The 61,051-nt window shown below is 39.1% G+C and overlaps 4 protein-coding genes and 1 pseudogene across 4 annotated transcripts; 3 read left to right on the forward strand and 2 right to left on the reverse strand.

Moving 5' to 3' along the window:
* Nucleotides 1–1,969: 1,969 nt before the first annotated feature.
* On the forward strand, nucleotides 1,970–5,146 carry LOC117295974 (RIIa domain-containing protein 1-like). Its single transcript, XM_033778801.1, has 3 exons — nucleotides 1,970–2,085; nucleotides 3,794–3,870; nucleotides 4,576–5,146. The coding sequence occupies exons 1-3, from the start codon at nucleotides 1,990–1,992 to the stop codon at nucleotides 4,718–4,720; spliced, it is 318 nt and encodes a 105-aa protein (XP_033634692.1). The 5' UTR covers nucleotides 1,970–1,989; the 3' UTR covers nucleotides 4,721–5,146.
* Nucleotides 5,147–18,914: 13,768 nt separating this feature from the next.
* LOC117296078 lies at nucleotides 18,915–31,921 on the reverse strand. Its single transcript, XM_033778948.1, has 9 exons — nucleotides 31,778–31,921; nucleotides 26,704–26,866; nucleotides 26,180–26,275; nucleotides 24,265–24,438; nucleotides 23,427–23,575; nucleotides 21,736–21,825; nucleotides 20,922–21,009; nucleotides 20,379–20,628; nucleotides 18,915–19,575 (listed from the first exon to the last, which is right to left on the reverse strand). Exons 1-9 carry the CDS (start codon nucleotides 31,919–31,921, stop codon nucleotides 19,329–19,331), a joined length of 1,401 nt encoding a protein of 466 aa, XP_033634839.1. The 3' UTR covers nucleotides 18,915–19,328.
* Nucleotides 31,922–42,147: 10,226 nt separating this feature from the next.
* LOC117295646 (rhodopsin, GQ-coupled-like) lies at nucleotides 42,148–43,349 on the reverse strand. The gene is made up of 2 exons (XM_033778353.1): nucleotides 43,330–43,349; nucleotides 42,148–42,769 (listed from the first exon to the last, which is right to left on the reverse strand). The coding sequence occupies exons 1-2, from the start codon at nucleotides 43,347–43,349 to the stop codon at nucleotides 42,148–42,150; spliced, it is 642 nt and encodes a 213-aa protein (XP_033634244.1).
* A 2,041-nt stretch (nucleotides 43,350–45,390) lies between these two features.
* Nucleotides 45,391–47,951, forward strand: LOC117295770 (beta-4C adrenergic receptor-like). The gene is made up of 2 exons (XM_033778514.1): nucleotides 45,391–45,598; nucleotides 46,466–47,951. The coding sequence occupies exon 2, from the start codon at nucleotides 46,541–46,543 to the stop codon at nucleotides 47,744–47,746; it is 1,206 nt and encodes a 401-aa protein (XP_033634405.1). The 5' UTR covers nucleotides 45,391–45,598; nucleotides 46,466–46,540; the 3' UTR covers nucleotides 47,747–47,951.
* Nucleotides 47,952–49,819: 1,868 nt separating this feature from the next.
* LOC117296172 lies at nucleotides 49,820–58,497 on the forward strand (annotated as a pseudogene).
* The last annotated feature ends 2,554 nt before the right edge of the window (nucleotides 58,498–61,051 follow it).

The following is a 61,051-nucleotide window of genomic DNA, read 5'->3' on the forward strand; positions in this document are numbered from 1 at the left end:
TATAAGGCCCTACTTTTTAAATGAAATTTTCAACTTTGTTAAAATCTTAATGAAACATAGCCAGCTAGCAGCGTGCTCCAAACATTTTTCTCGAGACTCTGAGTACATTTTCATTAATTGTCAAAAGTTCAAGTGCATCTCGCCGATACTAGGTAAATAAATCCAGCTGTTCTTTGACGAGTTGACTTGTTTCTGTTTGTATGGATTCATCATTCATTTCAGAGTAGGCCCTTTTTAAGCCTAAGTATTATGCCAATTGTGTCAGGCATGCGTTAGCTTACATACTTTCTGTCTATTTACGGTTGTTTGTTGGGCCCAATTTGCTCTGCTTATCGCCGAATTATGCGCTTACCACTATTCCCCACTTATGTGCAAGCGCAGATTTTCTGCGCTAGCCTTTCTTAATAATTATTGCATGAGGTACGTCACAGTGCTAATCCAAAACGAGGCAATGGATGGGCGCAGCCACTGCAAGTGATGGGGGCGGACGTGCGCCCATAATCCTCATTATTTTGGGTAAGAATTATGACGTCATGCATAAAATATTAAAAGAGGCTTTTGTAAGCGTAAAATGCCTAGTAACGTGGAGTACGCACGCGCAGATGCCAAAATTCGCCGCTAACCCGTGAAATACACTTGCCGTAGAATTCCCTGCTTCCGTAAGCGCCGATTCTGCGCTTACGGTGGTAAGCAGAGCCATGCAATTGGCCATTGTACAGCAATGTACATTCTTTTATTCGCGTGCAGCATAACAATGGTCTACGTTCTGTTGTATGTATTTTCACTCCATTTTGTACATAAACTATACCTTTCTTTTGCAACGTCACAGCCCGAGTTTTTGCCAACCCAGATTGGAAAACTATGGAAAGTCATAAGTGCAAATCAAGAATAGATCGCTATTTTTGGTAACAATGTAACACAAATTTGTTGATTTTATTTAAAATAAAATAACCTATAATGAGAGGTATTTTATTTAATCGAAAATTAGCAGAACATGTGGAAGTATGATTTTTATAAACCGTATGCACATGACGTCATTTCAGTAGGGCGCCCTCACCTAGAGGTCAAAAGGAGGTTGGTTCATTGGCCAATCCTGTGTGCCGCGCGTACAAATCTGTGCGTTTCGATTGTTTCGTCACCGTTTTCCCACTAAGATGGCCGCTGGATGACGTCTATGCATTAAGGTTTTCGACTGTGCTGGGCCCAATTTCATAGCGCTGCTTAGCGGCCGATTTTGTGCTTACTTTGCAATTTCTATTTCATAGCGCTGCTAACCGTAAGCACACAAAAAGGCATGCTAACCGGCCGGTGCTTACCGGACGAAAATAAATGACATCACAATGCAAATCCACGGTAAACACGCAATAATATGGCCGCCGAATTTGTCTGCTAACCTGTGAAATACGCTAAGGCTTAAGCAAATTTTTATGCTACAGTAAGCACGCAAATTTGCTTACCGTTTAAGCAGCGCTATGAAATTGGGCCCTGGTGTCCCATCGAATTCAATTATGTCCGCCGGAGATTCTACCCCCCCCCCCCCTCAATGGGACTTAACATGGGCTGAATGAGGATGGTTCAAAAGAGGGCACTATCAAAAGAAGTTTGTACACGGTTTGACTTTATTTTTATGGGGGACAGAATCTTCTGATTCTTGCTGCATGCTTCCTCGAATTCATAGAGTAGGGTAGGACCCCCCCCCCCCCAGGCCTATTCTTCTATCTTTCCCTAGGCTTATGGGCTGTTCCCTCTGTTGCCATTGGATGCTTTTCACGAAGTAATTATGGAAACTGGACCTTCCATCTGTCGTTGGCAGTGAAATTGGGTCCATTGTGATGTTTTTTTTTCCCTGAAAAATAATGTCATGCTCATAGATCATCCGAGCTAGCTCCACCCCATCGCGCGCCCACACATCTACCCTGGAGACCAACTCGACCTATAGAGGGCGCTGTTTACAAATCTCAACGGGAGATTTCCATGTCAACCTGAAATATGGCGGTCCCAAATCACAATCCGCCCCGAGGTATGGAGGGCTATGACCTGGGTGCCCTGAGCGCTGAACAGCAGGAAAAACTCAACCAATTTAAAGTGAGTATGTCAAAGACAATGTGGCATTAATTTCAGGGGATGTTTAGATCGAAAAGTTAGCGCAGAGGGATATGAAACATTTTCAAGTGGCTTGCCCTGTTTCCGGACATGGTTGTTTTGCATACAAAAACTACAAACATTGAAACAAGCACAGTGTAACATAGGGAAACTGCACTCGACCTCGCTGTTGTAAACGGCAATACGAGGGGCGCAGGGTTAACAATGTTGTTAACTATAAACCACCTTATATGCATCATGATTAATGTTGATATAGTAGAACATTCAAACAATGTGCTGAATCCAACTGCCACAAGCATGACAAGAAGACGCAAATTGCAAGGAAGAAGGCAAGCGGCGGATTGATTCGAACGTACTTACAAAGTGTTTGACATATTATTTCTTTGCAATTTTACTTTCATTATGTCACTTGTGTGTTGTTGAAACAATGCTTGTTTAGATGATCTCAAGTCTCAAGGGAACCTCAGAAACATCCCATCCACCACAACACAAGGCAAGGCAAGGGGTGTAATAAATACACAGCTAATCGAAATCATTATGTATGAATATGAAAGCTAGGCTGTGTAAAAAAACGACACATTTAAAGTCCGGGTTTCTAAAAAACGGGGATGAGGATCGGAGGGGCTTTTTATTTTTTATTATCAAGATGGCTACCATTCTTTTTAAAATTTCAAAAATCCATTGTTTTTTCACTACAAACTTACAATCAAAAATGAAACTTGCTGGACAAAACATTGAACCAAAACAAAACATGGTTAAAAAAAAAAAAAGGAAGATCACCTTATTTGTTAATGACTGCCCAACACATTTTTTAAGTTAAGTATTTTCTTTATGAGACCGTTAAAACAATATCCCTTTTTTTCATTTACAAAAGAATAATCTAAAAAAAGAAAGACAAATCATAAAAAAAAAGAAGAAAAAAAAAGGAGGCGGCCTCTTAAAAAAGGAAGCGGGCAGGGACGGTAAAGATGTTTATTTTTTTACTTGGCCTTATGATACGGATTGCACAAGTCCATACTAAATTGTGGTTATAAACAGCAACTAGTTTTTTTTATGCTAGATGACAATACTTATTGTGAAATCAGTGGTTATCTTTGTTTGTAGGATTTCAAGCCCACAACCTCATAGTTGCATTTTTTTGAGTCTGTAATTTAATATAACCACCGGACAACAGTGTCCAGTCACATTCACAGTGAATACTGAATATGATACCAATCAATATTTATAACAAAGTTATCTTTGGTCATCGGTCATTTACATGTACCAAAGGTAATTTGTATTGTTACATGTTGTTTTTTGTTCATGAATATAACTTATTGACATTTGCATGAGTGGCTTAAAATTGCTTGAAAGTCTTTTTACAATGAAGCAGCATAAAAGTTCATTGTTGGTCATAAATTTGATGCACATCTAAATCACTACTGCTCATGGGAAATTCCTGCAGAACCCACAAAAATGACAAATTCAGAGATAGTAACTGTACTTTTGTATTGGATGTATACATACATTAATTTTTTTGTGTTTTATCGTTTTAAGAAAATCCATACAAAAACAAATTCTATGGACATTTGAATCTGATTGTGATTTTCGTGATTTGTTTTTGTAGTTAATATTTTAATACTTTGATTCCATACATGTACAGTATACATATATATGTACTTTTTTAAGACACTTCTGTTTTTTTCTATAGATTCAAACTAGGTTGGGTAATGAGAAATTTCTTCGCGACCACCCGGAGGTAGATGTGCTTCTTGCAGGATTTCTTGGGTAAGAGTCATGGTTAATCTTTGTTGTCAAATACTTGGGATGTGTGACAGCCTCGCTACCATGGTCAGCGCGCCATAGAAACAACGCTGATTGGCTCATAAAATTGGTTTTACATTAGACGTAAAGTGCGCGCGCACGTTTCAAAGATTTGTTTGCATGTTGATCAAGCCTTAGCCTGCTTTTTTTTATGACACAAATATGTTTTTTAAAAGGAAAAAAGGGAAAGTACACTTTTGGTAATTGTGACTCGCTCCATCGTAATAAGGAATATCAATAAATTTGATTTTTGAGTTTATCATAATAATACCAACAAGCAAATCTCAACATTTTAAATAAAGTACAAATTATGATCATACGACCTATCTGTCTGAAATAATGTAAAATTTTTGATGACCATCTTGGTCATGTTCCCTGTTACCAATAACAGTAATGAATGCTTACCATTCATTTCACAAACGTGGTGCCAGACTCTTATTTCGTCCAGCCCCAGTTTGGTACAATCAGTTGGAATGGTGTAAAATCAAGATGGCCACACCGTGATAAAGGTCTATTGTATAAAGTGGGTCATTATTTTTTGGCAAGTCCCTGGCTATATCCCTGTCTTTGTCCACACAACTTTTTCAGAATCCCCTGTCACTCAGGGAGCTATAATTGATCTTTGCATATTATTAATCAACACCCATCTGTTGTCTGTATGCACTACAGAGACGTCCTGACGCAAAGACCAGAGAATATCCGTGATTTTGCTGCAGACTGGTTCACCAAGCCCCACTTGAAGGATTCAGTACACAGCCAGCTCAAGCAGAGAGAGAATTCACTACGAGAGGCAAGATTCAATCGGAAACTGTAAAAATAAAACCAGTTCAGATAAATTTGTGTTGCCCTTTTTAGTTTTTCAAGCTGTTTGAGCATCAAGTAACTGTATGTTTAATTAGTACATAATTCAATAGTACAGATTTCTGTACCTAAAGACCACAATTTAAAATAAAAGCACTATGTAACATTACCTGTTATTAAGTGGTTTCAAATACAGTAGGTCAACTCGAAAATCGTTCCAAGAGTAGGAGGGTTAATATTATGAGCTTTGCTCTACATCATTGTTCATTAAATAAAGACATTACACTCGGTGTTTTCCGATCACTGCAGTACCTGCAGCTGCAGGTATCCTTGGTGAGAATCGAACCTGGACCATCCACATTCTAAAGCAGGGCCCAATTTCATGGCTCTGCTTACCGTAAGCACAGAATCGGCGCTTACGGAAGCAGGGAATTCTTTGTTACGGCAAGCGTATTTCACGGGTTAGCGCCGATTTTTGGCTTCTGCGTGTGCGTACTCCATGTTTAATAGGCATTCTACGCTTACAAGGCTAGCACAGAAATTCGGCGCTTGCACGTAAGCGGGGAATCTTGATCGTTAGCACAGAACAAGGTGGTAAGCAGAGCCATGAAATTGGGCCCTGGTGTTTCACCTTCAACTAAACCACTGCATACTCGCTGCTTGTTGTTGAAGGTTGTTGTGATTAAAAAAACATTTGGGCTTTGCCTTGTAGTTAGAACAAACACTAGTCTTTCATTCCCCGTCCTGAAAGTTTGGGAAGTAAATAAAATAATAAATAACTTATTCAACATAGATTAGCAGGTTTATTTTAATCTTGAACTTGCAAATCTATGTTGAATGTGGGTGGCAACAAGATTTCCTCATTTGTATTTAAATAAACCGTTGTATAGTGTCTGTGTATTTTCAACTAGAAAGTAGTGTTCCTTTTTTCACCACTATTTCTCACACGTGTTGTAGTTGTTAAGTTGACCCCGTTTGCTGTTAATACACTAATGGTTCTGAACAAAGTGATTGCAATGTGTTTAGGTTTATATAAATTATATATATATATATATATATATGGATTGTGATTTTATTGATTGTTATAAAAACGTCTATTGTACGGATGCCTAAAGTGACCATATGCATTTGCATGTGTCCGAGCTAAATTACTGTAAAGACGTGCAACTTTAGTAAGATGTCTTTCCAATTACAAGGAACGATTTGATATCCGCAATCCACAATAACCATTATATGGTTTTCAAATCCACACTCCACAAGCATAGTTTATGGTTGTGTAACTCTGAATCCACACTCCACAATCTTTCTGGTACGATATCGTTGAACTAAAAGACAACACATTATCGGCAGCCTTTATTGGATAATTTAGCTTAGAAACTTGGAGATGTGGATGGTCACTGAAAGCTACCGTACAAGTGAGATTATCAAGACGTTTTTCCAACATGAGCTGTTGTAAAACAAAAACCAAGAAGTAGATTGAGATTACGGAGTCTTTTTAAGAACACTAGTCTCAAATCAACTCATTTAATTGTTTATAGCTATTGCTGTGATGCACTTATATTAAACTTAGCCCCTTGATGTTACAGGGAGATGCTTCAATGAGATACTTTGGTTCTCTAAGAGCAGGTTTGAGTGTGCACAATGGTTAACTTAAGATTGACTATTTTGCCTTGAACCCAGGCTGATCGACTATTGGCTAACTACTGTGGTCGACCATTTGGTATAACCATGGTTTCTGCGCTGGTCCTGATAGCCTTTTCCATGCTTATATGTGTGAAGCGCAGAGGGGAAGCAGTGACACTATCACTGAAACGCGGAAGGCAACGGAGTGTTGAATTTCTTGGTATGGACGGTTGACTAGACTTCCAAATGAGTCGTTCGAGTGACTGAGTGCGTCACACCACATGCGAGTTGCTGGTCAGTAGTCCCCTAAACAAAATGTGCACACTTGACTAAATATGCGCACTCGTACTTGCTCTAGGTGGCAGGAGACTAAACTTAACCGATTTGTCTGCTGCCACCAAGCGTCCAAAAAGCCTCCCCTTTTAACCATCAATTCAGAACAATTGATGTTGGATCCCTAGTGACTGCGTCCTTCAAAGTCAACCGATACGAAGGGTTTTGTAGGATTGCAACTACTTTACCTACAAACAGTAGAAGAATGACAGCATGGGCAAATATGCTTCAATCTTTCAAAATCATTCAACTTCTTCAGGGTGTTGAGGGCTTTGGAAAGCTGGGTTTTTATGTGATATTGTGTGTGTGTACACTGTGTGCAGTTAGATCGCACAAAGCTTATGTAAATATTACTAATTACATTTAAGATAAAATAATTTCATGTTTTTTTCTTTGTTGGGTCAAATTTGACTTGAGTTTTGTTTTGTTCAAGTCACAATTATCTTGGCAGTACTGAAGTGATCATTTGTTGGGTATAGTACACGTAGGATTGCTGTTTTAAGTTCAAATTTTATAGAATTAAGTAATCAAAATATATCATGTGTGTGGATACATACTTGAATATTCTGATTGTTAAAGAAACCACTTCACCATCTTCACTGAAGTACCATTGCATCCACAACGAAAAGGAAACAATACAACGAAATACACAAAGTGTGTGAATATGTTATTTGATTGTGTTGCCAGCAGTTGTTCAAATGAACATTATTATTCCCGTTTCGAATTATTCAACAGGAAGTTATGTAGCCAGACACTGAAGCCCTTTACATGTCGAGGGTTCAGCTGAGTTTGCACATACGTCATTCAGAAGCTCATCTTATTATCTACTTCAGTGTGCTGTAATTATTCAAGTGTTTATTCAATGCACTCCGGGACTTTTAAGCTTTAACAGCATCTCCGTGCTTAAAGGCACAGGGGTCGATTTCACAAACAGTTAGGACTAGTCCTAACTTAGGACTAGCCTTAAGAGATATCAAAAACGTACAGCTAGTCCTAAGTTAGGTCTAGTAACTCTTTGTGAAATCCACCCCTGGACACCTTTGATAAATTGTCAAAGACCAGTATGTTTCCCCACCATTTGCAAAAAATAACACTCTGTGAAAATTTTGTTATCGAAGTTGCAGTGGGAAGAGCTTGCTTGCAAACAACTATTTTCCAAAACAAGTGTTGGTTAAATAAGATGAAGTTCGAGAAGGGAAGCTTACTTAAGTCACTTTCAATGGATTTTTCGGATTAATAATCTTGTACACCCCTTCAAACCACCAACAATTTCTTATCTACCGAAAGTCAAGTTCAAGTCATCGTATTAGTTTCGAGAGTTAAAAGTTGACAACAAAAGAAGAAACTGCTTTCATTTCACCCGGTTTGTTTTTGCAATGGTCTAAGTGTTATTTCAAAATTCTGCCGTAATATAATTGTAAGGGTGATAGTATAATAAAAGTGGTGTGATTGGTTGTGATACAAAGGCATTTATACTTGATTGTATATGAGAAGAAAACAACTGTTTGATAATAAAATATAATTAAGGTTTGACAATGCTGTGACTATCAATACCAGTTTAAAGTGTTTCAGTTTGTGAATGTTGAGTTGAATCATAACCTAATCCCGAATGTGTTAAAGGCAGTGGACACTATTGGGTATTACTCAAAATAATTATTAGCATGACACTTTACTTGGTAATGAGTAATGGGGAGAGGTTGATAATATACAACATTGTGAGAAACAGCTCCCTCTGAAGTGACGTAGTTTTTGAGAAAGAAGTAATTTTCCACGAATTTGATCAAGCATCGGAAAGCACACAACTTCGTGTGACAAGGGTGTTTTTTTCTTTTATTATTATTTGGAACTTCTACGACCGATTGAGCTCAAATTTTCACAGGTTTGTTATTTTATGCATATGTCGAGATACACCAAGTGAGAAGATTGGTCTTTGGCATTTACCAATAGTGTCCACTGTCTTTATGAACTCAGCAACTGTCTTATGTCACTGAACTGAGGCAAACCGGAGAGAAACAAATTTCGATGCCGAAAATGTGTAAGACTTACCCCCTCCCCCCTTTAATTATCAAATCTTAGCACATCTTTTTTTTCTTCAAAATATTGCAAAGTGGGTGGTTCCATCCGGTTATAGCTCAATTTCAACCAAAAACACCCCCTTAAGGTTTTATTTATTTCAGCCCTTTGTCGACAAAACTCTAATGTTTACCCCTTGGGAATTCATCCGATTTCAACAGTTTCGAGAAAAATGCAAGGCTTTGCCCCCCCCCCCCCCCTCCTTGGGATTTTTCTTTTTGGAGTGTAGCAAAAATCCTAAACCGTACTTAGCCCTTGGGATTTTATAGGATTTAACCCATTTTTGGCACAATTTCAGAGTGTAGGCCAAGTTAAAGGCAGTGGACACTATTGGTAGTTCCCAGTCTTCTCACTTGGTGTATCTCACCATATGCATAAAATAACAAACCTGTAAAAATTGGAGCTCAATCGGTCGTAGAAGTTGCGAGATAATAATGAAAGAAAAAAACACCCTTGTCACACGAAGTTGTGTGCTTTCCGATGCTTGATCAAATTCGTGGAAAATAACTTCTTTCTCGAAAACTACGTCACTTCAGAGGGAGCCGTTTCTCACAATGTTTTTTTATTATCAACCTCTCCCATTACTCGTAATCAAGAAAGGTTTTATTATGATAATTACCAATAGTGTTCACTGCCTTTAAAGGCATACGGATATAATTTGAGGTAGATGACTCACAGGGAAAGAATGTTCAGCTCCTCGCACTCCATTATACCACCCCCTCAAGTACCAGGTGATTTGGTAAAGAGAACATTGAAAACACAAATAAATTGACACACGCGGCCAGCAACTCCAGAAGAAAAAGTAATGTTTTGCATTCAAGTACATCGTCACTTCAAAACTCGTCTCTGATAAGATTATGATACAAAAAGGACCGATACCGACGCATCAAAATGCATTATCTATAACAAGTTATGTGAAGTAAACCGTAGCCTGTGCTGTAAGAGGAGCGCTTTCAATGTATTACAATGCATTATTTCTCAGTTAAGTACATAAGGGAACCGTAGCCTATGTGGTTAGAGGTGGGCTTTTAATGATACTGACCCGGGTTCGAATCCCAATGCTACCAATCTTTTTCTTTTACTAAGTCGGCATAGCAGTTCATTATTTAAGTAGTGTTTAAAATCACCTCCTAACACCAACGGGCACTGTGGCGACACAGTGCACTGGATCGTTCGCTTGCGTGCGTTCCAGAGCTGGGAGACCCGGTTCGAATCCCGCCCCGTACCATAGGGACATGACTTTTACTGCTAGCACCAGTAAGTGATTGGGGTCCGTCATGTCTCTCCCCAAATTAGGGTAGGATGATTATCCCGGGTCGGAAAGTAAAGGAGGGGCCGGGACTAGCCATCCCCTAAGGGTTCTAATGGGTGATCACCACGCTGGTTTCGATCAGACTTTGAGTCCCCTGAATGCCTGGTCGTCACTCTAACTAACTTTCTGCACAAATTAACTTTAACTTTAAAACACTTTTTAGAGATAATGACTAAGTATTGTTTCCGTGTTTGTACCCCGCTTATTTTTTTCAGGCAAAGCGGACATAACAATTTCAAGGCTGAAAGAAATGAAAATAAATGTTAAATTGTTGCAGAAATTGTTTCTTTCTAAGAAATTGGGCTAAAATCAGATAAAATCGCCATGGGTAAGCCTTTCATTTTGATATTGGCTAAAAGTAGAAAAACATTGCAAAGGTTAAGACTTCCATTATGGATGAAAGTGGGCTGAAATCAGATGAACTCGCACGGGGTAAGCCTTGTATGTTTTAATGAATAAGGGCTTAAATCAGATAAAATCGTAAGGGGTAAGCAGTGCCTTTTTGACGAGTTTGGTATGAAATCCGATAAAATTGCAAGGGGGTATGCCCTGCATTTTTTATGAATTGGGGCTAGAATTTAATAAAATTGCATGGGGTGAGCCATGAAATTTTTGATGAATTTGGGCTAAAATCAGATACATTCGCAATGGGTATGCAGTTTTGACGAATCTGGGCACATGTTATTTATAATTGCATTTTCGATGAATAAGGGATAAAGTTAGATAAATTCGCAAGCATGAGCCTTGCATTTTTGACAGACTTTGTATAAAACCAAATAAAATCGCAAGGGGTAAGCCTTGCATTTTTGATGAATCTGGGCTTAAATTAGATAAAATAGCAAGGGGTAAGCCTTGCATTTTTGACGAATCTAGGCTGAATTAGATAAAATCGCAAGGGGTACGCCTTGCATTTTTGATGAAAAATTTGATAAAATCGCAAGGGGTAAGCCTTGCATTTTTGATGACAATTTGATAAAATCGCAAGGGGTAAGCCTTGCATTTTTGATGAATCTGGGCTAAAATTAGATAAAATCGCAAGGGGTAAGCTTTGCATTTTTGATGACAAATTTGACAAAATCGCAAGGGGTAAGCTTTGCATTTTTGATGACAATTTGATAAAATCGCAAGGGGTAAGCCTTGCATTTTTGATGAATCTGGGCTAAAATTAGATAAAATCGCAAGGGGTAAGCTTTGCATTTTTGACGAATCTGGGCTAAAATTAGATAAAATCGCAAAAGGGTAAGCTTTGCATTTTTGATGAATCTGGGCTTAAATCAGATAAAATCGCAAGGGGTAAGCCCTGCATTTTTGATGAATCTGGGCTTAAATCAGATAAAATCGTAAGGGGTAAGCCTTGCATTTTTGATGAATCTGGGCTCAAATCAGATAAAATCGTAAGGGGTAATCCCTGCATTTTTGATGAATTGGGGCTAAAATTTAATAAAATTGCATGGGGTGAGCCATGAATTTTTTTATGAAGTTCGGCTAAAATCAGATTCATTCGCAATAGGTATGCAGTTTTGACGAATCTGGGCAAAAATTATTTATAATTACATTTTCGATGAATAAGGGCTAAAATTAGATAAATTGCATTCTCGACAGATTTTGTATGAAACCAAATAAAATCGCAAGGGGTAAGCCTTGCATTTTTGATGAAACTGGGCTAAAATTAGATAAAATAGCAAGGGGTAAGCCTTGCATTTTTGACGAATCTGAGCTAAAATTGATAATATCGCAAGGGGTAGGCCTTGCATTTTTTATGACAAATTTGATAAAACCGCAAGGGGTAAGCCTTGCATTTTTGGAGAATCTGGGCAAACAATTTGATAAAATCGCAAGGGGTAAGCCTTGCATTTTTGATGAATCTGGGCTAAAATTAGATAAAATCGCAAGGGATAAGCTTTGCATTTTGACGAATCTGGGCTAAAATTTGGTAAAATCGCAAGGGGTAAGCCTTGCATTTTTGACGAATCCCGGAAAAAAAAATTGACAAAATCGCAAAAGGTAAGCCTTGCATTTTTGACGAATCTTGGCTAAAATTAGATAAAATTGCAAGGGGTAAGCCTTGCGATTTTGATAAATCTGGGCAACAATTTCATGAAATCTCAAGGGGTAAGCTTTGCATTTTTGATGACAAATTTGATAAAATCGCATTGGGTAAACCTTGCATTTTGAACGAATCTGGGCTAAAATAAGATAAAATCGCAAGGGGTAAGCCTTGCATTTTCGATGAATCTGGGCAAAAACTTTGATAAAATCGCAAGGGGTAAGCCTTGCATTTTTGCCCAGATTCATCAAAAATGCAAGGTTTACCCCTTGCGATTTTATCAAATTTTAGCCCAGATTTATTAAAAATGCAAGGCTTACCCCTTGCGATTTTATTTCATTTTAGCACAGATTCATCAAAAATGCAAGGCTTACCCCTTGCGATTTTATCAAATTTTAGCCCAGATTGGTAAAAAAATGCAAGGCTTACCCCTTGCGATTTTATAAAATTTGTCATCAAAAATGCAAGGCTTGCCCCTTGCGATTTTATCTAATTTCAGCCCAGATTCATCAAAAATGCAAGGCTTACCCCTTGCGAGTTTATCTAATTTTAGCCCAGATTCGTTAAAATTGCATGGCTAACCCCTTGCGATTTTATCTAATTTTAGCCCAGATTTGTCAAAAATGCTAGGCTTACCCCTTGCGATTTCATCAAATTTTAGCCCAGGTTCATCAAAAATGCCAGGCTTACCCCTTGCGATGTTATCTAATTTCAGCCCAGATTCATCAAAAATGCAAGGCTTACCCCTTGCGAGTTTATCTAATTTTAGCACAGATTCGTTAAAATTGCATGGCTAACCCCTTGCGATTTTATCTAATTTTAGCCCAGATTCATAAAAAAGCGATTTTATTAAATTTGTCATCAAAAATGCATGGCTTACCCCTTGTGATTTTATCTAATTTTCGCCCAGTTTAGTCAAAAATGCAAGGCTTACCCCTTGCAATTTTATCGCATCTTAGCCCAGGTTTTATCAAAAATGCAAGGCTTACCCCTTGCGATTGTATATAACTTTAGCCTAGATTTGTTAAAATTGCAAGGCTTACCCTTTGCAATTTTATCTAATTTTAGCCCAGATTCGTCAAAAAAAGCAAGGGGTACCTTTTGCAATTTTATCTAATTTCAGCCCAGATAAGTCAAAAATACAAGGCTTACCTTTTGCGATTTTATCAAATTTTAGCCCAGATTCGTCAAAAATGCAAGGCTTATCCCATGCGATTTTATCTAATTTTAGCCCAGATTCTTAAAAAATGCAAGGCTCACCCCTTGAGAGTTTATTTTTTTTTTTGCCCAGATTCATAAAAATGCAAGGCTTACCCTTGCGAGTTTATCAAATTTGTCATCCAAAATGCAAGGCTTACCCCTTGAGATTTTATCAAACGTTAGCCCAGATTCATCAAAAATGCAAGGCTAAACCCTTGCAGGTTTATCATATGTTAGCCAGCCCACGTTCGTCAAAAATGCGATTTTATCTAATTTTAGCCCAGATTCGTCAAAAATGCAAGGCTTATCCTTTGCGATTTTATCTAATTTTAGCCCAGATTCGTCAAAAATGCAAGGCTTACCCTTTGCAATTTTATGTAATTTTAGCCCAGATTCGTCAAAAATACAAGTCTTACCTTTTGCGCTATTGTCAATTTTTTGCCCGGTTTCGTCAAAAATGCAAGGCGATTTTATCTAATATAGCCCAGATTCATCAAAAATGCAAGGTTTACCCATTGCGATTTTATCAAATTTTAGCCCAGGTTTATTAAAAATGCAAGGCTTACCCCTTGCGATTTTGTCTCATTTTAGCACAGATTCATCAAAATGCAAGGCTTACCCCTTGCGATTTTATCTAATTTTAGCCCAGATTGGTAAACAAATGCAAGGCTTACCCCTTGCGATTTTATAAAATTTGTCATCAAAATGCAAGGCTTGCCCCTTGCGATGTTATCTAACTTTAGCCCAGATTCGTTAAAATTGCAAGGCTTACCCCTTGCTATTGTATCTAATTTTAGCCCAGATTTGTCAAAAATGCTAGGCTTACCCCTCGCGATTTTATCAAATTTTAGCCCAGATTCGTTAAAATTGCATGGCTAACCCCTTGCGATTTTATCTAATTTTAGCCCAAATAAAAAAAAAAAGAGATTTCATTAAATTTGTCATCAAAAATGCAAGGCTAACCCCCTTGCAGGTTTATCAAATTTTAGCCCAGGTTCGTCAAAAATGCGATTTTATCTAATTTTAGCCCAGGTTCGTCAAAAATGCAAGGCTTATCCTTTGCGATTTTATCTAATTTTAGCCCAGATTCGTCAAAAATGCAAGGCTTACCCTTTGCAATTTTATGTAATTTTAGCCCAGATTTGTCAAAAATACAAGGCTTACCTTTTGCGCTTTTGTCAATTTTTTGCCCGGATTCGTCAAAAATGCAAGGCTTACCGCTTGCGATTTTATCTAATTTTAGCCCAGATTCTTAAAAAATGCAAGGCTTACCCCTTGCGATTTTATCAAATTTGTCATCAAAATAGCAAGGCTTACCCCTTGCGATTTTTATCTTTTTTTTTTGGCCCAGATTCATTAAAAATGCAAGGCTTACCCCTTGCGATTTTATCAAATTGTCATCAAAATGCAAGGCTTATCCTTGCGATTTTATCAAATTTTAGCCCAGGTTCATCAAAAATGCGAGGCTTACCCCTCGCAATTTTATCTAACTTTAGCCCAGATTCGTTAAAATTGCAAGGCTTACCCCTTTGCGATTTTATCTAATTTTAGCCCAGATTCGTCAAAAATGCAAGGCTTACCTCTTGCGATTTTCCTAATTTTAGCCCAGATTCGTCAAAAATGCAAGACTTACCCCATGCGATTTTATCAAATTTGTCATAAAAAATGCAAAGCTTACTCCTTGAGATTTCATAAAATTGTTGCCCAGATTTAGCAAAATCGCATGGCTTACCCCTTGCGATTTTATCAAATTTTAGCCCAGATTCGTCAAAAATGCAAAGCTTACCCCTTGCGATTTTATCAAATTGTCATCAAAAATGCAAGGCTTACCCCTTGCGATTTTATCAAATTTGTCATCAAAAATGCAAGGCGTACCCCTTGCGATTTTATCTAATTTTAGCCCAGATTCGTCAAAAATGCAAGGCTTACCCTTTGCTATTTTATTTGATTTTAGCCCAGATTCGTCAAAAATGCAAGGCTTACCTGTTGCGATTTTCCTAATTTTAGCCCAGGTTCGTCAAAAATGCAAGACTTAAACCATGCGATTTTATCAAATTTGTCATCAAAAATGCAAAGCTTACCCCTTGCGATTTTATCTAATTTTAGCCCAGATTCATCAAAAATGCAAGGCTTACCCCTTGCGATTTTATCAAATTTGTCATCAAAAATGCAAGGCGTACCCCTTGCGATTTTATCTAATTTCAGCCCAGATTCGTCAAAAATGCAAGGCTTACCCATTGCTATTTTATCAAATTTAAGCCCAGATTCATCAAAAACGCAAGGCTTACCCCTTGCGATTTTATTTGGTTTTATACAAAATCTGTCAAAAATGCAAGGCTCATGCTTGCGAATTTATCTAACTTTAGCCCTTATTCATCGAAAATGCAATTATAAATAATATGTGCCCAGATTCGTCAAAACTGCATACCCATTGCGAATGTATCTGTTTTTTAGCCCAAATTCATCAAAAATTTCAGGGGTCACCCCATGCAATTTTATTAAATTCTAGCCCGAATTCATCAAAAATGCAGGGCATACCCCTTTGCAATTTTATCTGATTTCATACCAAACTCGTCAAAAAGGCACTGCTTACCCCTTACGATTTTATCTGATTTAAGCCCTTATTCATTAAAACATACAAGGCTTACCCCGTGCGAGTTCATCTGATTTCAGCCCACTTTCATCCATAATGGAAGTCTTAACCTTTGCAATGTTTTTCTACTTTTAGCCAATATCAAAATGAAAGGCTTACCCATGGCGATTTTATCTGATTTTAGCCCAATTTCTTAAAAAGAAACAATTTCTGCAACAATTTAACATTTATTTTCATTTCTTTCAGCCTTGAAATTGTTATGTCCGCTTTGCCTGAAAAAAATAAGGGGGTACAAACACGAAAACAATACTTAGTCATTATCTCTAAAAAGTGTTTTAAAGTTAAAGCTAATTTGTGCAGAAAGTTAGTTAGAGTGAAGACCAGGCATTCAGGGGACTCAAAGTCTGATCGAAACCAGCGTGGTGATCACCCATTAGAACCCTTAAGGGATGGCTAGTCCCGGCCCCTCCTTTACTTTCCGACCCGGGATAATCATCCTACCCTAATTTGGGGAGAGACATGACGGACCCCAATCACTTACTGGTGCTAGCAGTAAAAGTCATGTCCCTATGGTACGGGGCGGGATTCGAACCGGGTCTCCCAGCTCTGGAACGCACGCAAGCGAACGATCCAGTGCACTGTGTCACCAAAGTGCCCGTTGGTGTTAGGAGGTGATTTTAAACACTACTTAAATAATGAACTGCTATGCCGACTTAGTAAAAGAAAAAGATTGGTAGCATTGGGATTCGAACCCGGGTCAGTACCATTAAAAGCCCTCCTCTAACCGTATAGGCTACGGTTCCCTTATGTACTTTACTGAAAAATAATGCATTGTAATGCATCGGAGCAGAAAAAGATGAGTGTCGAAGTGATAATGTACTGAATTTAAGTGAACAGCGCCGTCTCCGAAATATGATTGTTCTTTTAAGTTTTCCCCTTTTCTTGGTTTGATCAAGTGATCACCCAGAAAAGAGGGTATTGTGTTTTTCTCTTGGGTTGATTTTTGATAAAATCCTAATGGGTTTAGCTTTGGTTTGTTGTCGATATTATTGTTCTAAACTAAAAAGAAATATATTTAAAGTGCTGTAATAGTGGCCTTTATTTTGATGTGGCGGTTCTTATATCATTCGTGTAATTCTTTACATGCCATCTTTTGTTTTAATTTTCACAACAACTATTAGAATTTTGTGTAAGGAATAGTGTTTACATTTTTACCTTTTTACGAGCAAGGTCTGGGAGGGCACATTTGTTTTGATGACAGTTTTTGTGACTTTTGCCTTTCCCTGGACGGCCTATGCTTGCTTGTAGGATGTTTGTATTGTCCGAAGAATTATATAAATAAATAATAAATAGATATTGGGCTAAGTTTGGTACAATTTCAAGGTGTATAGAAGTATCGAGTCTTTGTCAACATGGGCTCAAACTTGATTAGATATAAAGTGTCGATATTGGAATGAATTTTAATAAAATCCCAAGGGAAAGAATGTGAGTTCAGTGAAATTTTATGAGGTCACAAAAGGTAAAGGCCTTAAATTTCTTGTCAAAATTTGTCTCGAAAACCGATACAAAACTACAAGGGCAACTGTATCAATTTGTGTCGAATACGAGTTGAATTTTGATAAAATCACAAGGGGTAAGCCCATAAACTCCCTTTTTAAGGTTTCCCTTCATTATGATTTCATCAACTGATTACCTCGATAAACAGGGAAAAGGAGACAGCAACTAAAAAAACGTTTGACACACGATACCAGCAACTAAAGAAAAAGTAATTTATTAAAGCATTAATGAAAATATTCACAACAATCTGTTCTCTCAAGAAAATTTAATTCTATAGAATTAAGAGATCGGCCCAAACGTATGCATAACAAGGAGGTACACAAATATTGCTTCATTTTAATTACAAATAACTACAAGATTAAAAACCACATTATTTATTTATTAAAAGTCTCGTGTAGGTTGAGATTAAATTATTATTGTGTTTGAAAACCCTGTTGGGCCTACTATAGGCGCCCGGCCTCTGCTGGAAAAAAAATCACACAAGTGTGATGATGGTGTGGGGTGGGGTGAGGGGTGGAGGGGGGGGGGGGGTGATCTTAAAACCAAGGTAAACACCACCACGTCCTGATACAATTAACAGATGGCTGGAATGATTCCATTTTTTTTTAAGAGGGTTGGTTGGTTTTGGCTGTGTTGAACCGGAAGACGTGTACATGTAGCAGGCTGTGTATAATGGGTATGCAATTTCCCCTGAGCCTATTTAAAATACCAACAATACTTGGAACTTAATCCCCATTAGACAAGTGGAATAGTCCAGTCTAGGGCATCAAGGACCGTCAACTCGCTCTGTGCACTGCAAGTGGGGGAAAACCATACACAATGTACATTGTAAAACATAACTTGAGGCTTATGCAGAAGGACCTGAGACTCGTGTAACGACTAATATTATGATTAAGTAGGTAGGTTTATGAAAGAGGTAGCTGAGATTTAAAGCCAAAAGCCACTTTCGGAACAGAAACAAAAATCCACAGATTTACAAATAACTTACAGGGTTTACAGAAGGTAATGGTCAGAGACTTCTCTTGAAATATTATTCCATGAAATGTTTTACTTTTTGAGAAAACATTAAAACAATTATCAATTCTCGATATCGAGAGTTACGGATTTATTTTAAACACATGTCATGACACGGCGAATTGTGCGGAAACAAGGGTAGGTTTTTCCGTTATTATCTCCCGACTCCGATGACCGTTTGAGCCTAAATTTTCATCACAGGATTGTTATAATAATTATATATAAATTGTGATACACGAAGTGTGGGCTTGGACAACACTGTTTACCGAAAGTGTCCACTGGCTTTAAGCAAAACATTTGGTAGTAGTTGAATTTTAAACATGGATACATGTAGTAGTCGAGCACACATTAGAATAGCACACCAAAGTAGTATTTAAATGACGATCAAAATAGTATAATAACTCATTTAAAAAATGATTGTATAAATCGCAAACTACAAATTAAGGCTGCTGATGGTTGTGTAGTGTCCACCTCTCCGATTGTTATTGCGTATGGCAGTCTGAATCAGAGTTAGTAGACCTTATAATTGTACCACCATCTTGGTCATGTTCCCTGTATCCAAACACACAATGTATGCTAACATTCATTGTAAACAAAAAATCAGACTAGTTTGCCGTCCTGCCTCGGTTTGGCGACGTTGATGTGATTGGGAGAAATGAAGATGGCGGCAGCAAAGGTCTAGTCCCATCGCTGCAACAAAGGAACAGCTCCATTCCGTATACAAAACAAAACCCACAATATGCAGATTTATGCAAATTAACATGACCTGTATACGAAGCTGATTGGTAGCTGAGTTCTCCTTTCGGGGCCTGCGTCGTGTCAGTGTCTCTGAAGCGATCAGAACCCCACAATATGCAGATTTATGCAAATCAACATGAACCGTAGCGAAGCTGAGTGCTTGGTGCGTTCTCCTTTTGGGCTCTGCGTCGTGTTAGTGTCTCTGACACCCAATCAGGAGCGATGACGAAACTGCGTCTATAGGAGGGCTGTGACCATCTGAAGAAGCTATTCTCGTGGGTGTAGTCGCCCAGTGACTTGGAGATCGGCTGCCGACGCACCGGGGGGCGCAGTTCGATTTTCTGGGTGTAGTTTCTTGGCAATGGTGCCTCAGATCGTCTTTGAAGAAAACAAATTTGAGTGAAACAACAAATTAGACATTCGTTCACCTCTGGTTCAGGAATGATCGAACACTAATAACATCATCAAACAAAATTGTTCTTGTGTAGGGAAGGACATAATGAAAGCATTACTGGTAAAGGGTGTGTAAGAATGGTTCGTCGTGTCGCCCCTCAGTACCAAAAGTGGCTTTCGGTACACTGTGGGCTCTTGAGAACTTAAATACAGTCCCAATTGTCAAGACGGGGTTCTGCATATACATATTATAGTAAACTTTTTATTCCTTTTACCTTTTTGGCTTCTGCCTTTGGCTGCCATGGGACATTAATAGGATACTTTGCAACGCTAGGTGGCAGCAGACTTACCGCAGGTAAATGTCCATTGTTTACGTAGTTCTGAGCACGCACACATTATAAAAAACAATGGATCTACCCAGTAAGTCTGCTGCCACCAAGGGTTTCGAAAGTCCCCTATAATATGTAAATGAATAAACCATAATGAGTACATTGTAAATGAATGAAAAGGATGACTGCGGTATATTTCTGAAACAGCGCTTTATACGGTCTTTTAAAACCAATCATCACTGCAGTCCTGCCATGTCAAGAAGTCTTAAGCCGCATCCGAATTGTCCGCTACAGCTACGGCTACGACTATTGCTAAGTGTGTTGCTAAGGACGCCATATTATAACAATTATACCTCAACGCATGATGAGGCGGAAATCTAGCCGCAGTCGTAAGCTGTAGTCGCTTATTTGGACACGGCCTTATTGTAATTGAGAGAATATCTAAATATTATTTCTTACTCAATCTTCTGCTCCACCTGCCGCATCCACTCCTTGGCAGTGGCGTCCATCTTCCCTTCCCGTTCGGGAATGGGCTTCTTTGGTGCTGGGGATGGTGGTACGTAAACATGAGTTGCCGATGGTATTCTGTTTGCTTTATGACCATTCTGCTGCTTCGGACTTGGGCGGCTCCTAGGTCGCAACTCCTCGGGAGTTTGTGGTTTTTCGCCCCCATTGAGAGTCTTGAGCATATGGAATGCTACCTCTTTTTCTATGGAAATAAGTTGGTACAATACAAATTAGCCATCAATCAGTAACGAGCTTGAGTTTGCTGTGGAGAAAACTGTTCCACCGTTGCACTGTTTTCACAGAAAACAAAGGTAAACCTTTCAGACTAAAATTAAACAATTATATGTTTTTATCCTTACAAACCTCCTTTATCATCACTTTGCTTTGTTCTTTTAACGGTAATTTCACAATGTTTAGAAATGTTGCAGTCCACAAGAGTTCTGTGGGAACACTTTGAAACGAGGAAAATATAGGTAAACGAGGTCCGTCATTTACCATAATCTGTTGCTCCTTCCATCCATGATTTCATTCGAGGATGGACCATCATCTTCTGGGTTAGAACAGGCCCTGCTGTCTTGGGACGCTACAGAGAAAGGATGGCACAAGACAAACTTGTTATTCTTGTAAGGGTTATTTTCTTTCTGAAGATGTGATAAAGCCATGGCCGAATAGGCGGCTACGGCTATGGCTTCGGCTAGCTTTCGGCGTCATCATGCGTTGAAGTATACACCAATAAGGGCGCGCTCACTATGGAAATTAGATGTTTTCCACGACGACTTCGACATTTTCCTTGACATGACATCAGGATATACCAATGTTGACCACTGACCACAAATATGTGCACCCAAATAGATCCCGAATCATCTTTAAAACGATGCATGTGTACCTACTTGTGCCGAGTTTTGTGCACAAAGAATTGATAAAATCGTTTCCCTTTTCTCTTTTTATGTGAATTGAATGCCTTCCTCGACAATCTATTCAATTTCCCTGATAGCTACATGGTACTATAACGATTTTCTTCGTTCTTGATTTTTTTTTTATATTTAAATTAGAGCAAGTTAACGGGCAAGTTGCCTTCGTGTTTGGCGCTTTGGTCTAAGAGTTTTCTAAATGAATACAGTTGAAATATATATATATAATAATATTGTTTTTCTGTTTATTTTAAGTCTTTTGGATTATCCATGTCTCTTTTACATTAGCTGATAATCGTTTAGCAATAATTTCTGCTTAGGCCTAGCTCTTAGAAATTGGTTCCTGATGTTAAAGACTCAAGGCACACGGCAATCACACACGTATTAATCTACCATACCTGAAGCTTAACCATCCCCCGTATATCGGTTTCACTCGACCCTTCAACATCTTCCCAATCATCTGCATTCGAGTCGTCTTCACTGTCCGCCTGTTATTTTTCATTAATAGCAAAAGCCGGAAGAAAACACAGCAAACAATCGATTGTTAGTTAATGTTAATATTTATGTTTTTCAAACATGTGTTAATATTGCATGCATTTTAAATGTTTTTAACATATTTTTTAAAGAGTATGGGTTGGCGAAAGAGGTTGTTTTGCATGTGGTGGTTGATGTTTATTTGTCGTTAAAGCCACAAACTTTTGTGCATGAAATGTAGTTGTTTTGCATACTGATCAGTCAGTGCCATTTAGAGCTATCATGTGGGAGCCATAGGGGCCTACCCCTAGTATACATGGTCCTTGGTGTCACTTTGGGGGTGATATCCGCTTAAAACGGTTCTTCTAGCTAATTTTTTTTTTTAGAATTAAAAGTTAACAACAAAGCAGATTTAAATACACTGCGTCTAAATCGGCCATTGTTCCTAAACCTATAGCCCAATGGCTTGATTGCCAACATATTAAATGACAACATCAGAACAGAATGTGCACATGACGTCACTCCATTATTCAGCAGTTCTTGAAAGTTGTGTGCATGTGAAGTTTGCGAGCAATTGTGCGTTTATTGAAACTTTACAGATAAAGCTTATACGTGTAATGGTAATTTGAAGCAATGAGATTCACTGTAAGCAACGCTAAGATGTGCCGTATTCATGGTATGCAACTCTTATAATGCGAAAACGTAAGAAAGTGTTTCCTTTTCTTCTTGACGGTGAGGGAGGGTGGCAAAAGGTAGGTTTGAAATGTGGTGCGTCTATGGCAGTAGTAAATGAATGTACACAATTTTATAGATAACGCTTAGACTAATATGCGGCGATGAGATTCTTTAGAAAGCATTTTTGAGATAATATGCAGGTTTTCGTGGTATGCAACTCAGAGATGCGAAAGCGTAGAAGGTGTTTCCTTTACTTATTGACGTAGAGGGCGGATGGCAAATGGCGGATTGCAAAGAGTGAAGAGGGTTAGAAATGCGGTGCGTTTTATGGCATTAGCAAATACACACGATACAACCAATAGTTGTCAACCAAATAAGCTTAGTATTCTGCAGCAAAGCGATTTCTATAGAATGTGCAGGTCTTCGTGTACATGCAAAACTCAAAGTTGACAAAGCTGTAAGACGGTGTTCATTATGGCGAAGAGGTGTGAAGGGCAGTTGCAATTCAGAACGAGCGAAATCACAATTTGTTCAAAGAAACTTGCCTGACTATAAACAGATTCTTGATATTCGTCCACGAATCTATGCTGTTTTAACAAAATGTAAAACGCAACAAAATAAAGTAGGGTCCTAAAACTTAAATTCAATGAAACTCTAACACCAACAGTTCAGAATTTACCCGGATTCCAGGCCCAAGGCTTTGTTCATAATATTTGTTAAAAAAAATGGGATTTTAACTCGAAGTCTGCATCAATCCGGTTGACCCATTCCGGATCACGATGACACCGACTCTGGGTCACACTGAATCAGTTTCGGGCCAGGCCCCACGGGACCCGAATCCGCGTCAATTCTGAAATGGAGCTTGTTAGAGTCTAACACAGCACTTCACACTTGTCATTGAAATATTGCAATGCCAAAAAAGAAAACAGAGATTTCAAACCAATCGGTAAGTGTTGGCTTGGACACTCACCTTATCAAGGAGCGGTGCGGACTTACTCCGGCGATGCAGGACGTGTTTGCGAGCAGCTCCTACGGTTGGAGTGGGCGGGGTGTGGGCTCTCTTTAGACCGGCAAGTCCGGGGACGTTACCTGGTGGAGTGAATGGGTTATGTGAGTGATGTTCAATTGTGTTAAAGTGTTGCATACAAGTTTCACTTGTGGATTTCATAAAGCAATACAATTCATCGCAAGACAATAATTATCAGTACTACCATAGTGATTCGTAATATGACACCACACCTACGATTGATTTGCAGTTGGTTCTTTGTGAAATCGTCCCCTGGTCCAGTGGTTGGACTGTAGGACAAGTCTCGTGGGCTCGAATTTATCAAGCTATCACCGATTTCAAAGAAATCTATACACGTATTGACAAGAATACGTGTTGTCGAGTTTTACTGACATTTGCAATTCATGATCGAAGTTTGCATTATAGAGACTGTTGCTAACTTGGTGTTTATATTGGGTGCGTTCGTTTAGCTTCCCTGGGTTGACCCAGCGGTGCTCACTCGGTTGAGCCCCTGACAAGAGCTAAACGAACGACCACTCACCGCTCTCGTAGTGAAGTCATGCACTTGGGGCCAGCCCCCAAGTGACCCACTCCACAAACAGGGTACTGGGGGCTGACCCGGGTGAGCCCCTGGAATGACGTCAAAGCTATTCGAACGCACCGGGGGCAGCAGGGTCGACACATGGAAGCTAAACGAACGCACCCATTGTGGGAGCTTTCCAAGCTCTCTTGAAAAGAAGACCATCCATAAAACAAAATTACCCACATTTACCTGTATTGGCAACCCATTGGTCTGGAGGCGCATCGGGTTTATGAACCACTCTAAAGCGAATGGACTTGGATGAGTTTTGTAATTTGGCTGGTATCCTGACTATGATTTCTTGCTCATCTTCCTGCTCCGGAACCTCATGGTACGTCTTAGCGGCCTCCTTGTAGCTGTTCCCACCTGTAAAGAGGAAGTAAATGTTAGAGGTTTTCTAATTCAATTTCAACAAACACCGGCATTTAATTTCGTTTGAAAATGAATGTTCCGTTTTTTAAAGTTTTGATTAACTTTGTTTTACAAACTGTGTTTATTTAACGTGTCTTTAAACTTATACAGGGTTTGAAGATAATGATGGTGGAAAGCTTCCCTTCAAATATTACTTACTGAGGTGCTGTAGTTTTTGAGAAAATGAGTAAAACAATGTAATGAACATACGTTTGTAAATGCTTCACATAATTTTGGTATCATGAGACGAAAATTATTTCTATGACATTGTTTTACTCATGTTTTACTCACCCAAAAACTACAGCACCTCAGCACGTAATATTATCAGGTAAGCTTTCTACTATCATTATCTTCAAACTGTGTAAGTTTAGTGTAAATCTGTGGACATTGTGTTTTTTGTCCTACAAAAAGTACATACATGTACACCCGTTATTGGACGAAAGTGATTTTTATTGGTACATGTAAGATGGGTTATACTACTAACCGCCTTTAATTTATAAAGTTTTCTGATGATGTGTGTTGTTACGAATAATGAAGGTTACCCGCATACTGAAGTTAAATGGATGATGGCAGCATGCAGTCAGTGCATTAAATTAATAGTTAAGAGCATATCATGATGAAGGAATCTAAAGATAGTATCTAAACTCAGCTACAAGGAACATGAAAGATCGAGTTAGAAACAGTTTGAAAATATCACACAAAGTATAAATAGATATCGTCACTACGTCTCAAAATGATAGCTCAATGTCAACTTGTTGACAAAAAGTGTGCAGTGAACATTCCATGACATTTTGTTTAGGCAAGACAGGCTATAGGATTGTTATGTGAAATGTTTTACATTTTATTGTGTACAGTTTCCCGCCTAAATTGTTGACGACAATTTGCACACTTTTGCAATTTTACATAAATAGTCAGTTTTGAACGTTTCGCTAATTCAGCTGTGTACACTTTGTGCTTACAGATATTGCAAACAAATGATGTAATCCCGTCACCAGTAACAACATAATGTAACCCATGTTAACAAGCTGTAGAGCATACAAATCCGCTTAAGCAGTATAATCGTGCTTACCAGAAGCAGGGTAGCAACCAACATTTTGTATGCGAGTCCACAAGTTGTGACTTGTACCCAACTTATTTCTGCTTAGGAAATTATCTCGAACAGATCGTTTTGCTTAAAAGCTTGGTGAAAGTGGGTTTATCTTAAAGGCAGTGGACACTTTTGGTAAATATTGTCAAAGACTGGCCTTCACAGTTGGTGCATCCCAACATAAATGCATAAAATAACAAACCTGTGAAAAATTGAGCTAAATCGGTCGTCGAAGTTGTTAGATATATTAATGAAAGGAAAAAAAAAACCCTTGTCGCACGCAGTTGTGTGCGTTTAGACGGTTGATTTCGAGACCTCAAAATAAATCTAAATCTGAGGTCTCGAAATCAAATTCGTGGAAAAGTACTTCTTTCTCGAAAACTATGGCACTTCAGAGGGAGCCGTTTCCCACAATGTTTTATACCACCAACCTTTCCCCATTACTCGGCATCAAGAGAGGTTTTATGCATAAAATTATTTTGAGTAACAACCAAACGTGTCCACTGCCTTTAACAGGTACAAGGAAAGTTAGTAAGAAGCCTTGATGACACCAGTTAGCAGAAAAGTTGAGAAAAATGAGGCTCAGTTTTTTTTCTCCAGCAAACTTACGTTCACGCTTTAGCTGTTTATGATCCTCTTTCCTGACTTTGTCTAGCTTGACTAAAGTGGGCTTGACAAAACCCTCTAAGAGGTCAACCTTGGGAGCTGAGAGCAAAGAAAGATTGACCCAGGTCAAAGGTCAATTCCAAAAATTAACCTGCTTATAATGTTACTCTGGTCTTAAGAAATTACTGGGTTTTTGCTATTGCGGAATTTTATTCTGGCGTTTAAACTGCAGTATCCAAATCATTTTTGTTGTGAACTTCGGCACAGAAGATTCACTCATTTCATCTCCTCGTTTTCATTCAAAACACTTTATTACCAAGTTACTTCATAAAAATTTGTGATTCTAAAGTCAATACCGACCACATGAGTAATCTGTGAACGTGGTGGAGCCGTAAACAGTTTTTTTTTTTTTTTTTTTTTTTTTTTAGTGTCGTTTCTTGGGTCATTGTTCGGAGTGGGGTAGAATTGGTGTGAGGCAGGGTCTATGGAGGGAGAGATAGAGGGCAAGCAGGGGGTCATCTTCATACCTCTGTTGTATCTGCCATTATTGGGTGTGATCGATCGCTGTTTCATCGGATCCCTGCCGCTCCGAATCATCTTATCCATGTAGGTATGCACGGCATTCTGCACCTTGTTTCTTAGAATCTGCTCCTTGTCTTGTTCAACGAGGTTCTTCGGCATCAGGAAATCCTGAAAGATGAAGTAACAAACAAAAGGACAGGGCGTTAAAAAGGGCCAGATTAAAATATAACGCGTCTCGTCTTGTCCGCTCTATTCAAGTACGGCTGCCATCAAGTACGATTTATAAGTGTTTACCAAATTAGGTATTCCAGTCAGACGCTTAAGGGGAATCCGCCATCTTTGATATAAAAAAAAAAGGAAAATGGGCAACCTCCTTCCCTTTTCAAAAAGCCCAGACTGGAAACAGTGTTTTGTTTTTACATGACCTAATCGATGGGTGTGCACTAAAACATGGGTGTAGGAACATGGAGGAAGGATTAAACACAGTATACTCAGATTTAAGAGAGCATAATCGATGTGACTTATAGAGTAAAAGAGGCCAGTTGACAATGTGAGACAAATGAGTAGTAACTTGAGTGACGCATTGCGGTGTGGCTTAGGGAGGGGTGGGTGTATGTGTCTATTTAGAACCGCCGTGTGACGTCATGGTCACATGTCATAGCTCAACAATAGGCTGCACAAAAAGTACACGGGCATACAATGATGCGCTAAATAGTTGATACAGCCCATCTTCTCCAAAAAACTTACAGGTCAGAAATGACCAGGGGTCTTTGTCAAAATGACCCAAACTGGGTCAACTGACGTAGGCCTCGAATTGAAATCCCAATTTGAAACCAATTTCTGTGTCAGCCTGACCCAGGAATGGTTCAGCCATTAATTTCACCAAACTCTTCCTAACTTAGAATTAATCTTTAGACTTAGGAAGAGCTCAGTTCCGTAACCATAGACGTTAGGACGCATTGAACCCATCCTAAGTTAGGGTTAGGACGAGTTAAACTCGTCATAACTCGAGATAGGATTAATCCTGCGTGAAATCGGCTGCAGGCCCCTCTCGCTGTCCGGAATCTGCGAAATTCTGATCGGGAAGTTGTTTTTCCATTTTTGTTTTCCTTTTTAATCTTTGGACACGAAAAGCATAGTTCAGGGAAGTACATAAGTTTCTGGGGTTCATTTGAAACTGCGATCCAAGAATAATTTATCCTATATGTTTTATTGTACGATGCTATAATGTGGGTACAGCGGTCTCTGCCAAGCCTCGTCACACATTATCATACCATAGGCCTACTCACACTTTACAAAACCCTATCCCATGCTTGTACAATTGTATTAATTCATCAATTATGGCCAGCTTACAGGCAATTTACACCATTGGTAATTACTCAAAATAATGATGAGCATAAAACCTCTCGAAATCAAGCATCTGAAAGCACACAACTCCGTGTGACAAGGGTGTATAATGAGATACACCAAGTGAGAAGACTGGTCTTCAACAATTTACCAATAGTGTCCAGTGTCTTTAGTCGATCACTTCAGTTAGCATATAAAAACTAACTTGGTATCGAGGTGTGCATGGCTTGTTCTCTAAAACAAACCACGTTACTAAGCAAATAATACTGATCAATTTGTCTAGCCTAAAGCAAACATCACCGGGTATCTTGTTCTAGTCTCTCACCGATAATCTTATCTACTGACCTAAAAGATGAAGCTTAATGGATCGATTTTACCGGCGAGACCAGAATGTGACTGCCTCGGGCTACAACCTCATCGTTTTCGTTCACCTTTTATCGAATTATAGTCTAGTCGAAACACCTACACAATGTTGCCGTATACCAGTCGTTAACATCGTGAATTATAGTACGGTCACACGTGTAAAGGCACTGGACATTGGTAATCACTCAGAATTATGCAATTGCGAATAACCAGGCTTAAACTGGATAGTTTGCATTAACCATGGAGGAATAAATTAATCCTCCATGAATCCTCCGTGCATTAACAAAGCTGTGGTTCTGGACCCTATTCTGGTCTCGAATCGCCCATAAAAATGCATATTTCTCCCAAATCTGGCTATAAACAGCATCCTTGGTTTGGAAAAAAGGCTTTTGAAAACAACTGTCTTCTTTTTCTCTTACATGTAGGTTGTTATTTGACGATGATTTGCGACTGTTGAAGAACACACGTACTCTTGACTACCGTTATACGGGCGTTCTCTAGAAACCTTGATGTGTGTTGTCGTGATGTATTTATTAAATTTCTCAAAGTTTTGACTCCGTTGTTGCTTCGCTATCACAACATTAGCTTACTGTTCGACCAAGCCGTTGACTTCAGGAGATCCTTTGTACAACAACTTTACACAGGTACAAACACCCCTTAAAGGCAGTGGGCACTATAACATAATGTTTAGCATAAAACCTTACTTGGTAACGAGTGGTGTCAGGACACTTCGTACCTTTGCCACTTCGTACCCTGGACACTTCGTACCTTTTTAAGGGTACGAAGTGACTTTGGACACTTCGTACCTTGGACACTTCGTACCTTCTTACAAGACACTTCGTACCTTCTTACAAGACACTTCGTACCTTCTTTACAAGACACTTCGTACCTTCTCACGAGACACTTCTTACCTTTGTACTAATTCACGATTTCTGCATGATTACTTTGTGATCGGATGATTATGAAATAATAGCAAATCAAACCAACTGCTACTATTTTGTTGGGACCAAGAAGCTATTTTGACGATTGCGTGAATTTAAAAATATTTGTAAAAATATTGGCGGAAGATGTTGTCCCCTGGTAATTAACTTATACAAAATATTAATTTCACATTAAAAATGACATTCACAATGATATTCAAACAAAAATTATAATTCATTAAGTATTATTAATTGTTATCTCAACGAACATTCAATTATTGAGGAATACACATAAATGAAGGTACGAAGTGACTCGGCCGAGAGTACGAAGTGACTCAGCTGATGGTCACTTCGTAGCCCTCCCATGGTGCGAAGTGACCAATTTGGTTAAAAAAAAATGGCCTAACTTTGGCTTTTCCCGACAACTCACTGGAGCTGCCAAAAATTCGAAGGAGATTGGGAATGTTCAGACGAACAGAGACTTTGTATAAAACATCCCATAAAATGTTTCTGCCTGAAATGTCATACTTAATGAGAAATAATTTTTTTTAACTTTGCGTTTGGAGTTTATTGCTCAGTGAGCATTTTGTTCATGTTTTTGTTGCATTAATGTCATGCAAAAAATAATGTGTAATCGGTTTTCACTTTTTTTGTTCTCGTGACCCAGATGGCCGATCAGTTTATGAATATGGTGGATTATATATAGTGCTTACACTGCAAGTTAACTGTTTTGTTAGCAAAACCAATTTTGTAATGTTAACAAATCTTGGTTTTTACCCATACACCAATGTGCGTTAGTACTCAGGACTTTCCCGAGTCCAGTGAAAATATCATAGGCGTAATACTCGGGTGGGATTCGAACCCCCGACCCCTGTATTCTAGAGCAGTGTCTCACTAATACAGCAGCCAGTGTACTGTGACATAATGACAAAAATAACAGAGAAACTCTAAACAATTCAATCGAAATATGAAACACATCATGCTGCTTCATATCATTGTTGCGGTGTTTATAATTGTTATTATCATAATTATTGTTTGTGTTTTTTTACTGGATCAAACAATTTCGGTGGCTTTTACTCAATGTGTTTGATTGATTATATATTCATCTTTTTACTTGTACATGTATCTTTATTGTTTTATGATAATTTTTTATGGATCTTAATTTTGGACCTTTTAATTATTTAGTTTTTGTGGTTAAAATTGTTGTTGTTGTAAAGCGCCTGGGAGCATTTTTAATGGATTTGGCGCTATATAAATGTTTATTATTATTATTATTATTATCATTATTTTTATTAAATTAAAATAGTCAAACACAACTCTCAATCTCAAAACATATCAACCGAAGTGGTGTTATCTGTTAAACAATCCATCGTATTTATATATAGCGAATGAATTGGTGTGGAAACTCAGCAACAGTTGCGAGGCTCCCATTGACAAATCAACCATGAAAGGAAACGAACAAATAAAGAAGAATAAAATGATTGCGATCAAAGTCCGCTAATAACCGATTGGTCTCATGTAATTGGTGTTAGGCTTGGTCTCCAGACGCTGTGATTTTACGAATGGAAATGATTGAAATTACGTGTCGCACTAAATACTGACAACTCACGACCCCCACGACCCCTCACGACAACAAAATTCAGGGTAAAAAACACATTTTTACAATTAAAAAAACTTTTTTTTCAACAGTTTGAAGATGATTTAGATGCATATGACTCTTGTGCACATATTTAACGGTTGACTTATGTTCAAATGTTCTGTTAAAGTGCATTTAAAAATTGTTGTCGTGAGTTGTCGTGAGGGGTCGTGAGTTGTCGGTATTTAGTGCGACCGGAAATGGGTTTCGGGTCTTTCGACTGACTGGAGCCGTCAATATTCTAAGTGAATTACAAAATGTGCCGTCGTATAATGTCTGATTGAGCAGGTGCCAGCGATAATTAATAGTTTTGTAACATCTCGTGGAGGTACGAAAGCATTACGAACTGCAGTTGTTGCTTGAGGGCAAGTTTATCAGGAATATCGAGAGGAAATTCATGGTTTTACGATTCTGTTTCGGCAATACATCAACTGTCTGAAGGTTGGGCAATTTGATGTGCTCAATGTTATTCCAGAGAATTATACTATACGAAATTACGCTGTATGGACCGATTCATATCTGTCAAAAACAAAATAAAAATGTTTTTACATTTTTAGTTGTTCATTATGTTATTAATTTAAAAGCTCATTATATTTTTAAGGAAAAAAAATATATGTAGTCACCCTGTGAGGACAGCCATGTATAAAACTTTTTGGGAGGAGAATGTTGGTTCTGGAATCGGTGTGGTCTCCATTGTGGATGTAATATCATGAAAGCATGAAACATGAAAAGTAACCATTCAAACAGCAGTGTTTATTATTGTGTTTTTTTTGTCAGTTTGTTAGATGACAACAATTATTAATCTCTTCCTACCGAGTTTGGATGCGGGTTGTTCCTCCTAAACGCAGACGACGGTCTGAGGCCAGCCTGCTGGAAGATCTTAGGTTTTCGTTTACCGAACTCATCCCTGTATTGAGTGTCTCCGGCAAACTTCTTCCCTGGTGGGAGGAAGGGCATGGTGGCTCGGTGTTCCTGGTGACCCCCTGGCTAACTTGGAGTGGGTAGCTGCTTGTGAATGACAACAAAGTTGTCCGGCTTTCCTTCGTGGACCTTGATATCTTCTTGGCAACAGAGTGAGTCCAAAACTGTGTGTTGTGTTTACATACTCAAGATAGTCTACGGACGCTGTTTTAAGTCTAGTGCCCGTTGTTCCGCTAACGCAGAGCACAGTTTGTCAAAGAACTCTTCTACTTTTCCATCAAGGTTTCACGAATCCTTTTTCTCTCAACCCAGACAGAAAACTTGTTGTGGAAACACACCAAAACGTGGGCTCACTTCCACCCAGCCAGACAGTGCAAGTTCATGATACAAAAGTTCCCCTAGCTGGCGTATCATTTACCTACATGTGACTGTTCGGCCACCGACTGTTCGGCCACCGACGATAAGCAACCCCAATTGACTGACGACGAGAGAGGACGGGGTACCAGCCCGTAACAATCAGGCGTCCCCACCGTCGTCAAGCACTGCGTAGGGTAAACGAAGTCGTTGACGACGCAGGGAATTTGGGCGTATCGATCGGGCGATCCACTTGGCTGACTCGGGCAGCCCCCTGCCGTTGTTGTTGTCGCGGTTTCTTTTGTGAGATTTCAATGTCTTTACGTAACGTGAGATTCAATCTGAGTTTACTTTTTGCCTGTAACTGTTTGTGTCCATCATGTTCCTGGTTTGACGGTTCTTTGTGTTGGGATTCAGTGATTGTAAATAGGCAGTGGTAGTAGCAACCAAGGACCTTGGGCGGAGGCGAGGGCCTTCAACGTAAAGCGGCACACGGGCACGTACAAATTTACAAACTGGACAGGTCAATTTTTATTCTTCATTAACGAGAACAAAAGCAAAATCGACTAAAAGTGCTTTTCAACAAATAAAGATAGAGGCGCTTCACAAAAATTAACTCCGCGAGAAAGATGAAAACAAATTCCCGACACATTAAAACGTTATAAGTAGGCCTCAACAGTTCGAACACAACTCAAATCGCATTTAATAAGTTTAGTAGGCATTTATTTTAGTAATGTATGCTAATTTATTGCTCTTTGATTATTGTTCTTTTCTCAAAGTGCATTGGTATTAATATGTCAGTTCTGAAATGCGTTGTATACAAAAAGTGGCTATTATTATTACTGTTATTTTATCGGGTGAACTAGTGTTGCTTTATTTTTACTGCCTGTTAGCATAATTTAGATTGCTCTATAATTGTTATACAATTCTTTCATTCGGATGAACATGCCCCCCAAAAAAAACTTATGGACAATTAAATCGACTTTGATTTACTTAAATTAATTCTCAGTCGACGACTAAGCCTGAATAAAGATTTGAGTGGTAACTAGTTGTATATATATGTCTTAAAGGCAGTGGACACTATTGGTAATATTGTCAAAGAACAGTTTTCTCACTTGGTGTATCTCAACATATGCATACAATAACAAACCTGTGAAAATTTGAGCTCAATTGGTCGTCGAAGATGCGAGATAGTAATGAAAGAAAAAAAAACCACCCAAGTCGTATGCTTTTAGGTGGTTGATTTCGAGACCTCAAATTCCAAATCCGAAAATTTGAGCTCAATTGGTCATCGTCGAAGTTGCGAGATAGTAATGAAAGAAAGAAAAAACACCCAAGTCGTTTGCTTTTAGGTGGTTGATTTCGAGACCTCAAATTCTAAATCTGAGGTCTCGAAATCAAATTCTTGGAAAATTACTTCTTTCTCGAAAACTATGTCACTTCAGAAGGAACCGTTTCTCACAATATTTTATACTACCAACCTCTCCCTATTACTTGTCACCAAATAAGGTTTTATGCTAATAATTATTTTGAGTAATTGCCAATAGTGTCCACTGCCTTTAATAATTAAGGTTTATATTGACATGTATTAAGATGAATTGCGAATCAACCCAGCCCATTGTGTGCTTGGATAGATAACGGACGATAAGCAAAGAACAACCGCAAATAGTTGAGACACTTTTAAAGCACATAACCAACACGTATTGTCAAAAGAAATTCGTATAAAGCCCACTGATATCTATTATTAATGGACTAATAAAAAGTCCTGAACTGTTGGCCTTTTGTGACCAATAAATCTTACTTCTGAAAACTTCAAACAGAAAATCATACGAATACAAAAATGTACTTCCGAGTTACTGGTCGTAACTTACTAGACTGAAATATTGTTTTGCACAATGAAGATGAATACGAACAGCTACCAACTGACCAATCTTGGATCTGAAAAGAACCAGTGGTTGACAGTATAATTCAATTCAATTCAAAATTATATTATCAAAGACTAAATTTCCGTTAAAGACACAGGACACTATTGGTAATTGTCACAAAAACAGTATTCTCACTTGGGTATCTCAACATCGGCACAAAATAACTAACCTGTGAAAATTTGAGCTTAATTGGTCGTCGAAGTTGCGAGATAACAATATATAAAAACAAATTGTCACACGATTTCGGGACATCAAAATCTAAATCAAAATTCGTGGAAAATTACTTCTTTCTCGAAAACTGCGTCACTTCAGAGGGAGCCGTTTGTCACAATGTTTTATACAACCAACAGCTCGCCATTGCTCGCTACCAAGTAATATGTTATGCTTACTAACAATTATTTTGAGTAATTCCAATAGTGTCTACTGCCTTAAAGGCAGTGATAATTACTAAAAATAACTATAAATTTGATTTCGAGACCTCAGATTTAGAATTGAGGTCTCGAAATCAAGCATCTGAAAGCACACAACTTCGTGAGAAGACTGGTCTTTGACAGTTACAAATAGTGTCCAGTGTCTTTAAATCAAAACAAAGTTGTCAAACCATAAAGCTGTGATCGAACCACGATCTATCGAATTATACTCGGATGTATTAAGTTTTACGATGCTATATATATATATAGAGGGTCCATATACGATTGCTAAGGAATACATACTTTACGGTGATTTGACCACCAAATTGTTTACAGTCTCCATGACAACATGTCCGTTGAGTCATCAGTGGCCGAATTTCAGTAGAGTTATCTTTTTCACAGATAACCGCCACACCTTTGTCGTGTGTATGCTACTTTTACAGTCAATAGACCCTATAATATAGGCAATAGATAACAACAAGTATTGTATAATGAGGGGGGTTATTTGGGTCCGTCCATGGTACGAACTCTGACATGATAGCCGCCACTCATCAACCTCGTACCCCATGATGATTCGACACACCCCAAAACTCTTGATGCAGAGGGACAAACGACACTTCTGAGGGTGATGTGACAGTGGTGTCGAGGTTGTCCACACCCGCAGTTGCATTGTCTACTGGATGCTATCAAGTTTGTGGATTGACCCACAAAATAATATGAATCAATAATGATATGCAATTATAGCACCCAGACGGCACCCTGGTTGCATTGGTCACTCGTAGTCTAGTTATGTTTTTTTTTCAACACCATAATGTCCTCTTATTTTTCACAGTTAGTATTATTTCAAGTCGTCTATTTTGCACCTTTGTTTGACTGTTTGAGAAGTATGTAGCTGGTTTCCGGTATACAATTATTAATGCTTTGACTTCGATCTCTTTTTGCTGTAACTTTATTACGATGTGCAGTTTTTAATGAGTGGGGTTTAGGTAGGTAATACTTTTTAACATAATAATTTATGAAATGGCCATAAGAATTACTAAGATGCAACTAGAAACCAAAGTGGCTCTTTATATTACTTCTGTAAGGAGACATAAAAGGCAGTGTACACTATTGGTAATTACTCAAAATAATTGTTAGCACAACACCTTACCTGGTAACGAGTATAATGGGGAGTTCTTGGTGGTATAAAACATTGTGAGAAACGGCTCCCTCTGAGGTAATGTAGTTTTCTAGAAAGAAGTCATTTTTCACGAATTCGATTTCGAGACCTCAAATCAAGCATCTGGAAGCACACAACCTCGGATGACAAGTTTGTTTTTTCTTCATTACATTCTCGACGACCGATTGAGCTAACATTTTCCACCGGTTTATTATTTTATGCATATGTTGAGATACACCTACTGTTAAGGCTAGTCTTTGACAATTACCAATAGTGTCCAGTGTCTTTAACCTTGGTAACTGCTTATCAAGCTGTTTTCAAAGTGAGGGTATTGTGGCCGAGCGGTTGACTCAAGTTCTGTAATTTACAGAATGCCGGTTGGAATCCTGGCCTATAATACTCAGTCGCGACACTTTTGTCTCTGAGCAACGTACTTAATCATAATTGCTTCTCTCCACCGAGGAGTACAAATGGATACTGTCGAGAGCTGGGGAGTGATGGACTTGCATCGTGTCCAGGCGAGATATAAGTATTCACCGTCGTTTATTGCCAAGGAAACCGACTATAAACACCGGCCTGATGAGCCATATTGGCTCTGCTGTTTTTTTTACTGTTTTCAGAATAACTATAACAAGTATTCGAACAACTGATATCCGAATAGATGAACAGGAGGTGCCGGGTTTCATCAATGCGTTCGTTTTCTCCGAAAACATCAAACGAGTCAGATGCTTAAAACAGGAAGCTAGGTATAATAGGAAATCAGTGCAGGTGGTTTGATTTGGAATAAGAAATGACCATATTGCAGAACCTCATTGCAGTAAATGACAGACCCATCATTTCTATCATTCGAGAATAACATCCGTATCCATTGATTCTAAACACGATTACCTCGTTTTTAAGAGTTGTGACGCAAGAGAAGACAGACTGAATGGACGCTATACAAAACTTCTGTGAAAACTGAAAATGTTTAAATGTACATTGGCGCCAACTATGACACAAACTGAGCAGGACACAATGACAATAAACCATGACAGCTATAATATATGCACTGAAAATTAATTCAACAGCGTCGTCTGAGACTAGCAGGGCATTCGCACTGAAACATACATAGAAACTGTCTCTCAGCTTTCCACCCGTGCCTAATTTCTAGAGCTGCTTAAGCAGAAAGTACTGCTTAAAAATCCCTTCTTAGCAATATTTAGCAGGTCCAAAATTGTATGGTTTTTTTTGGGTGCTGTAACCGTAGGGTTACCCTGTTAGCATTGTTTCGCTTAGCTTTGTATTGCATAGAAAGTACAGAACTGAACAGGTTTCCCGACGGGAATAACATTACTTTTTGTGAGAAGTCTTCTGAAAGGAACTGGGGGTTAACACCTGTTAAACACAGTCTCGAAGTTTCGATCAGTATGATATGTTCGTCTTCAAGTACAACTTACAAGCCATGTTGGTTGTGCATTATCTACAGGCTAATTGGAAAAAGGGTTACAAACGTTTTTGAATCTCTAAATGTATGACTTTTATGTATTATTTTGTATACCGCTTGCAAATGCCATGACATAAAAAAAAAATGCTTTGATAAATTATAATGAGAAAATAGCAATGTGGAAAGTCCTAGCGCAGGAGAGGGATGTTGGCTACCCTACAATGTGCGAGTTCTCTGTTGTGGCATTTTGGGGAAAGATCTTTTGAATTAGGATGAAAGTCAAGCAACCCACCTGGATTTGTTTAACTACTGCTTTAAAGTAACTCTGTCACTAATACGAAATTAGGGCTGAACAAATTGACGACGGTAGACAACCTGGCTCCCAATAATTCGGAGATACAACAAACCAAAAAATGGACGTCGAAGTGGATAACTTTCTTTCAAATTTGACTCCACTCCCTGAATAAATAACAGGGGTGAAAGAGTCCAAAGGAAGAACCAACAAAACAGACCACTGAAAAATTCATAACATCGTCAAGGACAACACAGTAGCGTGGGGGTGTTTTCTGAATGGACCACCGGCCACAAAGTTGACGCATCTTGAACAAATACACACACTGCGCAACAAAAGAAGACGAATGGGTTCAATGAGGCTTCGCTCAGCTAGCGAAGATGTTTTCACAGTTAAGTGTCAATATTACTTGTTAGCTTTCTCTACAAAGTCATGGCAATTTGAGTCGTCAGAAATATGCACAGGGTTGTTGATAACACAATTTAGGTCAAGCTATTTGCACGAGTATAGCTGAAGTGCGGTAAGTGTAGAGAGAGGGCTGCGCGAAGCCCTTTCATCTCGTCAGAACGGATTCGCGCTAAATTCTATTGCTTCACCAAATCATGGAGGTAGAATCTATTTCTTCCTCCATGACCAAATTATATATATTATACTTTTTACTGTTGAAGGCAATATTATGCGTTGTTAAAAAAATAATGTACTGTCCAAAATTCAAAATCGTGAGACTTGCTTGGTACTTTTTTTTTCTTTTTCGGCCAAACCTTTTCATTATGTTTAGTGCAATCGCAAGAACACGATGATGTTAACCTTAGTATTCCTGGGATACAAACAAAAGAAATGGATAGCCTCAAGTACGTAAATTAACCACTACGTTGAGAAATTATACTCCATCATCATTAGAACAATAACTTCCACGAGCGCCAAAGAACCTTTTCAAAGCCAGGTAATCCGCACTTGATCATGGCTAATGCCCCGTAGGAGCGATTTTGAAATCGTGCACAATTTTGTTATGCAGCTTAGGTAAGACAACTCACTGGAACTGAAGCAAACTAAAACCGATGGTTCGAGAAGATTGTTTTGTTCAGCGCGTTAGTAGAATATACCTTGAGGTGACGGGCGTGGGTACTGAGATTTGGAGCTCGGGGCCGGAGCCGGGATCAACCCCCCCCCCCCCAAGACTCGGAAAGTCAGACTCGAACTCCGGTTGCTAGAAGCAAAGGGGCATTAAAAAAGAGAAGTGTCGGGTAGGAAATGGAGGTCGCTCTTTAGACCCAACACTCATCTCTATCTTTTGAATGACTTACCGATCTTGGATGAGGGTTGTTACTCCGATGACCACAAATGGGCCCAGGCAGAACGTTCAGCAAGTTGATAGACATCGTGGTCAAAAGGATGCGACGATGTCTATAAAACATGTGATTTTTTTCCAAGAATTCAAGACGTCAAGATCTTTGGTCACAGTCGAGTTGTCTGATATAGCCACTTATATAATTGAAGACATTTCCTAAGCAGTGATTACCACACTTTTACTCTTCAACTTAACAAATTTCTTTGAAATTACTTTGAAAAGTGCTCCCGCGAAACCTCCCCGCTGCTGCCTAGCGTCCGAACTCCTTGCCATCGCACGTGTGCAACTGAGAGACGTTTTGTTGTTTGTTGCTAACCATATAAAGGCCTCGGCACATTCAATTGAACGCCCTCTTCCGACACAGCTGGTCAGCTCATGCACTACGGCTGTTCCATTATTCTGACGGGGCATTTCATTTAGCCACAATGGTACAAGTGCTTGTAGCTAGAGCTTTTCAAACATGGCTTTCGTTTTATTCTAAAAATATATATTTTTTTCTCCCCACTGATTTTTTTTACTATTACTTTAATTATACAAATCATGTACCCAGCAATGCTTTGAACTCATCAGTTACCAAGTGCACCCCTTTATATGTATGGAAGAGTAATACTCATGATGACCGTGGAGACTGCTTAATTAAGCATGTTAATAAATCCAATAGAAGTGGATGCTTCAAGGCAAAGCTCTAATAATGGCTCTTTGTATGAACAACGGTCAGTTCATTTAAGACTGTCATAACTTATTATGACATTCCATTCAATGTTTACATACACATACTATTATGAGATACTGTGAGCAAGATCGGGCGGGCATGAGCGCCGGGACTAGATTTTGACCAGAGCCGAGACGTAGCTCTCAAATTGACCATAGTCTACCATGCTCAAGTGCATGGTTTGATATAGTCTACTTGTGCTCTATGGTTGCTGGTTAGTCTAGTCGGTTTAGTCAAGTCTATTCGCCACCAGAACTTGCTCCATGATGTAAAACTAGCCAAGGGTTGGACTCCTAACATTGCATACAATGTAACGGAGTCTAGGGTATAAAGGACCCCTTCCATTGTACAATTGAGATAGGCGCCCTACCAGTGTCACGCTATACCGTTAGCGGTATCTGAGAAAGTTCACCCAGAGACAACACATGACCTTCAGCATTTCAATAACATAGCCAGTCTACTATTTTGTCTTTCTTCAAAAGTTGCAGTAATTAAGATAAGTGAAATAATTTAGATCAAAATCACAAAGACGTGCACCCTTGGTACAAACTTAACCACTACAGAGAGAAACTCATGCGTTGAGCCTCATGTTAGATTTGTGGACAATTCGCGCGGTTATAGACTCTCTCCGCGTTTCCCGCGACACTGGCGATATCGCTAGACTACTGCTCTCCTGTTGAGTTTTTTTTTTTTTTTTTTTTTTTTTTTTTGGGGGGGGGGAGATAGTATACATTTTTAGTCGGCAGCCAGCAGCTTCGCCCGAGAGCAGTTTTCGATTTTCGGAAACCTGAATAATCTCACCGCGACAATTCTAGCCTCATGTGAACCCATTTTTTTCTGAGAGTCAAAAATTTGAAGGTGGTAGCTGTTAAATACACTGGACACTGTTGGTAATTGGTCAAAGACCAGTCTTACCTGGTGTATCTCAACATAGGCATAAAATAACAAACGTGTGAACATTTGAGCTCAATTGGTCGTCAAAGATAGTTGCGAGATATGAAAGAAAAAAAACACCCTTGTCACACGAAGTGTGTGCTTTTATAGATGCTTGATTTCAAAATCTAATTCTGAGGTCTCGAAATCAAATTCGTTGAAGATGACCTATTTCCCGAAAACTACGTTACTACAGAGGGAACCGTTTCTCACAACGTTTCATACTATCAACAGCTCGCCGTTGCTAGTTACCAAGTAATGTTTTATGCTAATAGTTATTTTGAGTATAGTGTCTAGTGCCTTTAAGGATTGTTGAACATTGTAGAATATTGTGGACGCGGGGTTGTTGACGTGTTCAACTTGGGTCATGCGGGGCTAACTACTCGCCCTCTCAAAGTGGCACAATTTTGCTAAAAAGGTGTAGGAATGTTTAGCCCAAAAGCCGAACGGCTGACCTACTAAAACAGTTTAGTTGTCAGACATTTTAGACATTCCCCCTTTTTAAAGCCAGTGGATACTATTGGTAATTACTCAAAATAGTTATTTGCATAAAACCTTACTTGGTAACGAGGAATGTTGAGCTGTTGATGGTATAAAACATTGTGAGAAACGGCTCCCTCTGAAGTAACGTAGTTTTCGAGAAAGAAGTAATTTTCCACGAATTTGATTTCGAGACCTCAGAATTAGATGTTGAGGTCTCGAAATCAAGCATCTGAAAGCACACAACTTCGTGTGACCAGAATGTTTTTTTCTTTCATTATTATCTCCCAAGTTCGATGACCGATTGAGCTCAAATTTTTACAGGTTTGTTATTTTATGCATATGTTGAGATACACCAACTGTGATGGCTAGTTTTTGAAAATTGCCAATAGTGTCCACTGCCTTTAATAATTGGGTCTCAGAATTCATCACTGCAAAAACCTACCTTTCTGAAAGTTTGCCTTGTTTGGTAGATACGTGCGCTATACTTCGATAGTGTTTCGATCAACGGGAATACTTAGCTACATACAGCAGAGATTGTTCCTTGATTTATTATTATTATTTGCCTTTTTGACAGTTGTTGTTATGAACACACCGGTAAAGCAACAAACCCGTATGAATTTAACCCTGACGGTTCTCTCGCAACTTCGACGACTATTAATTGAGTTCAAATTTTCACAGGTTTGTTATTTTATGCATATGTTGAGATTCACCAAGTGAGAAGACTGGTCTTCGACAATAACCAATAGTGTTCAGTGTCTTTAAATGTTTTACACTATAGTTTTATTGTATAGGCTATATTTACATTGGTATAAGATTAAAACAATCGAATCGGTTAAAACGAATCAAAAAGGTTTGAGATAAAAACATCATTCTTTTTTGAGAATTATCAAAAAAGCCCTTTAAAATAGTTTTTGTTTTGGTTTGAAATTTTGCAAAAGTTTGGCCACATTTGTGTTCAACCGGGTTTTAATATTGGCCAAATTTCAAAGCTGCTTAAACAGCAAAAATTTCTGCTTAGCAGAAATGAGCAGGACACCAGTCAAAGCTGTACATGTGAAATGATAGTCTGGTAACCTTCTTCCGGTAAGAAATTTGTATTGTTCTTTTGTTGTGCTGAAAGTATTCCTTAAATTTGGTTTTCACCGTTCAAGTTTTGTTTTGTTTAAATGACACAAATGAGTTGTAAGTCTTTGGTATTTACAGTAAGGTTGTAAGTTTTCCATCTATTTTGTTCTCATCGTTCTGAGACAGCTAGATGGTTCCGGAATCATGTGGTACCGACACCGGAGCATGTGACGGAGCACCTCCTTAAAGTGCGGGTGTTTGACCCCGTAGATGACGGGGTTGACGGCGCTGTTGAAGATGATGATCGCCCCAGTCCACGGGATGATGGGATCGCTGGGCGGTATCAGCAGAGCAATGAAGAAGGGAGCCAAACATGCAATAAAGGCGCACACCACAATGAAGAGATTTTTGGTGATCTCAAGCTGCCTCTTGTTGATCTTTACGGTGGTGCTGCTATTCGACGCGGTGGAGGAATCCGGCATCTCAATGCCCTTTTCCACCATCTTCTTCATGTGGCCTGTGACGTGGCGGTAAATCTTGAAGTAACAGACGAACAAAATGATGAGTTGGATGGGGAAGATAAAAGCAGATCCCAACGAACTAAAGAGATCGCTAGATTCAGCCGAGGTGTCTTGAGTACAAGTCTTGTACTTGTCTGAGTAACCCCATTTACCGATACCAAAGAATGGAAGGGAGCAGACTAATGCTGGATAGAGCCACGTTAATACCAACATGGCTGTTATTTTCTTAGGTGTGTAGATGGAGTGGCATAAAACCTTACTTGGTATCGAGTAATGGGGAGAGGTTGATAGTATAAACAGTGCTAGAAACGGCTCCCTCTGAAGTGATGTAGTTTTCGAGAAATAAGTAATTGTCCACACATTTGATTTCGATACCTCAAGTTTAGAACTTGAGGTCTCGAAATCAACCATCTAAACGCACACAACTTCGTGTGACAAGGGTGTTTTCTTCTTTAACTATTATCTCGCAACTTTGATGACCGATTGAGCTCAAATTTCCACAGGTTTGTTATTTTATGCATATGTTGAGATACACCAACTGTGAAGGCTAGTCTTTGACAAGTACCAATAGTGTCCACTGCCTTTAACCAATACAGCTAATTTAGAAATAATTCTATGACATGTTTCCTAAGTGTCGTTTGAAAATGAAAGATGTCCATGAATTCATGGCTGAATGAGCTCAAACGAAAGACAAAAACTGCTCTTCTCAAAAGTCACGATTTTTTTTTTATCAATGCACTTTACAACATTCATAATCCCTGTACATGGGGCGTATATACATTTCCTTTAACTTTATCAACCCCTGGGGGTTGTACAAACCCAAGCTGATTGGAAGTCATCGCTAAGGGGTTAAAGGCAGTGGACACTATCGGTAATTGTCAAAGACTAGCTTTCACAGTTGGTGTTTCTCAACATAATATGCATAAAATAAAATAAAAACTGGAAAAATTTGAGCTCAATCGGTCATCGAAGTTGCGAGATAACAATGAAATAAAAATAACCCTTTTCACACGATTTTGTGTGCATTTAGATCGTTGATTTCGAGACCTCAAGTTCTAAATCTGAGTTCTCGTAATCAAACTCGTGGAAAATTACTTCTTTCTCGAAAACGATGGCACTTCAGGGGGAACCGTTTCTCACAAGTTTTTATACCATCAACCTCTCCCACTTACTCGTCACGAAGAAAGGTTTTATGCCAAGAATTATTTTGGGTAATTACTAACAGTGTCCACTGGCTTTTAACCAGCATCACTTTCAAATACCCATCAGCAGCGGAGATACACATCTTTACACTTCGGTTTTCAAGGGAAAGCAATTATGGTGATTTGTCTTGCTCAAGGACACAAGTGTCACAACTCAAACTCTCACTCTGGTCTGGTGCCCTTACCCACCCGGCCAGGACACACCATGGCCACATGTATACCATTTGGGCACACTCTTTTAATCAGTATCTCCATACAAAGATGCCCTAAAATGTCGGTAAAATGTTGACATCTTTCCGTTTGTATGAATACTATACTGTGAGTGTGAGAGACCGTTAACATTATGATTTCCCGTTGTCACAATATTGACCAATCTTTAATTAAGCATAGTTCCATTAATTAAGCAAGTGTCAAATTGGAACAATATTTTGCGTCCGAAGGCCCGACCAACCTTCCCCTGCTTGTAAAGGAAATAGCACGCTTAATGCACCCGATTGAAGCCTCGGCTATACAACTTTACCGGAAACTGGGCAGCCTTGGACAATCGAAATTTCCAAACTCCTTTACTCCTGTAAAGGCTGAGTCAGTGTCGAAATCGTTGTTTTCCGACTGTCACCTTGCTTTATTCTGAGATTATTTGAGACCATGTGACTTTTTTTAGCTATTTCTCAAATCTTATCCAGTTGAAGATTGTCTGAGAAACGGGATTGTCCATTTCTTGTACGCACTCTGGGTTTATGCCTCCGTAAACACAGCAGTCGGCCAACCCGGATCTCAAAGTCACGGGGTCACTTTGCAGAAAACATTGCCATGTGATCCATGGCGGAAAAAACCCGTGTCTGATTTCAGATGGCCAAATTTAATAGTGGAATAATTGAATAATGATATCAGAATAGACGACTGCTGATCGGGTTAATTATAGAGCCTGATTTCACAAAGAGATAAACGTGTATAGAAAAAGGGTCATTGCATCATTAATGTTCTTGTTGTTTTTGTCATATTATTAGCTTTTTGTGAGAAATGTTGCTGTCAGATAAGTTGCTCAGAATGTGTATATTATCTACAGATACGCCTATTATTCACGCATGAATATGTATGCGAGCATTTGAATTACCCTTTTTGGGATCTATTAATCAAAGATTATTGTATAATTGCATTGCATTGCGATATTTCAAAAAACGCTACCACGTGAAATAAAATTGACACCAGTTAATTTGATTGTATCTTCTTTTACATGGGATTAAAAACAAAAGGCACAATGTGCCTTTAAGTGTACAAAGCTAATTGAGATAAAGCAATGCTTAATGATGTGTTTTTTTGATGATGACGAAAAACGCACCGTTTCCTTTTAACAAAATATTTGCTTGGTTTTGAAGTTTCGCCAGCAAATAATTCTTTTTGCGAAACCGCAAAACAAAACAAAAATTGTTTTTACGAAAAGTGTTGATGAAACTATTTTCAACACCTTTGTTCGCCCAGGGTTCACCAACCAGGGTTCAACAACTTGCTCACAACTCGCCTCCTAAAACGGGGAAACCCCCCTTCTGCTGTAGACACCGTAGCTGAGGTTGATGGATTTTTTTTTTCATCAGCCATCTGAAATTGGACACGGGATTTCCGTCATGGCTCACAGGGCAACGTCTCTGCAATTTGTGGTGACCCCGCATTGGATGTGTCGTTGTGTATTTACAAAACCTCATTGCGTTACAACCCCACAATCTTGTACTGGTATTAGCGAGAGGTAGCAAACTTAACACGGTCTCAGCATAATCTCAGCTTACACGCGAGGTTGCAGTCGGAAAACAACGCTTTTGACCCAGATTCGGGACTTTGTAGGACTATATGAATTGGGAGCTTTCTATTTTCCAAAGGTTGTCCAGTTTACGGTGAGTCTGTTACCAGCACGGCGCTGTGGTTGCATTGCGTGTTATTTCCTGTAGAAGCAGAGAAAGGCTTGTTTGGCACTAGACGCAAAATGTTGTTCCATTTTCATAATATGCGGAACTATGTTATGGTTAAATCATGGAGGAGGAAACATGATCAGTCAATTATTATTACTATAGCAATGAGAAACCAAATCGGATATTGCAATTACAAAGTTGTAGCGATCTCTCACACTCACAGTAAAAGTCATTTAAACGGAAAGGTGTTAACATTTGTACGAAGTACAATCATTATGTGTAGGGTGTATATGTTGTATAGATACTCAAATACAAGAGTATACCCAATGGTGTTACGAGGCCAAATACAGTGGCGTGTCATGGCCGGGGGGTTAAGAGCACCATACTCAAGCTCTTTAGTTTATGATCAGCACAGTGTAAATTCAAGTCCCAGTCAAGGCACTTGTGTCCTTGAGAAAGGCCACTAATAACCAAAATTGCTTCCCTTAAAAAAAGTTGTAAAGATGGTTATGTGAAAGGGCTGGTGGGTATCTTGGAAGTAAATATTATGCTGGTTGAACCTATAAGCGGTGACTTAAAATCAGATTGGGGTTGTATATCCCAATGGAGTTAATCAAATTAAAGGAAATGTATAAATTTGCCCGATGAACAGGGATTATTTAAAGCCCATATCTAGCTACTTGACGTGTGTACGCTGTATTATAACAATATTGTTGATGTTATTTTATATAAGCATCATTATTAACATGCCATTGGTGCCTTTAAAAAGGGTTAAAGGCCAGCCCTGAATTAATCGTAAATGTCCGCATCATGACTGATCAATTGACACAGATTGTTGTTTCCTTTCTACAGCTAAACCATAGGGAGGTTCGTCCCAAGTGCACTTTGAAAGAACGCCTACCCAGATAACCGGCTTCATAAGACACCATGACCATGGCAACTGATTTAATGACAACCAATATGGTGACGACATTAATGACAGAGACGCAAACATTTTTCATCTCGCCCGAAAATGCTACCAGTGACAGCTATTTTGTTATGACAACTGATGACGAGTTAATCAATTCAACTGATGATACTTTTGTTGAGAACTTCACGACCGCTAGCGATGATATCCTCGTAACAACGCCAATGGGAGACGGTCGAACCTTCCGCTTTGAGGACTACACGCAGCGAGCCATCATCGGCAGCCTCATCTGCTTCGTGGCCATGTCTGGCTTCGTAGGGAACGTCTTGGTGATTCTAGCCGTTGTCTTATCAAAGAAGCTGCAGACCCGCACCAATGCTTTCGTCGTCAACTTGGCCTCGGCCGACCTTGTGACTTGTCTACTTGCACCGTTTGTAGCGGTGGCGCTGTTCAGCATGAAGGGCTGGCCGATGCCAGAGGTGGTCTGCACTGTCGCAGCTGCTATTGGGTTTACAAGCCTTGGCTGCAGTATCATGAACCTTGCGGCCATCTCCATTAACCGATTCGTGCTCATCACTAGATCCATTGGAACTTACCACTCCATCTACACACCTAAGAAGATAACAGCCATGTTGGTATTTACGTGGCTCTATCCAGCATTAGTCTGTTCCCTTCCATTCTTCGGTATCGGTAAATGGGGTTACTCAGACAAGTACAAGACTTGTACTCAAGACACCTCGGTCGAATCGAGCGATCTATTTAGTATGTTGCTATCTGCTCTGATCTACCCCATTCCACTGATCATTCTGTTCGTCTGTTACTTCAAGATCTACCGCCACGTCACAGGCCACATGAAGAAGATGATGGGGAAGGGCATTGAGATGGCTGACACTTCCAATCCTTCGGGTGCCAGCAGCACTCAACTACACAAGGAACCAGCGGGAAGCTTCAGCAAGAGACAGGTACAGATCACCAAGAATCTCTTCCTTGTGGTGTGCGCCTTTATTGCCTGTCTGGCTCCCTTCTTCATTGCTCTGATGATACCGCCCAGTGATCCGGTCATCCCATGGACTGGGGCGATCATCATCTTCAACAGCGCCGTCAACCCCGTCATCTACGGAGTGAAACACCCGCACTTCAAGGAGGTGTTCCGTCACATGCTCCGGTGTCGATACCACATGATTCCAGAACCATCTAGCTGTCTCAGAAAGATGAGATCAAAATAGACTGAAAACTGATGACTGTAAATACCAACGACTCTATACAACTCATTTTTCTTTTTAGCAATTTGAACAGTAAACAACTTGAGTGGTGTATAAGGAGCACTTAAGAAAACTTAAGAAGGGAATCTATCAAAATAGACGACTGCAGATCAGGCTAATTAGAGCCCGATTTCACAAAGAAATAAACATTAATTTGTAAAAAAAAAAAGTAATAACCATTGTGTTGCCGAAATATAATTAGTTTTTCATCTCCTTGTTTGTTGTTTCTCATTAAGTTTTCTTTAAAATAATGTTTTGAAACAAACAATAATGTTGTCGTGTCGTTGCGGATTGGTTTAGTTCACCGGACCCACGCTCTTGTGTCGTCAGCACTTGATCATAGTTGCTTTGTATTATTAAATTAAGTTGGAAAGGTAGTGCATTTCGTTTTACTAGCCAGGCTCGAGAAGTGGGTCATTTCCATGCATCTTTATGCACTGTGAAGAGGATAAATTTGTTTCAGCCCGTAGGTGGCAATGTGTTCCTAGTGACCATTGCTTTGTGTCGATGCGGGTTGTTTAATGTCCTTTTCGGCTTGTGCACTGGAAACTATAGGGGATGATCTGGGCAAATCGGATAGTAGCACAAGTTAGTTAGGCACTATTGGTATTTACTCAAAGTAGTTATTTGCATAAAACCTTACTTGGTAACGAGTTATGTGGAGCTGTTGATAGTATAAAATGATTGTCAGAACGGCTCACTCTGAAGTAACTGAGTTTTCGAGAAAGGAGTAATTTTCCACTAATTTGATTTCGAGACCTCAGATTTAGAATTCGAGGTATCGAAATCAAGCATCGGAAAGCACACAACTTCGTGTGAAAAGGGTGTTTTTTATTTCATTATTATCTCGAAACTTCGACGACCAATATTGAGCTCAAATTTGCTATTTTAAAGCATAATGTTGAGATACATCAAATGAGAAGACTGGTCTTTGACAGTATTACCAATAGTGCCCAGTGTCTTTAAGTGTTTAAAACTTTACACAAGATTAAAACAATCATGGAGGTAGAACAATCGAATTGTTGAAAATAATTAGCTACTGTTTGCCTTTAAGTGTACCAAACCTTGAGATTAAAGCAATTCTTAATGATTTCATATCTTATTCCTTTATTTAATTCTGTATTTATTTTCCTTACTTCTTGCTTTTTTATAATTGTTTTTTTTTTCCCCGTTAATGTTCTGTCTTGTGCTATTGTAACTTGTTTGTTGTACCTTGTATTGGTCGAATAAATAATAATAATAATAATAATAATAATAATAATAATAATAATAATAATAATAATAATAATAATAATAATAATAATAATAATAATAATAATAATAATAATAATAATAATAATAATAATAATAATAATAATAATAATAATAATAATAATAATAATAATAATAATAATAATAATAATAATAATAATAATAATAATAATAATAATAATAATAATAATAATAATAATAATAATAATAATAATAATAATAATAATAATTGTTTTTTGTTATGATCACCAAAAAACGCGCCGTTCCTTTTCAAGAAACTGGACACTATTGGTAATGTCAAAGACTAGCCTTCACAGTTGGTGTATCATAACATATGCATAAAATAACAAACCTGTGAAAATTTGAACTAAATCGGTCGTCAAAGTTGCGAGATAATAATGCACGAAAAAACACCACTGTCACACGAAGTTGTGTGCTTTCAGATGCTTGATTTCGAGACCACTAATTCTATTAATCTGAGGCCTCGAAATCAAATCCGTGGAAAATTACTTCTTTCTCGAAAACCAAATTACTTCAGAGTGAGCCGTTTCTCACAATGTTTGATTCTATCAACCTCTACCAATTACTCGTTATCAAGAAAGGTTTTATGCTAATAATTATTTTGAGAAATACCTGACCACTGCCTTTAAAGAATGTTGTTGATAATACTATTGTTATTGTCAACATCTTTGTTCGCCCAGGGGTCATCAGCCATGGATCAACAACTTGCTAAACTTGCCTCCAAAAATTACCCCTTCTAATGTTTCATAACACCGCTACAGTGTGGTTGCTGATGTCGATGGATTGTTTTCCCCATTTTCATCGGCCATTTGAAATCAGACACGGGATTTCCGCCATAGTTGTAACAGATCAACGTTTCTGCAATGTGTGCTGACCCCACACTGAGATCCGGGTTTGCCGACTGTTGTGTACACAAAACCCCAATGCGTACATAGCATGTGACGTACCAGTTTCCCAGACATTCTTGTGCTGATAATATTTTAGCGAGAGCTAGCAAGAATCACACGGTCTCCGATTATCGCAGCTCGAAGTACGCGAAAACAACGACTTTTATCTCGGACTCGGGCCTTTATTGGAATATAGGAAAATAAAGGCTGTGCAGTTTACGGTGAGTCTGTTTACGTGTTATTTCCTTTGAAAGGAAGGTTGGTTTGGCATATTTTTTTTTAAAGATAAAGTACACAATTGTTAATCGTTAGATAAAGTTTCAACTACTTTTTTTTAAGGTCTCACATTGTTTTGAATACTTCACCAGCAGTTCATGTAGGCCTACGTATACATGTACATATATGTGTGTACAGCCACAAACACGGGCACCATTTTTTTTCAAGTCCATTTTATGAACAACAGTTTAATATACAACCAATGATCATGCACTGATATGTAGCAGTTATCTCATCTCATTGTATGTCAAAACAATTAACAATCGCTAAGCTGTGTCAATTATAGGGAATAAAAAAAGGTAGATTTTTTTTTTGAAATCAGATCTCGCCAAAATTGGGCTCCGGTGATCTTGTTAACTCTCAATGTAGGTATGGGCTCCAGATAATCCACTCTGCAAAGAGTCAACAAATTTTTGGCGAGATTTGATTTTCAGAACACCCTTGTAAAAGAAAGCAAATATAAATGGCAAAAGAAATTGTTGTCGTTTGAGATATCACCATCTATTTAAAAGGTTCGTGTGGAGACAATAGCGTAACGAACCTCATAGTTCTAGGACAGGATTTCCTTCCTCCATGGTGTTTGCATTTCTTCTTCCTGTACCCTCAGTGGTTAACGCTGTATATACATGTATTTATTATGTGGGCTTATGTGGAGGCTAGGGTCATTTGAGTTTCCCCACCATGGACCCCCTTTAGCTTGAGGAATGTCTTTCCGGTGTCAAGGACCATCAGATCCAGCGCCACCTGTTAAAGTGTCTGAACTCCGAAACAGCTGACTATAGAGGTCTAGTTCTCAATACATCGATGGGTGCCACTGAATTAATAGGGAGGAAGCAATTCAATTCAGATATACATTTATTTGCATGGTTCTATGATAAATAAAAGCTAAGTACATGTGATAATGGAGTTAAAGGCAGTGGACACTATTGGTAATTACTCCAAAGAATTATTAGCATAAAACTTTTCTTGGTCACGAGTAATGGGGAGAGGTTGATGGTATAAAACATTGTGAGAAACGGCTCCCTCTGAAGTGCCATAGTTTTCGAGAAAGAAGTAATTTACCACGAATTTGATTTCAAGACCTCAAGTTTAGAACTTGGGGTCTCGAAATCAACCATCTAAACGCACACAACTTCGTGTGACAAGGGTGTTTTTTCTTTCATTCTTATCTCGCAAGTTCAATGACCGATTGAGCTCAAATTTTCACAGGTTTGTTATTTTATGCATATGTCGAGAAACACCAACTGTGAAGGCTAGTCTTAGACAATTACCAATAGTGTCCACTGCCTTTCAGCATAAATAACATAAAGTAGCAGTAAAGCAGGATTAATGTAATATGAAGGGTATATCTGGCTATTTTGATAGCATAAGCTTGTAAATAACAGCCAAACATACAAACAAACAAAACAATCAGACAGACACGCAGAAAACAAAAGGACAGACGAACATAATACATGACAGCTATACTCTGACTGACACAAAATGCATTTTTCGGCTTCATTAGGCCTAATATATTTTATAGTTTCTCAAAATATTCTATAATATTGAGAGTCCAGTAAAAGCGTAAAAAAATTCCTCATTGCGACCTTGGTGTTGTTGGCTTTTAACTTTGGGCAGGTTGGATAATATAAGCCCTGACCGTTAAAATGGCCATAAGTTGCCAAGAGGAGCAGGGACATTTTTTTCAAGATCGATGCTCGGACGTTTAAGAACATTTACTCCGGTGTAGGGTGTTGTTATTTGCAGGGAGCTCAACTCCACGGACCCTGGAACTCTTTATCAAAACATTGAGTAGAGGACACAAGTTCAAGACTAGAGTCAATGGATACTTTCCCCTTTACTGTATAAAATAGCTGTGATACTTTGAAGTTTGTTGGTTTTTATAGGATTTGAGGCATTGCATGGTGAGGTATCAATGTATGTTTGGTTTGCGGTAACACCATGTGTGTATCTCCTTGCCAGGACAGTTCTTTTCAGAACTGAGAAGTCTCCCGAACCCCCGAACATCTGCTCCGCGGCAGTAGAATAAAGCAAGACAGTTCACTAAAAACAAACTCTACCTGGCAAGTAGATACACGCATGGTGTTACCGCAAACCAAGTATACATTGTTGGTTTTTTGTTTTTGTACTTGGAAATTATTTATAATTGCCACTGATTGTTGTGGGAGTTTGTGTGGGGGGGGGGGGGACATGGACAGTGGAACACATATACTGGTTTATTGCTTAATGCATGGGCAAACCTATTTGAAACCCGCGATCAGTAATGTTAACTTTTATGACTAAGTCTGAGTACCTTGAAGATGGGCTATCAAATTGCAAAGAATCGCGCCGGTACCCATTACGCGAGTGTATGCTAAAATGGGCCACGACCTTCGACAAACTGTTTGGCCCAATGGTATATATCAAGATGAAAATGTGGTTATGTAGGCACATGTGTTTTCCAAGACAATCATACCTCCGTGGTCAAACCACAGAGGTCAAACCAAGAACAAAACAAACTGATCTATTGTGTGAGACATTATTTCAAAGATGGATCGTCGTTCTTGGAGGCACTTAGTCTTGGTGCAAGACGTTTCTCTTTTCCCTTTCACGCACACCGCGCCCAATTCACCAATCGCACCGACTCACCTGACTTAGTCCACTCACCGCCCCGTTTCTCCGGGGCGTGAGTGAAGGTGAGTCGGTGCGGGCGCTGTCGGTGAATTGGCCGCGGTGTGCGTGAAAGGGAAACGAGAAACGTCTTGCACCAAGACTAGGAGGCAAAATGTTGGCCAGTTTGGCCTACGAGTAGAAGAGGGCTAAAGTGTAAAGTGTACTCCCTTAAGCTTTGCCCAGACTGAATTTATCTAAAGCTTGTAAACTCAAGCCTGCACAAACATCCTTCATTGTGTGTGTGAAAAAAAATACCGTGTACAAAAGCGTTTGCTAATCGCTCATGACTTTTTTTGTATAGCAACCAGCTAAACAAACTTTTAGTATTTTTTTCGAGCCAAGTATTTGACTCCATGGCAGACCATGTTAGTTCGCAAACTAAAAGGACAATCACGCAATTTTGAGGCTAGGCGTATTTGTGAGGATAATTATATTCTACTTTTAAAACATGTTTTTAACCATATGCATTTCATACCAATCCAAGGCACAGTGTCAGCGGCTTTTAACCGCATTGTCCCAGAGAGGGCGCTGTTTATGTCTTGTGGCGCTAAACTATCATGAACTTCGCTTCAAAATACAAGCGGTTTCCCTAAAGCTACTTTGGACATTCAAGAAATGGTTTATATTTACAGCTTTTCTCCACAATGTAGCTCAGTCACCTTCCACTATGTCTGGTTTAAAATATCATCATACGAAATCGCAAAACACACATTTCGCAGGCTGTCTTGGCCCTATAAGTTTTTTTTTGTTAAGGTATGGTGGACACAGCACTATGACACTGTTAGGTTTGGGTAAATTTGTCTGTATATCACTCATACCAAACAGTGCAGTGATATAATGTCTGTCCTCCATACTCCCTAAAGGTTAATTGAGCCTTCTTATAGTTAGTCACTCATTGCAGTCTCAAGTTCAAGCAGCCGACAGAGTCGGAACAAGACGTCCTGACTCAATGCTGTCTCGATGTGATCTGACTGGACTATACGCCCCAAACCTAAATACATCTTCCTTGATATTTGCATAAACACTGCTTCACTATCAAAACTTAAACCCATAAGAATAAACTAACATAAGTTACACAGCCTTGCTAAAAGACCTCATTAAACTCTAATAAACCTCATTACTATGACAGAGAAAAGCTATAGGGTATGGCCCCTAGTCTACTGTACTTCACATTCTAAATGTCTATTATGTGATTCAGCTGAACGAACAAAACCAAACTATGTTTCATTTTGTTGACCAGTATTCTGACGATGGAATTCAAGCTATTTACAGTAAATTACAAAGAGACAAATACATCCTGACAATATGCAAGATTATACGTGCGAGATTTGCAATGTCTACTTTTCTTATTATTGGTTTATTAAACAATACAGCGGCTAAAACTCTATTATTATTGGTTAAATAAACAATACAGCGGCTAAGAGTCGACATGTACACAGTTTACAATAGCAGTCATTAAAAACTTGGCTCCACAAAATGGCGTGCCCTGTTAGTTCACGACGTATAAGGAATACCATGCAGTTTCGAGGCTAGTTTGTGTTGAGCGTTCTACACTTCTTTGAAAAAAACCTTTCTAGTCGTATGCATTTTATAACAAACGGTTTCAAACGCTTTGCATATACCAACTCGCCCGATCCAAGGCAACGTGTCCCCGAAACGAAATTTGTAACGCCATTGTCGCTATAGCACAGGTCGCTTTTAAGGGCTCAATTCCTTTTTTAATCTGAACAGTCTTTTATTAGTAATTGTATCACCATCTTGTACTGTTTGAGTTCTTGTTTGTGCAAAAAAAAAAAGGGTCAAATGGAGTGTGCAAAAAGGATATAAGTTTCCTTTAAAGTTAAAATGATTCACCGGCTGTAGTTGATTTCTCAAGAAAAATATGACATCATGCCAAGTGTGGGATCAACATTTCCTGTTATTTTGGCAGAAGTATTAGCAGCCACTTATGAACAATACTGTTAATGACATGTTTTGCAACGACCAATAGACTCATAATATCGAAGTCTCATATAGCGCTCTTATCTACCAACAAGGCGCACGTATCTAACAAGGCGCTTAGTATATACATTTTATAGAAAGAGAGGTTATTGAAAGTTATGAATGCCGAGACCCAAATTATGTAGCACCTTATAAGGGTTTACAAGGTGCTACGGCACATTTAGTAGCCACAGCTAGGAACACGGGGCGAACCCCTTCTCTTTTTGATAAATTTAACTGGGTTATTTTAAATGCGTTACACAACACATGGGACCAACGGCTTTACGTCCCATTCGAAGGACTATGCAATGGTTAAGTATATTGCTTAAGGACATAAGTGTCACGGCTGGGGATTCGAACCCACACTCTGCTGATCAGAAACACCAGAGATTGAAGTCGGTGCTCTAACCCGCTCGACCACGACAAAGAATCTGTTTAACGACATACCACCTTGTTTGGATTACTTTAATCGCAAAAATAGTTTTTTATCAAACAAATTTATCAGTTTCGAAACATTTTAATTGCTCTTCTAATTGTTTCGTATTGACCGAAACAGTCATCGTTCTGAGAACGGTTTAACTGATAAACTCACAGTCGAAACCGGAACACATTACAGCAAGACAAATTACCAGATTAACAGCTAACATTTCTGCCTGATCGTCATAACTTCAAAGTTTGTTGATTCAAAATGTATATAAATAGTGGAGAGTGTTCACCAAAACGAACACAACCCTGACAAAAAAATGCATCCTTGTGGAGGTTTCTTTTGTTTTGTCCGTGACATTTGTTCATAGACTGTGTACACAAATTTCCGTGTGGAGCACTACAGTCTTTATAGAGTTCCCCTATGTAGTAATTTTACTCCCCTTTCTTGTTTTGTCCTTAAGAACAGTATAAACTGGCCAAACTCCATCTTGGAAAGGGGGTCATATTCTTGTCAGTAGAATAAGATACTGTTTTTCAGAGGGCTGGGCTGAAACACAAGACAACTAGGGGCATGGAATCACTATTTACATACCATTCTGTTTGCTGGCTTTAGAAAGGTGAAACAAAACCCTGTAAAATAATCCTTAAATTTCCGCATTATGATTGACGACTTAACATCAATTTGTTTTGTCTTTTCTATACAGTTAATCAAAACAAGGAAGTTCGCCACACGTGCACTTTGGAACAACGCCAAATAAACGGCTTCATTGGACACCATAACTATGACAACTGATTTAACAACAACCAATATGGCGACGACAATAATGTCAGAGACGCAGACATTGTTTACCTTGCTTGAAAATGCTACAGATGACAGTTACTTCGTCATGGCAACTGATCAGGAGTTAATCAATTCAACAGATGATACTTTTGTTGAGAACTTAACAACCGCTAGCGATGGTAACATCGTATCAACGCCAATGGGAGACGGTCGAACCTTCCGCTTTGAGGACTACACGCAGCGAGCCATCATCGGCAGCCTCGTCTGCTTCGTGGCCATGTCTGGCTTCGTGGGGAACGTCTTGGTGATTCTGGCTGTTGTCTTATCCAATAAGCTTCAGACCCGCACCAATGCATTCGTCGTCAACCTCGCCACGGCTGACCTGGTGACTTGTCTTACGGCACCGTTTACCGCGGTGGCGCTGTTCAGCATGACGGGCTGGCCGATGCCAGAGGAGGTCTGCTCTGTCGCAGCTGCCGTTGGATTTGCCAGTCTTGGCTGCAGTATCATGAACCTTGCGGCCATCTCCATTAACCGATTCGTGCTCATCACTAAATCCATTGGAACTTACCACTCCATCTACACACCTAAGAAAATAACAGCCATGTTGGTATTTACGTGGCTCTATCCAGCATTAGTCTGTTCCCTTCCATTATTTGGTATCGGTAAATGGGGTTACTCAGACAAGTACAAGACTTGTACTCAAGACACCTCGGCTGAATCTAGCGATACCTTCAGTCTGCTGGGATCTGCTTGTATCTACCCAATTCCACTCATCATCCTGTTCGTCTGTTACTTTCAAGATCTACCGCCATGTCACAGGCCACATGAAGAAGATGATGGGGAAGGGGATTGAGATGGCTGACACTTCCAACGCTTCCAGCGCCAGCAGCACTCAGCTACAGAAGAAACCAGCGGGAAGCTTCAGCAAGAGACAGGTACAGATCACCAAGAATCTCTTCCTTGTGGTGTGCGCCTTTATTGCCTGTCTGGCCCCCTTCGCCATCGCTCTGATGATACCGCCCAGCGATCCGGTCATCCCTTGGACTGGGGCGTTCATCATCTTCAACAGTGCCGTCAACCCTGTCATTTACGGGGTGAAACACCCGCACTTCAAGGAGGTGTTCCGTCACATGCTCCGGTGTCGATACCACATGATTCCGGAACCATCTAGCTGTCTCAGAAAGATGCGATCAAAATAGATTGAAAACTTATAACTATAAAATGCCAAAGACTTTTATACAACTCATTTGGGTAGCCATTTCAACAGTACCAAACTTGAATTATGTAAAACATTTAAGGGAACTCTTACTTGTGGTCGGTGTGATGTTTTTGATAAGGTGTTCACATGCTGCCTCCCTCCCGCATCCACATATCCCTTTGTCAAGGCATTCGTGCCGTAAACAGCGGAGCGACAGGGAGACCACGCGCGCGAGTCGAGATGGCGCTCTAGTGGCGGGCTTCGCTCTGTTCCAGCCGCTTCGGATCGCGGCTCTCCAAGCCACGAACGCATTGACAAAAGGCTAGCCTCACCCCGACCAGGATGTTTGGGTGGAGGGGTTTAATATTGTCAGCATTGTATGTTTTCGCACTATTTAATCCACTGTTTTAATCACGTACGAGTTTAATTGTTATAATTTATGCTACTTTTTGCTACCACCTGCATTTACAAATCCAGCATTGTTAATTGTTATTATTTAAAGTACACACACATTCCTTGTCATTTGATTGGTGGAACACTTCATTCTGTGAATGCGAATAGGATTCGGATTTTCGCAACGAATAGTTCGCGTTTGGTTAGCCTTGATCAAGCGCTCTAGCCGGCCGCGACCGGCATAATCCGATTCCCCACTGAATTCCGCCAGCGCACCCCATACATAACACACATCGTGCATATAACACGTGTACAGCGTAATGTACACACCTACATAGACCATGTTCATGTACATGTATAGTCTGCACGGCATACATTACATTGTACATGTTCATGTATGCATCCAACAGTTTTTACTTGCACTTGTTTACATAAATTATTTCCGCACTCGACAGCATGTCCTTCTTATTTTTCTTGGACGCATGCGCAAACACGCAGTGCATTTATCCTCACATATTTTATATGCGAGTCTGCACCTCACAGGAAGGAAGGAAGGAGGAGTACTTTCGTTTTTTGTTTGAGCCAAGCGTACGAGGTTGAATGTAGAAAGACACGACCGTACTCACGACTTCTCTATACTGTTTTCTCGCTGTACAATGTACTGTACATACAATGTATACGTTGTTCGTGTATGCACTGCGTGCAGGTCGCTGAATCGTTTAATACCTTATTGTTGAATTGAATTGTAAAACAAAAAATCAAAGCTGTGTATTATGTATTGAACTAACTTGTGAAATAGATTACAAATACCAAATTAAATGGCAAGTGTTTTGCAAATGTAAACCAAGGATCTATGTGTGAAGTAAGTACAACAAATACAGGCTGCTTCGGAGCGCCACGGCAGCTCGGCGAAACATGACCAACACTGGGAACAATCAAGGTGATGTACACCGGTGTACATCACTTTTCATGTTACCCGACCCACGAGCCATGTAACATGCGTTTTTGTTGCACGTCACGTGATTGGTTCTCGACCAATCAATTTTCACAGTTTGTGACCGAGGTATAACAACATTTGCTGTTACATGTTACATTGTCTAAACTGTTCATCAAACTTCGTCATGTACCTATAGTAATGCATTGGTGCATTTTACAGACAGTCTTTGTCAGTTTACAGATCAACATCTGACAATGAAGTTTGCGATATTGTTTTCCAAAACTTTCTGGATGGGAAAAACCACACCATTGGTTTGTTTCACAGGACAAGTTGATTGTCTGGTTATTATTTCCCTTTCTACGTCAGTTCACCTTCCAACCATTGCTCTACTTTCACATGGTATTAAAGGGCCATTACCGGTGTGGCGGTTTCAGTCTTCCGCCGTGTTAAGTTTTCCGGGTGACGTAGCCGGACATTTCAACACGTTGTTCGAACGGTTTTAGCTTTCCGGCGTGTTCAGTTTTCCGGGTGACGTAGCCAGACAAAATTACCGCCGCGAGTACCCTGGCAAGTACTGTAGTTCAGTGAAATAAAAAAAATAACTAACAAATAAAATAAAATAAAAAACGGTAATAAATAAATTTAATAAACCGGAATTGATCGGGATGTCTGTCGGATAAAAAAAACACCCTTATCATGTACTGGGAAAGTCTGTCAAAGGAGGAGAGAGTAGGTCACAAAATAAAATTGAAAAAATAAAAAGCGAAGTTATACCAAAAATACTGGTCAAGACAAATCGCTTGATAATTTATCTAATTGCTCGTGAATTCAACATGCAGGTCAGGACAAGTCACGTAATGACATGTGAGCTGTGAGATCTCATTACAGCCCTAACATACACTATTTGACTTGGTAAAGGCTGTGTATACTTTTAGAAATAACTCTCCAATGACTATAACATCTAGGTATGAGGGCACTGAAGAGCTGTTGATGTTAAATCAGATAAAAGTTTCATATAATACCAACAAAAGTATCAAAACGTACACCATAGGATGTTGAAATAGCACAAATTTCGTTAAAGGCAGTGGACACTATTCGTAACTACTCTAAACAGTTACAAGCCTAAAACCCTACTTGGTAACGAGTAATGGGGAGAGGTTGATAGTATAAGACATTGTGAGAAACGGCTCCCTCTGAAGTAACGTAGTTTTCGTGAAAGAAGTAAGTTTCCACGAATTTGGTTTCGAGACCTCAGAATGAGATTTTGAGGTCTCGTCTCGAAGTCAAACATCTGAAGGCACACAACTTCGTGCGACAAGGGTGTTTTTTCTTTCATTATTATCTCCCAACTTCGACAAACAATTGAGCTCAAATTTTCACAGGTTTATTATTTTATGCATATGTTGAGGTACACCAAGTGGGAAGACTGGTCTTTGACAGTTACAGATAGTGTCCAGTGTCTTTAAAAACAAACAACTACATTGGTATTTTTCAACACCCCATGATGTTAATGTTAATTCTCTCATCGATATAAGACGTCACCAATGGTGTTAGTTTTAACACCCCAGTTATTGCAGAGTGTTAAAGCGTTGTGTCCACCGTACCCCCAAAATGGCTTTAAAGGGTTTATATACTTTTTCTTAACAAAAAACACAATGTCCACATATTTACATTAAACTTACACAGTTTGAAGATTATGATAGTAGAAAGCTTCCCTTGAAATTTTACTTACTGAGATGCTGTAGTTTTTGAGAAATGAGTAAAGTAATAGTTTTCGTCTCAGTTTTAGCATGTAAAAACGTATTAACCGGTTATGCTATGGTTTTGGTATAATATCATAACTGGTTAAGGGGATTTTACATGCTAATATAATTTTGGTCTCATGAGACCAAAACTATTTTGTGACTTGTTTTACTCATTTCTCAAAAACTACACGACCTTAGTTAGTTTAGGTTTTCTCGGTCAAATTCGGCAAATGAGCAGTCAATTTAATTTTCATGCGTCCGAACTAAAGCTGTTTTGTTTTTCCAGTTGTTACTGCGTTTCAAATTCAGAATTCGGCCATTCAATTTCGTTTTGGGTCGAGTCAAATTCCTTAAGCACTCTGTTCAATTTAGCGCAGCGTCATTCTTTTTCGTGACACTCGCCTCAAGAAGCGTCTGCGAATTTGAATGCTGCTTTGATGATTATTTTGTTAACTCGAATGACGCAACATTACATTTGACTAATCCCAAAACGAAATCGAATGGCCCTTTTGAGTAGCTTTCGATTTTGCGCGAAATAGAATAGCTTGGTGGTTAAATTGGCTGCTCTTTTTCCGAAATTGACCGAGAAAACCTATAATATTTCAAGGGAAGCTTTCCACTATCATTATCTTCAAACCCTGAAAGTTTAATGTCAATCTGTGGACATTTTGAAAAAGTACCCGAATCCTTTAACGTGAAAATCTTGTGAACATTTATAA

This window comes from Asterias rubens, chromosome 10, assembly GCF_902459465.1.
Source record: "Asterias rubens chromosome 10, eAstRub1.3, whole genome shotgun sequence".
Taxonomy (NCBI): Eukaryota; Metazoa; Echinodermata; class Asteroidea; order Forcipulatida; family Asteriidae; genus Asterias; species Asterias rubens.

Coding starts and splice junctions, on each gene's coding strand:
- LOC117295974 (XM_033778801.1), top strand. CDS start 1,990: ATGGCGGTCCCAAATCACAATCCGCCCCGAGGTATGGAGGGCTATGAC. Junction 2,086..3,793: donor AAAAACTCAACCAATTTAAA/GTGAGTATGTCA, acceptor TTTTTTCTATAG/ATTCAAACTAGGTTGGGTAA. Junction 3,871..4,575: donor CTTCTTGCAGGATTTCTTGG/GTAAGAGTCATG, acceptor TATGCACTACAG/AGACGTCCTGACGCAAAGAC.
- LOC117295770 (XM_033778514.1), top strand. CDS start 46,541: ATGACCATGGCAACTGATTTAATGACAACCAATATGGTGACGACATTA.
- LOC117296078 (XM_033778948.1), bottom strand. CDS start 31,921: ATGCCCTTCCTCCCACCAGGGAAGAAGTTTGCCGGAGACACTCAATAC. Junction 23,576..24,264: donor CCAATGGGTTGCCAATACAG/GTAAATGTGGGT, acceptor TCACTCCACCAG/GTAACGTCCCCGGACTTGCC. Junction 21,826..23,426: donor AAGCCAACACTTACCGATTG/GTTTGAAATCTC, acceptor GAAAAATAACAG/GCGGACAGTGAAGACGACTC.
- LOC117295646 (XM_033778353.1), bottom strand. CDS start 43,349: ATGACTTCCAATCAGCTTGG. Junction 42,770..43,329: donor ATGACTTCCAATCAGCTTGG/GTTTGTACAACC, acceptor CTCGATACCAAG/TAAGGTTTTATGCCACTCCA.